Source organism: Erpetoichthys calabaricus, chromosome 2 (genome assembly GCF_900747795.2).
Source record: "Erpetoichthys calabaricus chromosome 2, fErpCal1.3, whole genome shotgun sequence".
NCBI classification, from domain to species: Eukaryota; Metazoa; Chordata; class Cladistia; order Polypteriformes; family Polypteridae; genus Erpetoichthys; species Erpetoichthys calabaricus.
In genome coordinates this window covers 34597401-34669489 of record NC_041395.2, presented here as the reverse complement: position 1 = coordinate 34669489, position 72089 = coordinate 34597401, and the positions used below count along the sequence as shown (strand labels likewise).

The 72089-nt window shown below is 38.4% G+C and overlaps 2 protein-coding genes across 2 annotated transcripts; both read left to right on the top strand.

Annotated features, from left to right (window-relative positions):
- The first annotated feature begins 18793 nt into the window (after positions 1-18793).
- On the top strand, positions 18794-50337 carry LOC114644898 (scavenger receptor cysteine-rich type 1 protein M130-like). Its single transcript, XM_051922474.1, has 8 exons — positions 18794-18880; positions 25029-25334; positions 27078-27383; positions 30696-31001; positions 40708-41016; positions 41599-41913; positions 44476-44789; positions 50287-50337. Exons 1-8 carry the CDS (start codon positions 18817-18819, stop codon positions 50335-50337), a joined length of 1971 nt encoding a protein of 656 aa, XP_051778434.1. The 5' UTR covers positions 18794-18816.
- Positions 50338-51304: 967 nt separating this feature from the next.
- Positions 51305-67253, top strand: LOC127526599 (deleted in malignant brain tumors 1 protein-like). The gene is made up of 8 exons (XM_051922473.1): positions 51305-51325; positions 52278-52617; positions 53060-53374; positions 55672-55815; positions 57858-57956; positions 60060-60113; positions 60409-60462; positions 67210-67253. The coding sequence occupies exons 1-8, from the start codon at positions 51305-51307 to the stop codon at positions 67251-67253; spliced, it is 1071 nt and encodes a 356-aa protein (XP_051778433.1).
- Positions 67254-72089: the final 4836 nt, after the last annotated feature.

The window sequence follows — 72089 nt, the reverse complement described above, 5'->3', positions numbered from 1 at the left end:
CCTATGGGAGGGGCCAAGGAGGTCGGGTGCAGTGTGAGTTGGGTGGTGGCCGAAGGCGGGGACCTTGGCGGTCCGATCCTCGGCTACAGAAGCTGGCTCTTGGGATGTGGAATGTCACCTCTCTGAAGGGGAAGGAGCCTGAGCTAGTGCGCGAAGTTGAGAGGTTCCGGCTAGATATAGTCGGATTCACCTCGACGCACAGCTTGGACTCTGGAACCAATCTCCTTGAGCACGGCTGGACTCTCTATCACTCTGAAGTTGCCCCCGGTGAGAGGCGCAGAGCGGGTGTGGAAATACTTATTGCCCCCCGACTTGGAGCCTGTACATTGGGGTTTACCCCGGTGGACGAGAGGGTAGCCTCCCTTCGCCTTCGGGTGGGGGGACGGGTCCTAACTGTTGTTAGCAGTTCAGAGTACCCACCCTTTATGGAGTCCCTGGAGGGGGTGCTAGAGGGCATACCTTCTGGGGACTCCCTCGTTCTGCTGGGAGACTTCAATGCTCACGTGGGCAATGACAGTGAGACCTGGAAGGGCGTGATTGGGAGGAATGGCCCCCCCGATCTGAACCCAAGCGGTGTTTTGTTATTGGACTTCTGTGCTCGTCACGGATTGTCCATAACGAACACCATGTTCAAGCATAGGGGTGTTCATATGTGCACTTGGCACCAGGAAACCCTAGGCCTCAGTTCGATGATCGACTTTGTGGTCGTGTCATCAGACTTGTGGCCACATGTCTTGGACACTCGGGTGAAGAGAGGGGCGGAGCTGTCAACTGATCACCACCTGGTGGTGAGTTGGCTTCGATGGTGGGAGAGGATGCCAGTCAGGCGTGGTAGGCCCAAACATGTTGTGAGGGTCTGCTGGGAACGTCTGGCAGAGCCCCCTGTCAGAAGTAGCTTCAACTCCCACCTCCGGCAGAACTTCGACCACATCCCGAGGGAGGTGGGGGACATTGAGTCCGAATGGGCCATGTTCCGTGCCTCTATTGTTGAGGCAGCTGACCAGAGCTGTGGCCGTAAGGTGGTCGGTGCCTGTCATGGCGGCAATCCCCGAACCCGTTGGTGGACACCGGCGGTGAAGGATGCCGTCAAGCTGAAGAAGGAGTCCTACAGGACCCTTTCGTCCTGTGGGACTCTGGAGGCAGCTGATAGGTACCGGCAGGCCAAGCGGAATGCGGCTTTGGTGGTTGCTGAGGCAAAAACTCGGGCGTGGGAGGAGTTTGGGGAGGCCATGGAGAACGACTTTTGGACGGCTTTGAGGAGATTCTGGTCCACCATCCGGCGTCTCAGGAAGGGGAAGCAGTGCAGTGTCAACACTGTATATGGTGGGGATGGTGCGCTGCTGACCTCGACTCAGGACGTTGTGGGTCGGTGGGGGGAGTACTTCGAAGACCTCCTCAATCCCATTAACATGCCTTCCAATGAGGAAGCAGAGCCTGGGGACTCAGAGGTGGGCTCCCCCATCTCTGGGACTGAGGTCACCGAGGTGGTCAAAAAAACTCCTTGGTGGCAGGGCCCCGGGGGTGGATGAGATACACCCGGAGTTCCTCAAGGCTCTGGATGTTGTAGGACTGTCTTGGTTGACACGCCTCTGCAACATCGCATGGACATCAGGGACAGTGCCTCTGGATTGGCAGACCGGGGTGGTAGTCCCCCTCTTTAAGAAGGGGGATCGGAGGGTGTGTTCCAACTGCAGAGGGATCACACTCCTCAGCCTCCCTGGAAAAGTCTATTCAGGGGTCCTGGAGAGGAGGGTCCGTCGGATAGTCGAGCCTTGGATTCAGGAGGAACAGTGTGGTTTTCGTCCTGGTTGCGGAACAGTGGACCAGCTCTATACCCTTAGCAGGGTCCTGGAGGGTGCATGGGAGTTTGCCCAACCAGTCTACATGTGTTTTGTGGACTTGGAAAAGGCATTCGATCGTGTCCCTCAGGGAATCCTGTGGGGGGTACTCCGAGAGTATGGGGTACCGACCCCCCTGATAAGGGCTGTTCGGTCCCTGTACGATTGGTGCCAGAGCCTGGTCCGCATTGCCGGCAGTAAGTTGAACCCGTTTCCAGGGAGAGTTGGACTCCACCAGGGCTGCCCTTTGTCACCGATTCTGTTCATAACTTTTATGGACAGAATTTCCAGGCACAGCCAGGGCGTTGAGGGGGTCCGGTTTGGTGGGCTCAGGATTGGGTCACTGCTTTTTGCAGATGATGTTGTCCTGTTTGCTTCATCAGGCCGTGATGTTCAGCTCTCTCTGGATCAGTTCGCAGCCGAGTGTGAAGCAGCTGGGATGAGAATCAGCACCTCCAAATCCGAGACCATGGTCCTCAGCCGGAAAAGGGTGGAGTGCCCTCTCAGGGTTGGTAGCGAGATCCTGCCCCAAGTGGAGGAGTTCAAGTATCTCGGGGTCTTGTTCACGAGTGAGGGAAGAATGGAGCGTGAGATCGACAGGCGGATTGGTGCGGCATCCGCAGTGATGCGGGCGCTGCATCGGTCTGTCGTGGTGAAAAAGGAGCTGAGCCGCAAGTCGAAGCTCTCAATTTACCAGTCGATCTATGTTCCTACCCTCACCTATGGTAATGAGCTATGGGTAGTGACCGAAAGAACGAGATCGCAAATACAAGCGGCTGAAATGAGTTTCCTCCGCAGGGTGTCTGGGTTTTCCCTTAAAGATAGGGTGAGAAGCTCAGTCATCTGGGAGGGGCTCAGAGTAAAGCCGCTGCTCCTCCACATCGAGAGGAGTCAGATTAGGTGGCTCGGGCATCTGATCAGGATGCCTCCTGGATGCCTCCCTGGTGAGGTGTTCCGGGCATGTCTAACCAGGAGGAGGCCCCGGGGAAGACCCAGGACACGTTGGAGGGACTATGTCTCTCGACTGGCCTGGGAACGCCTTGGGATTCTCCCGGAGGGAGCTAGAAGAAGTGGCCGGGGAGAGGGAAGTCTGGGCATCTCTGCTCAAGCTACTGCCCCCGCGACCCGACCTCGGATAAGCGGGAGACAATGGATGGATGGATGTACTGTCAAACTTTGTAAACTTAAAGCCATCATTTTTTTCTGTCTACTAGTGACAATGCTGATTCTTTTCACTCTTTTAGAATTTTCAGATTATGTACCCCTCCTCTGACCACAGGAATACTAAGCACATAGCAAGGAGAAGGTGGAAAGCATTTGTATTCTGAAAGCTGCCTACAGTGTTGACTGCATCCATACCACATGCACTTCAGAACAGACAATTCACCCATCCAGTATTTCAATGGCAGACCATTGTGGAAAAGGCTGGGTTGATGCTAGAGGGTGCTTACCCTGTGACCTGCGTGTTGATCCCAATGCTCCAATACAGTGATGGGGATACTGTGCTGTAAAAATAGCGCCATCATTCAGATAAGATGTAAATGTCCTAACTCTCTGTGGTCATAAAAGATCTCTGGGCATCCATCAAAAACAGTAGGGCATATCCCAATGACTTGGCTAAATTGCTCATCACGACTTTGCTCATTCTGGCCACCTAATCATCCCCTGTTTTTAACTGGTTACTGTGTCTATTATACCTTTACCACCTAATGTGTGGCGAATGTGTTGGTGCAAAAATGGTTGCCGTTGAATCATCAAGGTGTGTGCTACACATTAGTGTTGGTGACATTGGCTCCTTACTTTCTATATAAAGTATTTAACACTAGAATCACTGAAGCCTATGAAAAAACACTTAATCCCGGGCTACCTTCAATTCCTTCACACCTTTCCGTTTGGGTCTTTTCTTTTGCAATTGTGTCGATCAGCACAAACAGCAAGCAGACTGCTATCTTATCCCCCCACCTACTTATGACTTTACTCTGCAGGAAGATAAGTAAATAAATATAGGTAAACAACATTCAATCTGGCTTTTAAATAAGTAACATATAAAAGTTTTTCATATAAAGACCATCACAAAACATAATCACAAACAGAACTTTGCATGATACCTTGGCGAGCTCTGTAAGCCCTGCTGTTTCGTTGAAGGACACGTGTGGGGCAGACTGACTGGCATGATGACACCCGACCTCTTGCTGCATCCAAATGGTGCCATCTTTTGCCTTTACACCTGGTGCAGCTGCGTTGTTCTTATGTGTGAGTGGATGTTTCTTGTGGGGAGGGGATGGCTTCTGTTCTCTTTCTCCGATGTAGAACCCTCATCCTCATCTGAGTTCACCTCAGTTATAGCACAACTTTATTTGAAAACAGCAGTGTCAGATCAGAGGGAGTGTGAACGCGACTGAGAGAATAAAACTGAATGAAAAATAGTACCATAAATTTACACCGGCTGTTACAGAATCAAATCAAATATATGTTGTTATTGTACAACAGTAACAATAAGAACAGCTCACTACTCAAAATGGTTATTCTGGGAAGCACCCAGAACTGAACCCATGACCTCTTGATAATGAGTCAGCCATTCTTACTGCTGCACCACACACGCGGTTGTGTTCAGTTATATCCTTGAATAAAAGTGCACATGTTTTGTTATATGTGTGCCTTTTGTGAAAGTGTTTATTTGATATTTGGACTTCAGTCTTCACACATTATACACTTCATGTCAAAATGTCATTGTTAGTACTATAACTATATGTATATACTATAACTATATGACTCAGGCGCTACCGAGAGTGGCAGCCTTTTCAGCAGCTCCGTGTACGACTTTATTTTTCTACCTTTTTTTTTTTATTGATCACTACTATCACTTTCTTTCTTTTATGTGGATTTGTGAATTTCCCCTTGGGATTAATAAAGTATCTATCTATCTATCTATCTATCTATCTATCTATCTATCTATCTATCTATCTATCTATCTATCTATCTATCTATCTATCTATCTATCTATCTATCTATCTATCTATCTATCTATCTATCTATCTATCTATCTATCTATCTATAACATGCAAAAACTTTCTGTTTTAACTATGTGTTCAACATTTCTAGCATCCCCGGCCGGGACGCCCCTGCTGCATATGTTCCGGGGGAGCAACCATGGGCAGCTCGATACCTCCCCCGGAACGCTTGGTGGCAGCCTCCCTGATGGCTCCATGGGAGATGGAGTCCTCAACAGCCTGGTTGGGGACTGGGGTGGCCGCTAGGGGGTGCTGCCTGAATCAACGGCCCGGCTGGATGAGTCTTCAGCCCCACCCGGAGATTCAATTGGGACCAGGTGGTCAAACACCTGGAACACTTCCGGGTGGGCTATAAAAGGGGCCACCCACCACCACTCGATGGCCAGAATTGGGAGGAAGAAGACGAGGTTGCCTGGGAGGAGTGGTGGTGCCAGAAGAAAGGTTGTTTTGATTACTGTGAGTGTTTTTGGGAATGTGTATTGTCTGTGGGGTTCACGGGGAAGACGTGCCCCACAGGTGAAGAAAAATAAAAAGTATGTGTGTTTTGACACGTGCCTCTGCATCAGTCTGTGCCGAGTCAGGCGCTATATTGCGCCTTATTACACTACATTTACATAGATCATTGTAGACATGGAACACACATGAAATGCATGTGTTCCAAATAACAATATATTATTTACTCTATACAATTCCAGGCACCTCACACCCAGATAAACAAGACTTGAGCTGGGAGAACTTTTTGCCCGAGTTGAGCTGTGGCGGTGGGGGGATGGAACATCAGGCTGCTTGCTGCTTGTGCTGATCGACACATTTGTAAAACAAAAGATGCTAATGGAGAGGTGTGAAGGAATTTAAGGTGGCCCAGGATTATAAGTTTTTTCATAGGCTTCAGGGATTCTGGTTTTAAAGTGGTGAGAAAACTGCTATATAAATGTCATTAATTAATTATTGCTATTGTGTCATGTTTGCCGTGAATTCTCAGAAGAAATTGTGTGAAAAACATCTCATGGTTGTTATTGCAGCTTGCCAGGTTTAGCACATGCAGTAAGCCTTATTATTTTAATTTTGACAACATAATAGCAACATTGTGTGTAACTCTATATTTGTCATTACTTCTAGAATTTCAACAGTGCACTACAGAGTCAGTAGAAGAAAACACAACTTAAGTAAACTAAAAATCGTTCAGTTGAAATCCTGGTAACACAGCAAAGTAAATTAATTTTTCATGAAGTATTTCAGATATTAAAATTACTGATATTACACACATGCGTCTTTGGGATAGCTTAAAGGCTGTGGTGGTGGTAATTCCTTGTTGAGCCGCTGGGTGGTTCTGTATACTAATGCCTCTTCTCTTTCTCCCTCTGCAGACAGGATGATTGACAGCCTTACCAACTGTGATGTCACTTCCAGCACCTAACCACCTGGACCTGTCTCTTCCTACCTGGCCTGTAATTACAAATACAGTAGTCACATGTAAACCAATAGATTACGCACACAAATATATGATTTATGGCCTGATTTGCCCCTCATGCTTTACAGTGTCCCACATGTACAGCCTTACTGGAGCATTAACTGTTGCCTCAAGGAAAGAGATTTACTAGCTCAGCACAAGCAGACTAAATGGTTGTCTTTGGACCAGAGCTAAACAATCACTAAAGCAAGTGTCCATTCATCCTGCTGCTTTCTTTTGAAGACATCTCTTCTGCGCTACTAACTGTACTCCGCAATACCAAATTCCAGGGTGCGTTTTACTGGAGCTCTCTCTCTTCTTTTTTTGTGACAACTTTATTTTTTTTTTAATTATTTACCAATTTATTTTATTATTAATGATAATGTTTAAATGTGGTTTCTGGATGGTTATTGTTAATCTTAAAAGAATTTTTGAATTGAAGCTATGCTGCTGTCATCGAAGACACAGACCTGAGCAGTCAGCTCATATCAACTACTTTTTGGAGAAGGTGGGAACTTGAAAGTGATCACAGCGTGAATGAAGAAGTTCAGAAGAATCTGATGGCTACCTATGTCTATAACATTGGAGAATGTAGGAGACTCTGAGCACGTGCAGAGGCAAATATTAAATGTCACCATCTCGGCTGGTAACTCTGCAATCACTGCTGACTGTTGCAATTTATTGCAGAAGCAGCTTATCCAATGATAAAAAGAATACAGAGCAAAGATAAAATAAAGAACTGGGCTGTCTCCATAAATGTGGAATGTTCGAGCACTTTTAAATAAACTGGATGAACTTTTAAATGTTATTGTGAGTCACGGACTGTTCCAGGTACTGAGGCATTTATTTATTGTGGAGAGCCTGCTTAAACATATTTCTGATGCTATTTAATGCAGGATGGTTTTCATCTCATATGATCAGACATAGTACTTAAAGCAGGAGAGCGTCTGGAGACTTATGAAGGGGATACAAACACTTTACAATTAAAGCCGATAATTGTGATTCAGACTTTGAAAAACTGACTGAATTTGTCAACGGTACTGCTTAGGAGCGGTTCCATCATCCTATTGATGTTTAATTTTAAACTTGTCAGCAGAACGATGAGTAATATGCATGTTCATTTTTTGGGCACAACAAGCTGGACCTGCTTTATTCAAATGTTGATGTCTGTGGAAAAATGGCAATCACCCACACCAGTTGCTTTTAAAAATATATCTTGCCTCAATCAAACAATATAAAATCAATATTGTTATAAAGCAACTTTATTAAATCAGAGTAAAACCGATGTCAGCAAAAGTATGAAATGTATTAGAAAATAGGCTTTAAAGGTTAAGAAATGTATTTGAAAAAGAGTCTTATTATAAATACTTAATACAAAAAACACACGTGATGGAAGATATGTCTTTTAAAGTCTGGGTGCAAAGTTGCTTAAGGTTGTTGTTCTGTCTGCACAAGTCCATATCAGTTTCTTTGAGCTCTTCTTTTTCTTTGCTCTTCTTGCTTTTCTCTCTCCAGCTCTGCTCTGCCTTCCTGACCCACCCAGCATGCACCCCAGCATACTTCACATCAAATTAAAAATGGTGAGAAGAATAATCAATACGAGTTTGTCTTTCTCGGTCTGTTTGTCAATTCGGATCTCAATTACCCCATTCCTAATAAATTGAATAAACTGTTTAGGATTCTAAAAGAATTATCTAAAAGATACAAGGGTCAACCAGTAAAGATACAGAATTTATAATCAATCTGTAGCAGGACTTTAAGCTGTACAGAGGAGAACAACTACTGTAAGTGCTTCCCAGGACTTAAGGACATGTCCTTCTCTGACAGACACAGAGAATCAAACCTGTTTAGTCGTGAGCAGAGGAGACTGTGTGGAAACAAAATCCAAGTATTTAAAATCCTCAGAGCTATTGATAAAGTAGATCCAGCAACATTCTTTCACGAGAATCACATATTCCAGGACACCTGCAGAAATTTAGGGGAAGTGCATTTAAGACTGAAGCACCTCTTTACTCAAACCATTGTGGGAAGAAACTACCAAGACATGGAGTTGAAGCAGGAACTTTGACCACCTTTAAAAAGTATCTGGATGAGATATTGGGACAGCTTAGCTATTAGCTAAACAAAAGAGCTTGATGGACTGAACCATCTCCTCTCATTTGTCATATTTCTTATGTCAATCAAATCAAAAGGTTCAGGTTTTCTAATTGCTGTCTGTTTAGTCAGGTGTATTTATTTCTGGCATGTTAATCAGTGTTGGTTTGCACAGTTCACACTGTGACTTGTATTTGCAATCCATTTTCTTATTTTATATATATTATTTAAAGGACAGTTTAGTATTGTGGGTTTTTTTAACATAAAAATCTTCATATGGCTTATTTTTATACTAATACAGTTGGTATATGTCTCTATTCAGTGTTCTTATTCTTCTCCATCGGCTTTAAATTCTAAGCTTTTCCAAAATAGACTTTGTTGCCAGTTGGTCATAGTTTATTAATTAATGTAGAGATATTGGTGGGCTGAACTTATGTTAATCTGTTTCACACTATTGTGCTTTCCTGTGTAAAAAGACTTGTTCACAAGCATAAAGGTTTGAGGAATTGTCACCCTATAGGCTTGAAAATAATGCAAAATAATCAATATAGAACTGAGGTAGAACAAGATGGAGGCGGATGGTGGCGTTTTTATATAATGAGAACAAGAAGAGGTGGGATCTTGAATGAACTGGTGGGATTTTGGGAGGCAGAAATGATATCTTTATGAGGCAGATTCTGATGAGGGTCGGTAGAGGGAGAAAAGCAGAGAGTGTTGCTGCACAGCGCCAACCCGTGGTTTGGCTGAAAAACACTTGCTTTTGAACCCGTAAACCATCTCCCATGTGCACATTGTGAAAGATAGAGGCACTGTCGATCCCTTAAACCCTCAGACCAGATGTCAAACACCAGATAAAAGTCCATCCATCCATCCATCCATCCATTCAAATATTTAATTTATTATTATAAATAAGTGCACAAAGCACCCTCCACTCCACTATCCTCATATAATACACAATAAACAATAACCAATCCTCCACTCCCAGACGCTTAGCCACCCTGCCTCCCAACTCAGCTCGACGTCTGAGATTACCCATGGTCCTTCTATATTCCCTGACCCAGAAGTGTGTTCAATCCCTCAGTCCATGTGATTCCTTATCACTTCCGGGTCAGATAAAAATCCTCTTCTTCATCCTGGAAGTATGTTGTTCCTTTTGTCCATGTGACCTGGATGCACTTCCGGGTTATAGGGCACGTAGTATTCCCTGAGCCTCCCTACAGCGTCCCTTGGTGGTCCCCATGGAATCCAGCAGGGCTGATTATAAAAACTACAAGGTCCATGAGGCCCTGCTGGAATTCGGAGAGTTCCATCTGGTGGCCTGGGGGTATTTGCCAGGATGACTGGCCGGCCATATACCACAACATGTATGACACTGCCCCCCTGCCTCCTCGCCCCAGACCAGACCCAACCCGTCGGCCTGAACCAACAGGTCATGAATCCGAGAAAGAACATTGGCGTTAGCTTGGAAAGAGTCTCCGCAATTAACAACATTAATCTTATAAAGTTACAAGTCCAAAAACCTCCATGTGAGTGGGTTCGGTTCCTTGTGCACCGCTATCCACTGTAAAGTGACATGATCAGTGACAAGGGTGAACTCATGGCCTAGGAGGTAATACCTCAGCTGTGTAACTGCCCAATTAATTGCCAAAGCCTCTCGTTCCACCGCCACATACCAGGTTTCTCTGTCGAGCAGTTTCGGCTCAGGAACATGACGGGTGTTCGAGACCATCAACACTTTGGCTCAGCACAGCACCCTGTCCTGTGTCTGAAGCATCAGTCTAGAGGATAAAAGGCAAGGAGAATTTAGTATCCATCAAAACCAATGCTAACGTTAGGGCCTGCTTTAGGTCATGAAATGCAGTGTCGGCTTTCTCTCTTAGAAAACCTTGGCACAAACTGACGGTAGTACTCCGCTAAACCGAGAGAGGCTTGGATCTGCGTCTTAGACTTTGGACAAGGCCATTTAAGTATGGCATCTACTTTGGAATACTGTGACCGTACTGAACCTCTGCCCACCATATTTGGCCTCATCCAACCTGCAGAAACATTTATTCAGGTTAATTTCGTGTCTGATTTTACCCTAGTGTATGAAAGCACAGCTCGGACCTGCTCTAGCTGTTTCTCCCATGTGTTGGAAAGATGACAACGTCATCTAGGTAGATGGCACTATAGGAATTGTGCAGATGTAGCACTTTGTCCTCCAGATGCTGGATGGTTACTGGTACCCCATGCAATCCGTTAAAAGTACTTTCCAATACCTTCTTGTCATGTAAAGCGTGGTCAGGTAATTCCCAGTCTCTCGAAGATGTTGTCTATTTGCGGCATAGGGTAGGCGTCAAATTAGGAGACTTGATTAAGCTGTTGAAAATAATGGCAGAACCCCCAAATCCCGTCAGGCAGGACCAGGAACAATGATTTTCCCCAATTACACGTAGGTCTAACATTTGTTTGATTTCAAGCTACACTTAAGCTGTTTTTGTCATCGGGAGATGATATGGGTGTTCTCAAACAATCACCCCAGGTCCAGTTATGATGTCATGCTTAACCAGGTAGGTTTTGCCAGGTTTCTCGCTTACCACTTCCAGGACAGACAGGATTACTGGTTCCAGCTGCTACACCTATTTGGCTGTCAAATTGGGGATGAAGTTAAGTTAATTTTTGTGAATGAAATGAGAGTGGGGCTAGTTGGAGTAAGGGTCTTGGTTCCTTTCCTTCCACAGCTTGAGCAAGCTCATGATAAACCCACTTGCTCAGTCGAGAATTCAGTTTTTACCAGATAGTTGAGCCTTCATTCCTTAACCTCATTTGGGCATTGGCAATGGGCCAATAATTTGGAATGGGAGGTGGGAATAAGGAAGGCCATGCCACAATCATAGCACGAGGCCTGTGCTGCTTGTGCTTTCTCCATATTTTCCTTTAGTATAGGCCAAATTTTCTCAAATCTATCATGTAACTGTGCAATATACCTGTATTATAAAATATTGGTAGAGGGGAGGGCCTCCTCCTCCCATCCCTCTTTTAGGATGTCCAATATGTTCCAGGGTTGACATCCATACAGCAATTTAAAAGAGGAAAAGCCTGTAGAGGGCTGGGCCACCTCCTGATAGGCAAAAAGTACAAGGTGGGACATCTGGTCCCAGTTCATTCCACACTCACTGACCACCTTGTGTAGCATTTGCGTAAGGGTTTGATTAAACCACTTGACTAGACCATCAGTTTGAGAATAATATATTGCAGTCTTTAAATACTTAATCTTGAGTAACTTGGTAAGTAGTTTGCGGGGTGGAGTGGTGGCTCTGAGGCTAAGGATCTGTGCTGGAATCCAGAAGGTTGCCGGTTCAAATCCCCGTCACTGCCAAAAGGGATCCTACTCTGCTGGATCCTTGAGTAAGACCCTTAACCTGTAATTGCTTCAGGGGTGCTGTACAATGGCTGACCCTACACTCTGACCCCAAGGGGTATGGAAAAACTAACAAATTCCTAATACAGTGGTACCTTGGTTTACGCACACTTTGGAATAAGTCTAACTTGGTATACGCCATGTTTGGATGTGAAAAATTTTGCTTGGTATATGACCTTTATTTGGAATACAACTCGCATGCTAGAAAAACCGCGCGCTACCCTTGTTTACCTCTCTCGTGACAAAGCCACGACTGCCCATGAGCGTCACTACAGCAGTTGCTACCATTCAGTGAACAACCCGCGCTATAACTTTATGTGAATTTTCATGTGATTTTGTGTTTTTCGTGTAAATTTGAAATGATTGTTGAAAAGTATGAAGTTGGCATGCGTATCTGGGACATGGCTGCTGTATACCGTATGCCGAGAATGACAGTATCTACGATTGTGAAAAACAAAGATGTTATTAAAAAGTAAATGTGAGGTTAAATTTTCATTTATTTCATCTAGTTGCTTTTGTATTTATGTACAGTATTTTAGTATTAAGCAGTGTTTAAATTATTTTATACAACCCCATCAATGTATATTTCATGGGAACAGATTAATCATTTTCCCTTTATTTCTTATGGGAAAAATTTGTTTGGTTTACGTCCTGTTTGGTATAAGTCAAAATATCTGGAACGGATTAAGGATGTATACCGAGGTATCACTGTACAAGAAATTGTATAAGGCGAAATAAAGAACAAAAAGAAAAAAGATCCATGAACATTTCTGAGGTAAAGGGCATTACTTGGTCTGTTAAGACTTCTTTAGGGATGCCAGCACGAGCAAAGACCCCTACTAGTTCCCGTGCGATAATCTAATAAGTGACTGTTCGTAATGGAATAGCCTCAGGTTAACAGGTAGCATAACTGACATGGACCAAGATGTATTTATGTCCTCTTGTTGAGGGTTTAAAGGGTCTGATGATGTCTACCCCTATGAGCTTGAAGGGAATGTCAACTAGGGGAATGGGAATCAATGGAGCTCGGTCCTTCCTAGGAATCTGTCTCAACTGACACTCTGGACAGAACATGCATTAGTGACAGACCTGGAAAAATGGAGCTTTATACACTAATGTTTTGCCAGCTCCGAGTTGGGTGCCTAGAAGGTGTGTGTGTGTGTGTGTGCCAGTTCACAGACTTGCTGCCGGAAACTTCATGGGACCAATAACAGTGACCTCACCTCCCTGTCATGTTCAGCTACTCTATATAATAAATTATTATTGATAACAAGGTCGGGTCCCACTGCACTGGATGATGAGCGCATTGGCCATTTACCAAGACTACTGCAATTTTTTCAAACTTAAGGGAGTTATCACTCCATTGTTTCTTTTTAAAGGAGGCTAGAGTTTGCCTAAATTGATATTGAAGTGTATATTTGAGTGGTTGACCTCAATGGGCGGAGTTTCTCATGCAGCATTGATGGATGACCCAGTTGTCTGTGTTGGCGCTTCATCCACTCCATCACACTGGGTCACCAGTGACTTCTCACAGCCAGTTGTGTGCGTGGCATGGAGAGAGGTTGGGGAGGATTATCTCCGTCTATAACATGGCCCAAAGATTTTACCTGAGTGGATTGTGTTATACCGCTTTTATTTTCAGACCAGTCTCTCCCAAGTATCACTTAATAAGGTGGATTTTGGACCACCGCTACCTGCAACACCTGTATGGAACCATCATAGTTAATTACACAAGTGGCGGATTGATATCATTGGGTTTCTCCATGAATACAGGTCAGAACTGTCCTTCCCATGAGCCACTGTTATGGTAACACATATCGGCAAGCGACAATGGAAATATTGCCTGTGTAAGAGAAAGACAAGGGGTTGGCAAGAGTACAGTGCCCCTTTCCTTTTGCCCAGCTGCAATCCATTGGTTTTCTGAGTTAAGAGCAGTTGGGAATGGTATGCCTGACTTCCCCACACTAGAAACAGGGAGGCATGCACTTGTCCTTCTGTCTCAACACAGGTTCCGTATCGTGCTGGGAAGGCTCATGGTGGGCAATGTGTCCTGTCTGAGTTTGGTGAGTGGGCCTTTTTGCAAGCTTGACTTGAGCCGCCACCCTGTGCTGCTCAACCGTATCAATCAACGCATCTATATTCTTATACACTTGCCTGCGGAACAGCTGGAAGAGAAAATAGTGGAGACCAATAGTGAACAGGTCACAAGCAACCTGCTCTACTACTTACTTAGAGTCATTAATATCTGGCCTCAGCCATTGGCCTGCTTTTCCCCCAGACATTGTATTCTTGTGGGTGGGATGGCCACTCCAGGTCAAACTGCCACTCTTTGCACAGTCTTGCCTGTTGGTCCACACAGACCCCATAGCATTTCAGCACTTCAAGAATGGTGCCAGAATATTAGCTCATTCCACAGACTCCCAGTGATGTCAGGTAGAGGTGTGCTTACATCGTCATTGTCCTAGAGCGATATCAGGACCAAGGACAGAGCCTAAAAGTGATCTTTTTGGACCGTGACACGTGCTTGTGACTGCACCTCAGACTCAACAAATTGTGTTTGGTACTTGCCTACCTGAACTTTAAGTTTTTGTACTGTAGTTCTGCAGCCATGTTGGTGAGGGTGTTGCTGAAGTTCTGTTCTTGAGACATCTTCAAACAATGATCCTGCCGACTATGCCACTATAAAAAGACCAAATCATGACAAAAAAGGTTTGGGGAAATGTCATCCCATGCACTTAAAAATAATGGAAAATAAGAAAATTGATTTTACAGATACCAGTTCAATACAGAACTGAGGTAGAACAAGATGGTGGTGGATTTATATAATGGGTCTGGAAGAGGTGGGATCTTGTATGAACCAGAACCTGAAAGGATGTCATCAAAGGTGGCTTCTGATGAGGGTCTGGAGAGGAAGGGAGGTACATGTGTGTGGCACCTGTTTATTTAAACAAATTTCTGTATTTATATGTACTTTTTATGCAATTAGTAATTTGCAAAGTTTGTATTTGCTTTTTATCACATGTGGTTATTAGAATCTGTTGAATATATTTTCTACTTGATGAGCCAGAATCGGGAAGAGGAAGACGAAGCTTGACCGGAGGGGTGGAGGAGAAGAGAAAGAGAGGAAGAGAGTATTGTGTTTGTGTATTGTGCTTGTAAGACTGTGCTGTACTTTTGGGATACAGGGAAAGGTGTTTCCCATAAGGTTGTCGGGCCACAAGCTTGGTGGGCCACAAGTGGCGTAGTCGGCAGGATTTCCTGGCCGTCTGCAAGGCAGGGACCTGCATTTTAAGTCTTGTGGCAACCTGACACAGCAGCGCTAGGCGTGCGTACATGAGGCAGCACAGCAGCACGCTTACACACGCGGCTTCAGATGCATGTGCTGAAGCCGCGCTTTAAAAAGAAAAAAAAAGGAGGCTCACTGAGACACTGTTCCAGCTCAATGGGGAAGAAAAGATCCACAAGGGTTCTTAAAGTATTGGGCACCAACATGCATGCCGTCGCAAACGAAGCTTGGATCAACATGCTGCAGGGAGAGGCCACCTGGAAGACAGAAGCTCCGGGAGACAGGGTCTGCAAAGAGGTAGGCACCGGCCCAAGGGATAATCTGCCCTGGCAGTGTTTTACATCCATTCCAGGTGCCTACCTCCTAGATGGCAAAGTACTGGACCCACGTTACTGGCAAGGGACGATGGCAGGGTGAGCTCGAATGATTTTGATCTGGGTCCGCTGCTCGCCAAGAAACAACAACTGGAGGAGGAGCGCCTGGAGTCTTACCCCGATGGCTTCATTCCAAACGAGGAGGGGGCGGTGGAGAGCCGGGAAGACTTCCACGGAGCAGGTAAAAGTGTGGAGGGTGTGTGCTGGAAACTCGCCATTAAAGGGGTAGAGGCAGGGATTGCAAACCTCCTCCCTAATTTCTGAGGACACCCAAAGGAGTCTGCACTGGAAGCGCACAGCACCAATGGCTCTCAGCCGGCGGACGTAAACAAGGTAAGCCCGAGTCTGCCACTGGGCGAATTTAGTAACCTGCTATTAGCTGTACCTGAGCTGGAGGACATGCTCCAGCTCGTACAATTTTGCTTACAGGAGCTGGGTCTAATGAGGCAGGGCATTGAGCAGCTGGAGAGGATGGTGGAGGTGCCCCTGAAGGAAATGCAAGAATGGCTGAGGTGGCACAATGCTAGACTCTCCAGCCGACGTGATGCGGCAATACAGGCGTTTCCTGTACTGTAAATAAAAGAAGAGATCTGACAGAATTGCATCCTGATGTAACACCTGAGGGAATGCGAGTAGCTAGAGCTCTGACAACCCCAGAGCAAGAGAAGGACCAGGTCTCCAAACAGCACAGAGCGAAAGCCTGTCTGCTCAGGTGCAGCAGAGGGCTTCGCTGCATGGTTGATGGAGAGAAACACCCACAGTAGCTAGGTGCGAGGCGAATCGGGGCTTCCTGTCCTGTTTTAGGGCATGGGAGCGAGACAGGGGGCAACCCTGTTATGAATGTTGCAATCTGAGCCCCGTACTTGTTATATCAATAACACCTACATTTAAAATTATGTATATCAATGGCACTTACATTTACAACTACATATATTTCAATGACACATACAAATGTAACTTGGAAAAAAACTAATTAAATTAAAGTCCTTGAGGCAGATTAAATGTGACTCAAAAGTTCTTTACATGAAAAAAATGTCCTTGTTTGAAGACACAATTAAAAGATTAGGTAAACAAATCTCACTCTTGTCACTAATGCCAGCAAAAAAAAATCTTAAATGAAAGTGGTACGGCAAGTAAATTGGACCACAGGAAGGTCCATTCCATCATCTGCGGAGGAGACAATATGACCCATATGGCCAACCATGTGTTAACGATATTCTCAGTTCCAGTTGACAGTCAGCTGCAGGTAAGTCTGACGCACCTTCAAATTCCAAATTTTACTGAAGTTCCAGTTTGTCCAGCACTTAAAAGACAGTGCCTGCACAGTTTTCCGGGTTGCCTCATTAAGAATTCTAACATGGACACGTCAAACCCCTCCTGTAAGTTGTGAGTTAGGGCCTCCATGGATCGGACTTGGTTTACCAGCACATCCCACAGATGCTCGAGCGGGTTGAAATTTGGGGAATTTGGAGGCCAGGTCAACACCCTGAACTCTTTGTGATGTTCCTCAAACCATTCCTGAACAATTTTTGCAGTATGGCAGGATGCATTATCCTACTAAAAGAGGCCACAGCCACCAGGGAATACTGAGTCCATGAAGGAGCATATGTGGTCTTCAACATTCTTTAGGTAGGTGGTACATGTCAAAGTAACATCCACAAGAATGCCATGACAAAAGTTTCTAAGCAGAACATTGCCTAGAGAATCACACTGCTTCTGCCAGCTTGCCTTCTTCACATAGTACATCCTGCAGCCATGTATCTGCACCTGGATATCAACATGACCTTAAAGAAAATGTAATTCATCAGACTAGGCCACCTTGTTCAATTGCTCTATGGTTCATTTTTGATGGTCATGTTTAAGTGCTTTTGGCAATGGACAGAGGTCAGCATTGGCACTATGACTAGTCTGTGGCTACACAGCTCATCATGCAGCAAGCGGCGGTGCACTGTGTGTTCTGACACCTTTCTCTCATGACCAGCATTATGTTTTTCAGCAATTTCTGCTACACCCACTCTTCTTTGAGAATGGACATCCCACAAGACCTGCTTTTGTGGATATGCTCTGACCCAGTCGTCTAGCCATCACAAATTTGGCAACAGTAACTCAAATAACCACTTATTACCACCAAGGTATGCAGAAGAGTTTGGGCCCCTAGTGCCAATTAGCATCATTTAAATGCCACAGCCTACCTGAGTTTTTTTGCTGACAGTGTCCATCCCTTTATGACCGCAATGTACCCATCATCTGATGGCTACTTCCAGCAAGATAACACACCATGTCACAAAGCTCAGTTCATCTCAAACTGGTTTCTTGAAAATGACAATGAGTTCACTGTACTCAAATGGTCTCCACAGTCACCAGATCTCAATCCAATAGAGCTCCTTTGGGATGTGGTGGAATGGGAGATTCACATCATAGATGTGCAGCTGAGAAATCTGTAGCAACTGCATGATGTCATGTCAATATGGACGAAAATCCTTAGGAATGTTTTCAGCACCTTGTTGACTCTATGCCACAAAGAATTATGACAGTTCTGAAGGCAAAAAGGAGTCCAATCCGGGACTAGCAAGGTGTACCTAATAAAGTGGCCAGTCAATATATATACTACATTTAAGCTTGGAATATGACTTATATAATATAATTAAATTCATATTATACAGTATTTAATAATTAAATAATTTCTTCGTAAATGCAGAGAAAATTTTAAATTATGTTTTGAAATACAAATTAAATAATATAATCCTTCTTTCTTCTTAGAAGATTAAGGAGTAGTCCTTAAAGCAAGTTCTAATATGTGATGTGTGAGGGGGTGGCATGGTGGCGCAGTGGGTAGAGCTTCTGCCTCGCAGTTGGGAGAGCTGGGGACCTGGGTTCGCTTCTAGGGTACTCCCTGCGTGGAGTTTGCATGTTCTCCCCGTGTCTGCGTGGGTTTCCTCTGGGCGCTCTGGTTTCCTCCCAAAGACATGCAGGTTAGGTGGATTGGCGATTCTAAATTGGCCCTAGTGTGTGCTGGGTGTGTTTGTGTGTGTCCTGCAGTGGGTTGGCACCCTGCCTAGGATTGGTTCCTGCCTTGTGCCCTGTGTTGGCTGGGATTGGCTCCAGCAGACCCCCGTGACCCTGTGTTCAGATTCAGCATGTTGGAAAATGGATGGATGGATGACATATATGGTGAAGAAACAGTACAATTTTATTGGCTGAATTCAAATAAAGACAGATTTAACTCATAAACAGAACTTAGGAGATTTTGATTGGTGTGGTAAAAATCAGATGTGACTTACCAAGGTATATTAAAGCTTGGTTTCCTTATAATTTCACAGTCAGAATCAGTAAGGGTTTTTGTGTGGTGTACTTTATTACTCAATGGCAGATACTCTTGGTCTAATTTTGTTCTGTTTCATTGCCTTGACTCTAAATGAACATGTGGGTAAGATGGCACAATATTTTTTATTGTTTTCATTCCTTTTTTATATTGCTTATTTACTTTCTATTTTTCTGTTTTTTAGTATCAATTATAATTTAATATGCATTTAAAAGTAGAACTGGTTGCTTCATTTATCTTAATTTGGTTTATGTATTAATACCTTTATTTTCTTAAAGTATTATGCTGCTATTAAATATCTTTCTGAAGGATTTCTGTTATACTGTATAAAACACATTTTCAATTAATTTAATAGAATATACAAATGTCACCACAAGTTTAAACTATTGTTTTATTTTGGACTTATTTAAGTAAAACTTCAGAAAGCTTAGCATTGTGAATGTTAACTCACAAAGATTTGTGAAACAATAGCAAAATTAATTTTTTTCTGTAACTTTTCAGCTTTGCTCTATCCTACTCTGTATTTATTTAAAATGAACATATTCCATTACATATTCATGCTCCACATAATAAAACAATGTCTATTGTGTATCTTTGCAAATGCTGTTTCTAATGATAATCACAATGCACTAAAGAAACCAGAAGTCATTATATTTTAATATTTGTGATTTTTTTTCTTCCAGATTGAACTTCATATCTGTTTTGAAATCATATCAGATGTTAGAATAATTGTCTTATCTCTAACCAAGCATTAAGTCCAAGAAACTAATAACATTTTCCCAAATATGCACTGTGAAAGTCTGCACTATAAAATATGCATATATGTACATGCATAAATATAAATGCACTCATAAATATGTCACTTTTAAAAATGTGTTTGAGATTTATTATTATGTAAAGGAACTTTAAAAACTTAACCAGCAGTTTTATAGAATAACTATCTCATATGAAACTCACCTAATACAATTTGTGTCTATGTGGAGTCAAAACCTGTCCTGGCAGTATAGGTGCAAGGTAGAAACTGTCTCACACGAGAACCAGCCCTGGATGTAGGAGCAGTCCATTACATGGCACACTTACTTATACGGTGCCAGTGTAGTGTTGCCAATTAAGGTAATATGCATGTCTTTTAAAAGTAGGGAGAATCCTAAAAAAAAAGAAAAACTACCAAAAGAAGCACCCATTTGGGCACAACCAGAGACCGGGCTAGGAATTAAATTCTTGGAAGTACGAGGCAGTAGCGGTAACCTTCAGATATCTTGATGTCCAATAGAATTATTAGCTATTGTCAAAATTACTAATTTCAAGCCAGCTTGATTGTTTCCTGTAAGTTCTATGATTTAATTAAAGTGCAGAAGAGAAATTCATTAAATCTTTTTTTTTTTTGTAAAACAAAAGACTTGGAGCCCTGCATATAAATAAGCAAATACAAATGACTACATTTCTCTGCTCCTATTTCCAAACATACAGTGGTGTGAAAAACTATTTGCCCCCTTCCTGATTTCTTATTCTTTTGCATGTTTGTCACACAAAATGTTTCTGATCATCAAACACATTTAACCATTAGTCAAATATAACACAAGTAAACACAAAATGCAGTTTTTAAATGATGGTGTTTATTATTTAGGGAGAAAAAAAATCCAAACCTACATGGCCCTGTGTGAAAAAGTAATTGCCCCCTTGTTAAAAAATAACCTAACTGTGGTGTATCACACCTGAGTTCAATTTCCGTAGCCACCCCCAGGCCTGATTACTGCCACACCTGTTTCAATCAAGAAATCACTTAAATAGGAGCTGCCTGACACAGAGAAGTAGACCAAAAGCACCTCAAAAGCTAGACATCATGCCAAGATCCAAAGAAATTCAGGAACAAATGAGAACAGAAGTAATTGAGATCTATCAGTCTGGTAAAGGTTATAAAGCCATTTCTAAAGCTTTGGGACTCCAGCGAACCACAGTGAGAGCCATTATCCACAAATGGCAAAAACATGGAACAGTGGTGAACCTTCCCAGGAGTGGCCGGCCGACCAAAATTACCCCAAGAGCGCAGAGACGACTCATCCGAGAGGTCACAAAAGACCCCAGGACAACGTCTAAAGAACTGCAGGCCTCACTTGCCTCAATTAAGGTCAGTGTTCACGACTCCACCATAAGAAAGAGACTGGGCAAAAACGGCCTGCATGGCAGATTTCCAAGACGCAAACCACTGTTAAGCAAAAAGAACATTAGGGCTCGTCTCAATTTTGCTAAGAAACATCTCAATGATTGCCAAGACTTTTGGGAAAATACCTTGTGGACTGATGAGACAAAAGTTGAACTTTTTGGAAGGCAAATGTCCCGTTACATCTGGCGTAAAAGGAACACAGCATTTCAGAAAAAGAACATCATACCAACAGTAAAATATGGTGGTGGTAGTGTGATGGTCTGGGGTTGTTTTGCTGCTTCAGGACCTGGAAGGCTTGCTGTGATAGATGGAACCATGAATTCTACTGTCTACCAAAAAATCCTGAAGGAGAATGTCCGGCCATCTGTTCGTCAACTCAAGCTGAAGCGATCTTGGGTGCTGCAACAGGACAATGACCCAAAACACACCAGCAAATCCACCTCTGAATGGCTGAAGAAAAACAAAATGAAGACTTTGGAGTGGCCTAGTCAAAGTCCTGACCTGAATCCAATTGAGATGCTATGGCATGACCTTAAAAAGGCGGTTCATGCTAGAAAACCCTCAAATAAAGTTGAATTACAACAATTTTGCAAAGATGAGTGGGCCAAAATTCCTCCAGAGCGCTGTAAAAGACTCATTGCAAGTTATCGCAAACGCTTGATTGCAGTTATTGCTGCTAAGGGTGGCCCAACCAGTTATTAGGTTCAGGGGGCAATTACTTTTTCACACAGGGCCATGTAGGTTTGGATTTTTTTTTCTCCCTAAATAATAAAAACCACCATTTACAAACTGCATTTTGTGTTTACTTGTGTTATATTTGACTAATGGTTAAATGTGTTTGATGATCAGAAACATTTTGTGTGACAAACATGCAAAAGAATAAGAAATCAGGAAGGGGGCAAATAGTTTTTCACACCACTGTATATACTGCTGAAAAGGTTATCAACATTAAGAAATATTTTAAAACATTCCAACATAGTATTTTTTTTTTCCATTAAGTTCATCTAGTATCCCATGCCTCCATGCTCAATATACAAATTACTGTTATGAAATATAGCAAAGAAAGAATCAAGAGAAAAAATATGTAATTTTCACGTTTAAATCTGTCACACAGTAAAATCATATAGATATTGTACATGTTGATTTGGGTTACCTTGTTATTCACAAATAATTACTGATAAATTATAGTGATGAAGACTACCGCAATCTAATATTTAAAAGCCATTTTCATTCAACTAATTAAATAAATACAGTATTTTTGAAATAATGGATAAAGCAATAACACAGGCTCTTTATGTATGTACAGTATATATTTTACATACAGTATCAAATCAGAAAACAGTTCTGTTGCCCTTTATCCTCTAAAAAGTAAATAAATAAACATTAAATGTTAATTTTACACTGACAAGTAAAACAAATCCTATCTTCCCAACACATAAGAATGCTAAATTAAAATAAGCTTTCAATATTTCATTAACTATATATATATATATATATATATATATATTTGCACTGTATTGTATTCTATTTAAATATTTTATTATATTTCAACCTCAACAATTTCATAAAATGTTTTAGTGATGAATTTGGACTTATTACACACAGATGAGGAAACAATTATATGATATCTTAGCATTTTGCAGTGATACATTTTACAGTTATAGAAGACAGATTTGGAATTCTTATTTCTAGTTCTATACCCAATAAGTTCTGGAAATGTTCCATACTATACTATAAGGCAGCGTTTCTCAACCTTTAAGTATTTGCGACCCAAGTTTTTATAACAGCTTTAATCGTGCCCCCCTAACGTTTTTTTGAAGCCCTAATAAAATTTATTCCTATATTCTTTGCTGCCGATACACCGCTACAAGTTTAAAATTTTCCTACGAATAGCAAAATTACTCCATATATGGCAACATACGCACCCCCTTTTTTGTTACTTCTCACCCCCCTAGGGGGGAGCACCCCACAGTTTGAGAACCGCTGCTATAAGGATTGTTTCTGGCAAGTTATATTAAATTACTAATATCAAGTCCCTCCTTTTCTATTCAAGATAAAAATGTTACTTTATGTTCCATTTTACATAGCAGGTATCGTGCATCATTTTTTTCCATGGTTACAAAACATTTATTAAAAAAATCCAAAGAAACTTAAAAAGTTGTCAGACATAATCAAGTATATGTCAGTCTGTGGCCTGTTTTGAAGGAAGAATTACAGGACAAGGTTACAAAAAATTGATCATCGCAAGTAAAGAGCTCTGAACCAAACAGACAAAACACAAGGCTAGGTAATCTTAGCTACTAAAACCTCATATCAAAATCATTATCAATTAGAAATATATTCACAGAACAAGAGAAATTTCAGATACTTTCATTTCACCAGCTAGGAGTTACACATGACTAGACGTTATTCACTAGCAGACCTGTGTGGAGCATAGAAACTTATGGGTACCTGCATATATATAATTGCTGACCCATTGACTACTCAAGGATTTGAACTTAAAGCATGCTGCTGCAGAGAGCTTAAACGAGTTATCAATGAATGGCCTGAGTCATACTGGCTAATAATGAAAGAAATTCTTTAGTCCTGTCATAATTGCAAGATTCATGTACTATTATATATGGCACCTTTATGATAGTTGATGTTGAGGATAGGGCTTGGATGTCAGTGAAACACACAGATAATTTTTATACTGTTAGCATGAACTGTGAATATGTTTGTTGTATGACTACATGTTCCACATAAACACGTAATGTTATAGAATCTTCCTATTAACTGTTAAGATTTAAAAATTCAGATTTGAGTAGTAAACTGAATTTGAGAAACCAAATGCCACTAAAATAGTAATGGTAATAGTAGTAGTAGTAATAGTAGTAGTAGTGGGAGTAATAGAGTTTTCATATGTCTTTGAAATATATGTATAAATGTTTTGATACCTTCAATGAGATACTCCAACCTCTCAAATGCAGCCCATGCACCAGGTCTACACCTTATGCAATAAAAATAATAAAAGCAAAATAATTATCTAGCAGTCCATAGTGACCGCTGAATTTATTAGTAATACAGTAGATCCTTTGCAGTTACTGGTCTCTTTGTTTATGGCTGCAACAAAAGGCTGACAAAAGTGCAATTCAGGATCTCGTATTAAACAGCCACCAGTCACATGCAGTGTCTCAGGGCATATAATAAAAGCAACAATCGGCTTGACCTTGGACTGTGGGAGTAAAGCAGTTTGAACTTAAAACCTGTACCTGTGTGACAGCAATGGTAATGTGCTACTGAAAATTATAACTTTTTAGAAACAATATTTTGATATATTACATTTTTTACAGGGCGGCACAGTGGCGCAGTGGATAGCACTGCTGCCTCACAGTTATGAGACCCGGGTTTGCTTCCCCGGGTCCTCCCTGTGTGGAGTTTACATGTTCTTCCCGTGTCTGTGTGGGTTTCCTCCCACAGTCCAAAAACATGCAGGTTAGGTGCATTGGCGATTCTAAATTGGTGTTTGTATGCCCTGCCCAGGGTTTGTTTCCTGCCTTGCACCCTTTGTTGGCTGGGATTGGCTCCTGTGACCCTGTGGTTAGGATATAGATGGATGGACATTTTTTACATTACCTCTTATTATACTTCATTACCAGAGGATCCCACCATGCTTTATTAAGCATGGCTTTGACAGATTGGAGAATGCGGTTATTAAGTTATGCATGACTGTTATAACAATTCATTAATTAAAACAGTAAGTCATATGTTAAAATAACACTTGACACCAAAGGAAATTTGATATATAAAGTCAAAGATTAAAATATGCTTATTACAGTTCTTTCACAGGGCAATTACAAAATTAATTTGGAAAATGGAGAAATAGAAGCTTAAATTAAGTAGGAAAAGAACTTTAATACAGGAAAATGCCAGTTTAGTTTAGTCATAACATTTTGTTTTTTTGTTTTATTTTTTCTAAATTATATTGTTTTTCAGCCAATATTCCTCTCTGAAGTGACAATGAAAAAATAAATAAAGTTTTCATGTGCATTTTTTCCCTTTTTCAGAATACATGACAAACTGCCTTACTGTTTTTTTTTTTGTTGACAGATGATGAAAATGTGAGATTAGTTGATAATGACCATCGCTGTAATGGAAGAATAGAAGTTTTAAAAAATGGAAAATGGGGCACAGTGTGTGGTACATCATGGCCTTTTTACAATTCTGCTGTTATTTGTAATGAGTTGGGGTGTGGAAGTCACCTTGGAGCATACTATTTTCCTGCTCAGTCTGGAAATATCTTGCTCAGTGGGGTCAAGTGTACCGGTAAAGAATCATCCCTGCTCCAATGCAAATCTGACCCACAGGTTCAGAAATCCTGCACTCACAGCAAGGATATCAGACAGGAATGCTCTGGTAAGAATATTACAAACATACATATTATTTTATGAATGATATTTATGTTTTTTGAAGCACATCAAGGGCATTTTTATTTGTGCTAAACAACAGTGAAAACATGTTCAGAATTTCATACCATACCTTAAATGTTCAGTTTTGTTAACATTTTAATCTGGCAACTTTGTTGTCAAACACCTGTTGGATCTGCAGACAAAAACTCACTTTATATTGACTTTGTTCAACAAATTTCTATTCAATTATTTAAAAAAAATTGGCAAAAGAGCAAAATATTGACAAATTACAAGTGTCAACAATACCAGAACACCCACTATGAATATTATTTGAAATTTGAAATAATATTAAATAATATTAAATTGCTGCAAAGATCAATGTGTCTGAAGAAAGTCTTGAGGTTCAGAGAGTTTGTTTTTTTTTAATTATGTGCTGTATCAGCACGCTATATATCCCAATATTAATTAAAAACTGTGATGGGAGGTTTTTTTTGATATGTATACTTTGAATTACACATCCAGTTTTAATAGGTGAAAATGACAGGATGGCTCAATTGCTTTGATATTTTATCACTCCCTTTTCACATATTCAAGTAAAGTACAACTGAATAGGATTTTAGAATTACATTAGACATACATTTTAATCATCACGTAAACTGTCTAAAATTATAAAGATTTAGATTAATTATAAGATGTCACATTTGAACTACTACACAATCATTACTTTGGATATATTTTTAACCTCATAAAAAATATTTAAATGAATTGGTCTATATACATACACTGTAGATTTTTAGCGGACCCTTGCTGGGTTATGCTAAGCAGGAAATTGCCGCTAGCTCATTTTCCTGAATGGAAATCCTGGCAAATGCAGTGATCAGTATACATCTAACCAATTTAGAGTACTATGGCAATTTTATCCATCATTTCATCCATTTTCTTAATCTGGTTATCCTGGACCGGGTCACGGGGCAGCTGAGCCCTATCTCAAACATGTTTGGGCACACGGCAGGAACCACACCCAGACAGGGCACCAGTTGATCCCATGATGGGCACATACACACACACTACCTTTACTAACACTAATTCACCTAACCAGTATGTGTTTGGACTGTGTGAAGAAACACTCAGCAGGAAACCCCAATGGACATAGGGTAAACATGGAAACTACACACTGTGTGTACTGTACCTGAAATTTTAATCCCGTCTTCTTATTGCAAGATAGCAGCGCTACTATTGTACTACCTTATAGTAATCCTTCCTTAATATATATCCATTTACTGAGCATGCATATCCTGTTGAACTCTAGGATGAGCTGCTGCCTATAATAGAATTATCAAGTAAAACACTGAAACCAGCCCCGACATTCAGACAGACAGACATTCACACTTACTTATACTATGCCAGTCTACAGATTCCAATTAACCTAATCTGCAAGTCTCAGACAAAAACAGACATCTATAAATGACAAAAAAAGGTAGACTCTATACAGGCAATGATTAGGCTGGGTTTCATATCCAGTCTTCTTGTACTGTGAGGCAGCAGAGGTGGGCATTCCATCATCATGCCACTGTAACGAATTTTTAACAGTTGATAAATTGTTCGGATGGCAGTACAAAAGTGATAATGGCTTAAGAAAGAAGTCATCGAACTTGAAGGTAACCAAAGCAAACACATCATGCAGACTCAATATTATATTTTCAATTTGTTGTCATTTTATTAAGTGTTTTTTATTTTTTTATTTTGATAGGAGATACTGCCAGTTTTGCTGGAGGCCTGTGCTATGGACAGCTGGAATTGAATCTTTATAAAACCAAAGGTGCTGTTTGTTCTAACAATTTTGACTCTAAGGCAGCGACTGCTGTCTGTCAAGAGCTTCACTGTGGAGTTTTACAAGGCATACAGGCTGTAAACTACAAAGGAGAGGAGGCAGGACAAAAGTGGACAGAAGAGTTCCTCTGTAAAGGTGGCGAGAAAAAATTGGCCTACTGTCCAAGACGGAAGAAAAAAGATTCAAATTATGTGTGTGACAAAGTGGTGAGCATCACGTGCTATGGTAAGTAAATTCAGTCATTTTCATTAGATATCTGTAGTTTCAAGATTTTTGTTCTTGACTCTGAAATTTATAGCTTTTTGTCATTCTTTTTATTTGTATTTTGAGCTTTACTAAATTATTCAAAATAGTAAATACCTTACACTGTTTTAATAAGTCATTTTGAGATGAAATAATAATTTTACAGGGAGTTACTGTGCTTGATTTTACTGTAGATTATTCTTATGGAAAGAGACTCTGGTGATATAAAGTTGCAAAAGGAAATTAGAGGCATTGTTGAACTGAAAAAAAATCTAAATATGCAACAAGTCAAATGTGGAGTAATCTTCAGGTGTGCAGGAAAGGGAAATGGGGTGAGTTAGATAGACAAATTGAAGAATTTTAGTGCAAGAAGCAAAAGATATTGAAATAAGACAAAAAAAACACAAAAAACTACTGGATAGATAAGAAAAACGGCAAGTGCTGTGGTAACATGTGTGCATGGCGGTGAGAATGAGCTTTGCCGAATATTTGCTACAGTTCATAAATAAGAAAAGACAGGGTGTTATCAGACTTATCTTTAGAGACTTAAAACAAATCTATATATAAGGACATTACTTTTTCTATTAACTGTATGCTATTGGTATATAAGAAGATACTGCTTTATTGTAGCTTTTATTTTTGTTATGTAATTCTTATTTTTATCTATTTCTAATTTGTTTTTCTCTTCTTATTTTTTCCTTTGTCATCTTGTAAACCACTTCATGCTATCTGTATGTTGTTGTTATTTAAACTGCCTATAATTAATTATATTTTATAATATACAAGAAAAATATTATGAAAGACTAGAACCTCTGTAAAATTCCAAAATAAATTTTAAAATTAACTCATCATTTAGTGTTACCATTAGCAATATTTTCAATTCAGCCCAAGATTGCAAGGGCCAAATTCTATCCCAACAAAATCAAAAATAAATCTGTAAATCAACCGTGGAAATGTTGCCAGAATGAATATTAATTTTGCTGTTTAGTACATCGATTTCAGGCTACTGTATGGAGTTTTCTTATGGAATCCCTTTAAGGATATTCATAACTCTTTGAGTATATTCTTTATGAGTGTCAGTTTTTTGTGGTGAAAAGAATATGTGGCACTTACAGAGTTTATTTTTGTACTATGTTAGCTTGAGGTTATACATATTTTTTATTATATCAGCTCTCACATCGGCTCCCAAGATCAGGATTGTAATTTTCTTATTGCTTGTATGACAATTACTGACTTGAAATTGACCCTGTGTGAAAATACTTTTCTTATCTTATACCTACTGCTTTTCTTGCTGGTACCGACACCAAACCCAGAGCAGGGTTTCTTAAATATTTTTTTGTTATGACACAATCTTGTCCTTCTTAATGTCTTTGTCTTGCCCTTCTTAGAGAATTGCCGTGGATCAACAGAGCAGGGTTCTCCTTGGTGATTTGCCATTGACTGCCAAAGTGAGAGGGCTGCATAGAGGAGGATCGACAGAGCTAAATCAACCCACAGTGACCCAGTTTGCAAACCATACGTGACCCCTTCATATTCAATACAACACTGACTTGTTACCCACCGGTGGCAACCCGCAGACCCATATTTTATGAAACTCTGCCCTAGGGTATACAGATTCTGAAAATTAACAGCCAGGAAATAGTTCTGTCAAATTTCCAATTAATTAATGAGCAAATATTCATATTAAAAATAAGTGAATATTCAAATATGTTTGAACACAAATTAAATGTTTAAGGTGCTACATGTGCATGTGTACCTTATGTGCTTTTTAATAATTCATTATTATTACTCATTTTTTTTCTTTTTTGCAAGAAGTGCATCCGTAAAGCAGAAAGCATTTATGAATTATGTAGTTTTGTTTAAAAGACACAAATGAAAAGTTCAGCATTCAAATGAAAGTGACACTTGGAAACACAGCCCTTTACTGTAATTGGATTCTCTATGCACACAAAATTATGTGATCAAAGAGAAAAGTGAAACTGGTCAACTGTGCACTCCCTGTAATGTATATATAAAACCCTGGCAGAAATCTCTCATGATTTCTTAAACATGTTAAAAGCAGTCATTACTTAAAAACTTCAACCCAATCCAACCTAACCATTTATGAGCTTTTTTGGTTTTTGAGCGCAAAAGACATAGTCACTGTTCATCTCTCTTTCCTGTAAATTGAGGCAAAGTGAGCCTGTTTCACAAATGAAGTAACTGAATGAAATAAAATTTTCATTGTAATTATTCATAAGTATTTCTTTGTCATTACAACTACTGTATTTATGTAGCTGAAGGTTTTATTTACAGCAACAGTTCTATAAACATACGTTTGGGTGGTCATCAGGATACTTCTACATTAACAAACAACATAATAAAAATTGGCCACAGAAATGTCAGCAAAATAATAATAAATATTTTACAATTGATTAAATCAATAAAAAAACTAAATAAAAGTGTTGAAATTAAAAAAACAAATTGCAGCAGGTCAATCAGCCCGATGTGTGGATAACAAATCAAGGGAAGTCATACTTAACATATATAATGCACTAGTAAAGCTTCGCCTGGAAATTCTTTTTTGTTATCAATTTTCATTTTATTTAACAAAGTCAGAAAGAAAACATATATATATATATATATATATATATATATATATATATATATATATATATATATATATATATATATATATATATATATATATATATATATATACATATATATATATACATATATAATGAGAAACAATCATCATGTGCAATAAATAAATATGGATTCCATCTTGGTCTTAAGAAACTGTGAGACAGCATTGGTAGTTGGGTGATATATGTTCTAAAAAGGCAGCTGTGTGGCAGTTATATGCTGAACCAGGTTTATTATTTTCAGTAGTTCTGATCTAAGCCATACCATACCAAGATGTTATACTATACCACTTGTGAAAATGTAGTACAAGTCCACTATTTACCTACAGAAACTGATAAGCGTAGATGAAGGCATTTAGTCTTTTGAAGAATGTCTGAGGGAGTGAAAGCGTAGTTAAGTAATTTAAAGTAAAGTGAAGATGACTTTCTACTTGGAAGCAGAGCAAATGAATACAGGCTGTGACAGTAAATCATAAGTTTAGATTCTTGGAGATTACGAGGGGATGATTTAAGAAATTGAATAAACTAGAGTCACAAAAGACAACAATTAATTTTAACTTATTTGCACAGATGTGATTTTTCTTTGGTTTTCATTTCTGCTTGATGTTTAACATTTAAGGGGAAGGGTTATTGTACATTGGAAAATTACCAACACATTTTTTCACAGGATACACAGACTATAGGCTGAGCGATGGATGTTCTGGTAGAGTGGAGCTGGAACATGATGGAGTGTGGAGTACAGTGTGTGAAGACGACTGGGATATAAAGGACGCCTCTGTACTTTGTCACCAGCTAAAATGTGGATATGCTGTGGCAATTTCAGGCCATCAAAGACGTGATGACAAAACTGGACAAATTGTCACAGACATATTTAACTGTAAAGGAAATGAAAGAGAATTATCAAAATGTCAGATATCAACTCAAAAACATTGCAAGTGCTATCTTAAAAAAGATGCTAGCATTACGTGTTCTGGTAAGTAAAATGTTTCCAAATCTATCTATATATATTGCAAAGTTGACTGACTTGAGAAAAACACTATTTACTGTTTGGTTAAAAATTAAAAAATTGGCAGAATGGTACAACTAGGGCAATAGGCTTCTGCTAAGAAAGGACTTTTCGATAGATCAATATTTACATGTAAACCATCCAAAACTCTACAGTGTTAAAACTAAATACCCCAAAATCTCAAAATGCTTTGACTGATTTGATTGAAATTTGAGGATATAATAGAACAAACAAAATTAACCGACTCATGTTTTGTTATTTGTCGATAATAAAGTTGTAATAAAGCATCATATTTTTTGGCTCCGTGCCAAGAAGGAATCTTACAGAGAAATGAGGCTACCACTTTATGTAAATGAAAGCCACCAGCTGATCCGAAGTGGCAGGAAAAAAGTTCAGTTACACACTATAAACCTCGAGTGTAGATGTCAGGTGTTGTTTTGTTAGAGGCAAAAAGGTAACGAGAGAGTACAGGAGTAAGTGGTGTCCTTGGGTACACACAGTATACTTTATTCTATCTGCCTCTGTTTACTCCTCAAGTTGCAATATAAAATATATAGAACATTTGTCCACCCTGGATTGTAGCTTTTATATATATACTGTGTAGAATGTGGTGGCTGGAACAGTCCTCCTTTGTGGTAAAATACATACAATATTATTTAGGACTGGGGTGTTCCCTTAGAAGTAACACTGTGATGTGCCATTACGCTCCTGTTCACGAAACAAAACTTCAGACCCTACTTGCAATAAAAGCCAGGAGGGACAATATGTTATGGTGAGTTTAAACACTTGTGCATTTCAGCAAAGAGGTCTCCCATGTACAGAACATAGAGGAAGAAGATATTGTTCATAGTTCACTATATTACTTCTTTTCACCTGTTCTTTTCTGTACAATGCTTAAAATGTTCAGAACACTGCATGCACCACTTAAATGTGCAGCTTGTAAACATCAGTGCTGTGTGTAATAAGTTAAATAAAATGTGATTCAGTGTATGTAGATACAACTGATGTCCAGGTCACACTTATAGATAATCGAGTCTAAACACAGTTAAAATATCTGACTATGCCACCCAGTTTAATTAAGAGTATGGGAACTTCTGAAATTATTTTAAAAGGCTAAAAAGTTCAACAATAAAATTATTAAACTAGATCTTCACATTAAGAACCTTTATAATATAAAGATAATAGTGCACAGGTTTTTTTTAATGTGGTGGTGAGTAAACACACAATGAAAGAGATGGCAGCAATTTCAAGAAAAATAACAGTAACTTGTATTACACCAGACAATATAAAACACACCAAGAAGATAACAATAGATAAGAATCTAAAAATATCAGGAGCAAAAACATTTTAAAAAGAGAGCACACAGTCCACACTCTAAAGTCTGTTAAAACATAACAATAGAGGATACAAACTTTGGTGGTGCAAAGTCCAAGATGCACACTGTGGTACCACTACAATTAATATTCCAATTGTCCCACTAAAATACTCTGTTCACCGAACACTTGTTTCCCAACTGAAGTCTTGCTAACTTGCCAAATCACTGTCTTTGTCTCTCCTTCATGAAGTGAGCATTCTCTTTCACGTCCGGGTACCTCATGTTGTCACGATGACTTGGGCATGCCTCACTTCTCATCCCCCGGCTTCACTCAGTCTTCCCTGTTTTGCTGGACCCACAACAAACGATATCTCTCTGGTGAAATTACCTTTTCCACCCTTGGGGTAGGTGACACTGTCTGTGTGCCCCACATCTTGTCAGCCATGTACACCTGTCTGCCTGCAAATCCCTGTGCTCTGTGTGAGTGATCTTGACAGTGTTCTTGGTGGAATATCTCTCTCTACTCCACCTGTCACAATACCCTCTGGCCTTGCACCATACCTTCTGCTCGCATTCTCTCTCTTTGCACCATTCAAACACCACCCACTGCCCAGAAGTATATAGCTGCTTCAGTCTCTGTCAAGATCAACATGACGATGGATTAAACAATGGTACATACCAAATTCCTTTGCTTAACATTAGTGTAAACACATTTTCATTGGTTAAACAATAGTACAGGTGCCAGCTGTCAAGAAGTACATATACCACTGTATGCTGATTAGAAACCTGTGTCCCTAGAACACGTTAATTTTTCAAATCAAGTAAATACAATCATTTTCTAAGAAAGCAGGCAGTTCTGTTATCACAGTACTGTATGTTGACAAGATACCAATCAAAGCAGTCTGATCGTCAGAGCAAGTGACTCCTTTGCAAGACTGGTAAATGTCTATGCCTTGTAGAGAGAAATCAACATTAACCTTTAACAGAATTATTCAGGAAATTTGTCTTTTCCCTTATCATCCCCAGTCTCAAACAAAGGGTGCCTATTTCCCATTCATCAATTGGCTTTTACATTTATTATTTACATGTTCTTTTTTTGCCTAAAAAAAAAAACACCCAGTGTACAAAAATGTTCTTCTCTGACACTGATTTTGACCTAAACTCTCCAAAACTTGGTGACAGTGCAAGATTACAAATGAAAGCATTATATTCAAATCTGAATGAAGCCATCATTTATATAGGATGTGCTACAGGAGAAATTAGATTTATACCTGAAATTCCCATTATTCATGCTAATCACCTCTTTGAAATAAAAAGAATACTGTTTTCTGTTAAATTGTGTTTTCCAATGACTATCAAAAAAAGCCAAGGCCAGTCACTAGGAAAAGCAAAAAATAATATATGGCAGGAATGTTTTACTCATCGGCAAGTGTATCTAGCACATTCCAGTGTAAGGAGCTCCAGTGAACAAATAAAATTAGCCTCTGGTTAAAACTACAAATATCGTATACAGAAAAGTATTTACATAGTTACATAGAACTTCCGATACTTCTGATTAACCGACAACACTCTGACCAAGGCCTGTTGCCTTAGGAAATTTCCCCAATGTAGTTGGGTAACACAGCTAGTATTATATTATTCCAAATAACATTTGTTTTCAAATATTTGTAAAAGAATAAAGTCATGTCTTACTACTAATTTAGTATCTGATCATGTTTAAATCTTTTCAGGTCTAAGCTAACCATAACTGTATTCTGTTATTAATTTGCAATTTAGATAACTTACTAAACACTGCTCAATTAAAACTGATTGTCATGTAAAACACAGCTGTGGATTGTCTTTATATTTAATGTAAGTTTAGCTAACGTTTTCTCATGTAAAAACATTGTTTTTCAAGTAGTGTATAGTCTGTTCAGAAATTAACATTACAATTAAAACATTCAGAATAATTAAATTTCTTATTTAAAAGTATTTGTAATTTTCAGAAAAGTACATGACTAAAATGTAAGGCATTCTGATTGTTATAGAAATCCTAAAAAAACAAAAAAAAACAAAATAATAACAATAATAATCCATCCATCCATTTTCCAACTCGCTGAATCCGAACACAGGGTCACGGGGGTCTGCCGGAGCCAATCCCAGCCAACACAGGGCACAAGGCAGGGAACCAATCCTGGGCAGGGCGCCAACCCACCGCAGGACACACCCACACACCAAGCACACACTAGGGCCAATTTAGAATCACCAATCCACCTAACCTGCATGTCTTTGGACTGTGGGAGGAAACCAGAGCACCTGGAGAAAACCCACGCAGACACGGGGAGAACATGCAAACTCCACGCAGGGAGGACCCGGGAAGCGAACCTGGGTCTCCTTACTGCGAGGCAGCAGTGCTACCACTGCGCCACCGTGCCGCCCAATAATAATAATAATAATAATAATAATAATAATAATAATAGTAATAATAATAATAATAATAATAATAAAACTGAAGAAATATGCTGGTTGTGGAGAATGGACAAGATGATCATTATGCCCATTACTATATGTAACACTTGTGTCATCCCACCTTAATTACACCAGTGGTTCCCAAACTTGGTCCTGGGGACCCCTTGTGTCTGCGGGTTTTTGTTCCAACCATCTTCTTTTAATTGGACTCCTGGCCTAATTAAGTGAGCTGTTATTTTCCATTTTCTGTGATTTGGAGACAATGTAGAAATTACAAAAATAACTTTGGTAATTTTTTAAATAAAATTTACTGAGCAGTTATATTTAACAATACTGTATTCTTATGTTGATTTGTATTCTACTTTTTGAGGTGTCCAAGTTATTTAATCCATTATTTACTAATTAGCAGGTCTGATGCTAAAGCAGTTGCAGCCTTATATCGTTCAGTGTTGTTTGCCTGGATGTCTGCTCTGCATGTTTTTAATTGTGATTAAGGTACAATGATAGGAGCAAACTACACAGAAAAAGGGCAAAATAATATGAAACCAACAAAAGAGAGTTAAACATTTAAAGCTACAACAAAAAAAGATTTCTAAATGTCTTTTAAACGTAAAACTCATACTTTCACGCTTGTCTGAATGCAGAAAACGTAGAGGAGAAAAAAACAGCTAATTAAATTACATCAATTAATTATCAATTGTTATAACTGATGAATCTGGTTGGAAAAAAAAACCTGCAGCCAGGACCGGGCGTGGGAACCACTGCATTACACAAAAGCCTACACACATTACATATAAACAAACATATATACAATACATGAAACTACAAAAAGAAGTCATTTTAATAAATACATGCCATATAGTGAGGAAATTCCTTAACACAGACTCAATTCTGTAAAACATACACACATAGTCACACACAACATAAACTGCCCTCTCTCTTGACCTAAGTTTAATATAGGTAGTAGCAAATAGTTTGAATTTAATAATAATTGTAATGCACTGGATGGACCTCACCTAGAGTACTGTGTACAGTTTTGGTCTCCAGGCTACAAAAAGGACATACATAGCAGTGCTGGAAAAAGGCCAGAGAAGAGCGACTAGGCTTATTACAGGGCTGCATGGGGATGAATTATGAGGAATGTTTAAAAGAGCTGCGCCTTTTCAAAATCTCATCTTCTGACCTGCTTTTTCAGTCCAAATCCGTGGAGAAAAAAATCTTTAATAATTAATTTGAACCACATGCAGAGTTTGGTGGGAAGACAGGATGCACTGCATTTCTCAGTAGCCTGATCCAAAAGGACTTTTTCATTAGTTATACTGTATGTGTGAATCAAACAAAAATGTGTAATGTGTTTAACTTTTTTAATGTTAGTGAGTGGAATGGTATAATTATGGCTAAATAAATAACTGATTTTTTCTCTCCTTAAATACTGACTGATTTGGTTATATCTTAATTTTTGTATGGGTACCTTTTCATCCTAAATGGTCATAGAATGAAACAATATATGTCTTTACATGCAATGTTAATAGCCTTTGTGTTTTTGCATATATCTGCATTTCTACATTTTCATACTCTCGCTGTACTTTTGTCTTCATATGCATTAAGAAAGTCAATATTTGTTGCCCCTTAGTACAAAGTACTTATGCTTTGAACTATAATTAGTTAAATAAGTTAAGATGTAAAGTTTAACCCTTTTTATTTAACTCTAAGTTGAACTTTTGATAATATAGTTAAGATAATTAAATACTTAACAATTGTAAGTGGAGTAAACAAAATTGCAAACTAATGTTTTAATTTTTATATTTTATTTTTATAAATATCAAATTGGCATTAATATAAATTCATTTTTCTTGATTTACTCATTCATTTTTGCAGCCTACCTAGATAATCATGTAATGCACTGCAAAAAATAAAATCTAAGAAAATCGAGGCGAGTGAAAAGTTTTTATAAATTAAATCACATTTTCCTAACTGTAAGGTTTATTAATGTAACAAGAAATTTGTATTTAAGATTATTTAGCTTATTTCAAGAAATCTTGCTTACCTGATTAACAAATTTGTTTGTCAAATAAAAGTAAAACAGCAAAAAAAAAATCTGCAAATTGGATACACAAAATTTTCTTGATATTTAATGGGAAACGTTTAAATAATATTAAATATGAATTTCTTGATGACGGAATACAATAACTCTGTAGTCGCAGGAGTGTAAGGCGAGTTCAAGTACGGATAAAACGCGTGGCGAAAGAAATCTCTCAGTCTAAAAGTTTGTTTTAAAAATATTTAGTGAAAATTCAAAGCAAACAATCCACCTAAGAATAAGGAAAAAAGCTGTTACACACATAGAATAAAAGGCAAAATATTAGAAAAAATGTATCTTCTCTAAACTTGGCTTTTTTTATAAAACTTTAGTTGTTTCTGTACTTAAAGATTCTTTACTTCTTCTGTACACTTTAAACCTACAGCGCAGCATATACAATTCAGTACTTTGTCTTTCATGTTACTTGGCACACAAAACATGCAAGGCGCAGTTTAAAACCATGTGCCCTCTACGCCTTACACATGGCAAGGCTGATCACTAACTGAGAATAATGTTTAGTCAGAGAAGCTAGAAATAGTTAGAATATACCAATTCAATTCAACTTATGGGGTTTATAGAAACCTCCCATAAATTATGCACTAATATTTAGGAAAACATTTATATAACTTAAATAACTAGCAAATGGCTCTTGCAAACTCAATATAATCTTTGTTGGTGCAAAGAGAATTGTCTGCAACATCAGCAAAACCAAGGAACTTGTTATTGACTTTTGCCGCACCAAAGAGTGTTTATGTTCAGTCACTATTCAATGAGATGATGTAGAGGTGGGTCCACTCCTACAAGTACTTGGGGGTCCTCATTAATGACAAGATGGACTAGGCTCAGAACACAGAGAAACTATATAAGAAGGGGCAGAGCAGGCTCTTTTACCTTAGTAGACTACATTCCTGTAATGTGGGAAGTGACATCTTCCACATCTTCTATAACTCTGTGATGGCCGGTGTGATTTTCTATGCTGTGGTGTGCTGAGCTGGTAACATCACTTCAAGAGTGGGCCACCAAATTAATAGACTAATTAAAAGGGCAAACGCAGTTATAGGATTCACTTTCAACCCTATGGAGGTTATAATAAAGGACAGAATTAAAACAAACCTGAGTGCCATTATGATTCTGCACACCCTCTGACACACTGACACTGAGTACTTTTAGTCAATGAATCATTCAGTAGAAGTGTGTCAAAAAATGCTACTGGGGCTATTTTATACCAACAGCAATACATCTGCATAATGCCTCACTGGGACTGTGACAGACAAGTCAGAACGTTTTTGTATCTACGTCTCACAATGAAGAAAATAAGATTTAATGGCTTGGTTTAAAAACTTTTCACTTGCTTAGATTTGCTTAGATTTCATTTTGTGCAGGTTGCTCAACTTGAACAACTAAGCACCCATCTTTCCACTTAAAGTTTAATTGTGCTCTTCAGTCTCCAGAGATTGCACACACTTTTGAAAATATGAAACACGCCTATAACCTGTTCACAGGCCAGGATAACCGCTCAATTTTTCCTGGATACCACCAGTAAGAAATCTATCCAGGGATGCTTATAAAAGACACACCTAAGGTTAGCAGCATTGATTTCGTTGTTATTGAAGGCAGGGCATCTCCGCAGCACATATAGCGATGGTATACAGGGTTGCAGTCATTCATCTATGTTGTACAGTTTGATGGTTTGGCTAAGCCATTGGACTTTAAATCACAAACTTGCCATCCCAAGTCCTGCCTGGGACTTGCTGTACAACCGAGAGAAACTCACTTAACCTGTCTGTGCTCCAGTTATTAATATTACCTACAAGTAATTGCAGTGTGTCCTAATTTGTACATTGCCTTGGATAAAAAGACATCAACCAAAGTTTACAATTGCCACACATCTGTATCTGCATTCTTCACTCTAAGGAAAAAAAAATACAATGGAGGTGAAGAGGGCTCAATAACAAATTGAATTTAAAAAGCTAAATTCTTCTTTTAAAACTGCCTCTTTAAAATTCTCTGCTTTATCTGCTTTTGTAAAAACTAATTTTTACAATTGCATTTTAGAACATTAGAAAAATCTAGATGAGAATAGGCCATTCAGCACATCAAAGCTCACTAGTCCTATCCATTTAATTCTTCTAAAAAAACATCAAGTCAGGTTTTAAAAGTCCCTAAAGTCCCACATTTACCACACTACTTGGTAGCTTATTCCAAGTGTCTATGGTTCTCTGTTTAAAGAAAAAAATCCCAATGATTGTGCAAAATTTACCCTTAACAAGTTTCCAACAGTGGTCCCGTGTTCTTGATGAACTCATTTTAAAATAACAGTCTCGATCCACTGGACTAATTCCCTTCATAATTTTAAACACTTCAATCATGTCACCTCTTAATCTTCTTTTGCTTAAACTGAAAAGGTTCAGTTCTTTTAATCTTTCCTCATAATGTATCCCCTATACCCCTGGAATCAGCCTAGTTGCTCTTCTCTGGACCTTTTCTAGTGCTGCTATGTCCTTTTTGTAGCCTGGTGACCAGAACTTCACACAGTACTCCAGACAAGGCCTCACCAGTGCATTATAAAGCTTGACCATAACCTCCTTGGACTTGAACTCCACACATCATGCTATATAACCTAACATTCTGTTAGCTTTCATAATGGCCTCTGAACACTGTCTAGAAGTTGATTGTGTAGAGTTCACTATGACTCCTAAGTCCTTCTCATAAGGGGTACTTTCAAATTTTCGGACCTCCCATTGTTTATTCAAGCAAAACATTTTTACTTCCTAATATCATATGCTCCACTTTGATCATACCCTTTTGTTGCTTCCTCATAGATTCCACCATGTTTGTAAAACCTGACCTCCCTTTTCTGAACCTATGCTGACTGTTCCTTCAATTCCAGTTTAACACTTCCAGTTCTTAGGCATCAGGCAATCTCCCTAGCCAGAAATGGTGAGAACAAAGATGCTACAATCTGAATACTGTATGACCACAAATTCTGCATAGCCTATATACTTCATACTCAAAAATGAAAAGCGATTAAAAGCAAAGGTGTGCTAACTTAAAAAGTAAAAACTTCAGAAAGTCTTCAAAATGTGTTTCCTGCAGTGGACTTGCACTCGATATAGTGTTAGTTCCATCTAATCAGAGCACCGTGATGTCCTTACATTGATGGATTAAAGGCCAGAAGTCCACATGACCGTCATCATTAAGTTCTTCCATGAGAACCCTGAATACAATGAGGACTGATTGAGGACATTTATGTTAGGTAGAATGTCTAGAGGGGGTTGTGTGGTCTCGTGGCCTAGGGACCCCTGCAGATTTTATTTTTTTCTCCAGCCGTCTGGAGTTTTTTTTTTGTTTGTTTGTTTTTTCTGCCCTCCCGGGCCATCGGACCTTACTTTTATTCTATGTTAATTAGTGTTCCTTAATTTTAATTATTTATTTTGTCTTTTTTCTCTTTCTTCATCATGTAAAGCACTTTGAGCTACATTGTTTGTATGAAAATGTGCTATAGAAATAAATGTTGTCGTTGTGACCTTTAATACAGGACTAATCAGACTTAGGTATTAAAATGGTGAATGTGTATAATAATGTCATCTTTATCCCTTCCTTGATGAAACTAAAGAAAATGAGGTCAAATTAAATTGGAATACTACAAAATCATATATAATGTGCACCAATAGGAAATATTTCATTTAATAAATAGTTTTACTGTGGGCTTACCCACCAATGCAATTGCATTTGAACAATAGGTATGAATCTGATCTGGAAAAAAAAATGGGTAAAGAAAAACATAATCTTTTTATTTCATTTAATTGTAACACTTGTTTCATTTTAAGCTGCTTCAGGACATATCAGACTTGTTGGTGGAGAGACACGATGTGATGGAAGAGTGGAAATATTTTACAATAAGGTTTGGGGGCGACTACTTAGTAGCTCATGGAATCAGAAAGAAGCTTCTGCAATTTGTGAAAAGCTTGACTGCGGCTATGCAGTACACATTTATAGCTCTTCTCGCTATGGAGTAGGGGACAGTGACACATGTTTTGGTGGCATTCAATGTACCAGCAAAAAGGGAGCTGTCGTCAGCTGCACTGTGAAATCTGCTGACTGCAAATCTGGAGAAGATGTAGGTCTTCTGTGTTCCAGTAAGTTTTATATTTTATTCTTATGGGGTATCCTTTTTATTATGTATGTAAACATGCACAATTAGCTATTAAAATTGTATATATAAACTGTGGGAGTTCATTAACTGTAAAATTTTAATAATGTTCTGCTCAATAGCATATGAGTAGTGTTTAAAATACAATTTTCATTTCACTTTAAGCCACTTTCATAATCTTTTGTCTGCTTAATACATATATAACATAACATTTTCAAAACATACTTATTTCAGGATAACAACCCTGGACAGTCCATCACAGTTTTCTTTTTCTCATATTGCCACATTTAACCAAGGAAAAATAAAAACATTTAAATCAATAGTGTAAATTGGGAGCATTCTAACTGGGTTTATTACATGTGGCTGGTATATACACCTCAGACTGAATCTAACTGATGTTACTTTTCAGGTCCGCATAAATATGACTTATTCTAATTTAAAAACACAATACAGTATAATATACAGGAATACTATGCTAACCATAACATTATTACTTATAAAACTAGCAGGAAGAATATAGATTTCTTGACATTAAAATGCAAGGTCTCAACCTGTTTTTTTCCTCTAGAACACACGGCCCTTAGACTTGTGGGTGGAGGAGGTGACTGTGCAGGAAGATTGGAAGTTTATTATAATGGAACGTGGGGCACAGTATGTGATGACTCCTGGGATCTAACTGATGCCAATGTGGCTTGTAAGCAGCTGCAATGTGGACATGCTATTAGAACAACTGATTCTTTCATGTATGGCCAAGGAACAGGTCCAGTCTGGTTGGATGATGTCAACTGTGATGGCAATGAATCAGCTCTTTGGCAGTGTAACATGAAAAAGTGGGGGGATCATAACTGCAAACATAAGGAGGATGTGGGCATCATGTGCTCAGGTATTTACTTATTTATTAGTTTTTATTTTTTTCCTCCACCAGTTTATTATATTTAGAGTAAATAGCACATTATCTCTATATATAATCTTCATTTGGATCTTGATCTTTGTTTGTCCACGAATGAATTAAAAGAAGAAGCACTAGATGGCAGTAGAGAGACAGCTAAAACATAGGCATTGCATTAAGAATCTCCTCCAGGCTTATACTACTGAAGACTGTAGTACTCCAGTCACACCTCAAAACACAGACATTCAAACTAAACAAATTGTTGTGCTTTAAATTAACTAATCTTTATATATAATCTTCATTTGGATCTTGATCTTTGTTTGTCTGCGAATTCATGTTCCCCTGACACTGCCTTGGTTGTAACTTTTCTTTACAAACACTGCTGATACCACTCTTTGTGTTTAGATCTGGCATTGAAACCGTGCTTTGTGTTTAGATCTGGCATTGACACCGTGGTTTGTGTTTAGATCTGGCGTCGACACCTGCTTCATTGTCGAGACTGTGGTTTTTTGTGTTTCTATCAACTGTCGTTGGCAGCGCTTCGTCCAAATCGAATGTTCACCCGCTTCTTGGAGTCGGCAGTCAGAGTATATAAGTCGGACACACTTCTGTGATTTTCCATCAGTTGGCGTTTGGAGTTCAAGAAAGAAGCATTGGTTCTTTCTTACTCTTTGGATTGCCACAAAGCAACCTGTGAGATTGGAGAAAGGTTGAGAAGAGATCGTGAGAGGAAACGACAGCGTCGTGAAAACGAGACGGACTGTGAACGGAGAGAAGCAGCAATGCTCCTCCACCCACATAATTACTATTTGGACAGTGATTCCGAGTAGGCCGTTCCTATCGAATCAATGTCCAAGGGTTTTGTTTTGTAATTTTGTTTCCCTTATAAAAAATCATAATGCTGTGCGACAAAGGGCCCAGTTCATGACTGGCAGCCGCGTTTAAACAGGGAGCCCTTTATAGACAACTTTAACACGCGCAACGTAGTTGTGCGCACATGGCTAGTTTAATCATATAAGACATTCTGAACAAATTCAAATCATATTAAATAATATCAATTACAGGGATATTATACAGGTGGCTGCCCCAAGCCTTTCATGTTTTCTGTGTCTTATTGTGACATATTTATGAACACAAAGTTATTAACAAAACAAAATAGTGATCAAATTATACCACAATTAAAGGACAAAATCACTAATACTAGTGGAACATGCAGACCTCAGGCCCTCAACAAGGAAAGAAATGATTTATTTCCAACCCGCTGAATCCAAACACAGGGTCACAGGGGTCTGCTGGAGCCAATCCCAGCCAACACAGGGCACAAGGCAGGAAACAATCCTGGGCAGGGTGCCAACCCACCGCAGTCAATTACATGTACTTGTAATATTTCTGTTGCACTATTATGTTGTATTGAGGTTACTTGTGTTCTGTTCTGTGTATTGTATTGTATTTATCCCCATCTTTTGACGACCACTGCATGCCCAACCTATCTGGAAAGGGATCTCTCTTTCAATTGCCTTTCGCAAGGTTTCTTCAATTTTTTTTTTCCTACAAGGGTTTTTTTCGGGAGTTTTTCCTTGTCTTCTTAGAGAAACAAAGCTGAGGGGCTGTCAATAGGTAATTCATGTTAAAGCCCATTGTTGTGAGATTTTGGACTATACAAAAATAAATTGTATTGTATTGTATTGTATTGTATTGTATTGTATTGTATTGTGTATTTCCAACAAAGAAAATGTAGCTCTCATAGAGGATTTTACCTTTTCAAACCTCAACTGAAGCTTCTCATGGAAATAAAAAACAGGAAACTGAAATAATGCTTGTGACAAATGACTTTAAAAATTCTAACATAGGTTTATTATTGTGGGGTGAGTAGGGCTCACTAGATTTGTAACACACGTACACATCCTATGTTTAACACACACACAGAAAACATGCATATAAGCATCTAAGCACTAGTTATGAATGATGCCTGCACAGTCTATTACTCTTCATTACTATAGATAAGGACTAATTAAATATTTGGCTTGAGCAGATCAGATGGGTGTCCCCTTAGACAATGGAGGCCCTGAAGCAATTTACTCCTGCTCACTGTTAGCCCTGCTAAACCTGTGGGTGAGAAATGGCAAAGTATAGAAGTTTAATGCAAAGAAGCATTTATTTTAAAAATAATAACAGCAGCAATACATATGTAAATAATAAATTCTTGACATAAAGCCCTTGTAAACATACAAGCTGATTTAAAAGTCAAAAAAGCTTCATGCCTTTATGATTCCTACCATTTGAAAATCCCACATAGAAACTGTGTCCTGCTCAGGGCTGACTCCTATGTAAACTGATGCTGCCTGAACCATATTGAGAATAAATTGAAAATGACTGCGTAAAGCATGTTCTGTATTGCAGTTAGATCTCATATTGACTTGATATGTGTCACCTTTTATGCTTCATTTGAACTATATATATTCTTTTCTGCAAAGCACCTTTGAGCTAATTACATACTAGGCAGTATATAAATAAAATATGTATTGCTTTTATTCATTATTATTTTCTTGTCATCAGAATTCAAGGAACTCAGATTGGTCAGTAATGAGTTTGACTGTGCTGGCCGACCAGAGGTTTTCTACAATGGCACTTGGGGACTGATTTGTAGCAATGGAATGGAGGGAATCACTGCTTCTGTGATATGCCGTCAACTCAACTGTGGAGACAGTGGCATTGTCTCAGTCACTGCAACAAAGAGTCCTGCAATCAAATGGCTCGATGAGGTTAAATGTAAACGTCATCACGTGTCACTATGGCAGTGCCCTGCTTTACCTTGGGGAGTAAATAACTGTACAAATGAGGATGTCAGTGAAATCGTATGTTCAGGTAAGGTAATTTTTTATTATTTTTGACAGTAGCTGTTAATTTGGGAAGGAGGTTTTTTTTATTAGTTATATTCTCTAAAAAATATTTTGTACTATTATTTGTGGTGTGCAAATGTTTATTGGAGTTTAAATAGCAATAATGAGCAATAGAAAATAATATCTTTTAAAATATAAAAATCAAAAAAACAGAATAATGACAATAATAACTAAACATGCCATTAACTCCCCACCCACCAACAAAATTTGCCCTGCTAAAAAAGGCAATAGAAACCATTATAGCTCTGATGTCAGACCCCACTGAGATAAAATGTAGGTAGAAAGAAGAAGAGAATATGCATCAGACCAGAGGGTTCTATGATGAATGAAGCAGATGACCAATTGATCACTGCTGCTGAGATTTCTAGAAGTTAGGGAAACCTTGACAGCTATTGTGTTCTGACAAAAGAACTCCTCCTGAATAGAAAACAGGGCAGAGATAAGTGGTCCAAAAAAAAAATAAATTAAAAAAATTCTGGTGAAAAGCAAGGAATGTAATTGTGAAAAAAAAATTCAAGAGAAATTAAGTGATAGACATCCAGAAAACCAAGATTGTGCCCATTCCTAAAACATATGCAAAAAAGTACCTGTGAAGCTCCTCTGGCAGAAGAGGCAACAAGAACCAGGCATAGATGGCAAAAAAGCTTTCGAGGAGATAAAATAATCATGGTGTGCAATTATAATATATATTTTGAAGATTAGGGATCTTAGACAAATATGAAATGCTAGTACAAATTAGATTTCCAAGAAAGTGGGTTTGTTGAGGCAAGATTTGCGCTACCAAAAATAGAGATTTGGTAAAGGACAATACAAAACCCTGCACAGGTGAGCATTTAAAAATGCCACTGAGCTTCAGGTAGAGGATAGAGTTACAGAAATTGTAAAGTAAATGGGAAGGAAGATTTTAAGCTTGGGAAACATTGCATGTTTTGAAGACAGACCTTAGTTGTAAGTAAAAGAGAAAAGACAAGGAATGGAATTCATAGCTCAGACCTCAGTGACTGGAATCTTTGGCGTCCAGCTAAAACTTTTGCCAAGGATTGAAATGCATAGAAAGGCCCAAGAACAAAAAAAGAAATGGGACAACCACCAATATATAAAGCAGAGCTATTGAAGATGGGAATGTAGAAGAAGGGTCATTTTGCACAACCATCTAGACATTTTTCAACCCTCTGCCATAAAATCAAGACTAAATATTCTCGTAACTGGTAACATAGTATTTTAGTTTTAATGTTTTAAATGGGTGGAGATATACAGGATTTGATGGCAAATGAGAAAGGGGGTTTAACAAAACAGATCAACCAGCTCCAGACTAAAGCTCACTGGTACAATTAAAAATCTGATAAAAAGGGTGGAATACCCAACAGAGGGTTTCTTTATGTTCCAACAAACTTTAGATTTTAGACATCTAACCACCAACCAGAATTTATTTATTTGGACGGTGTAGGGGTTGCATAGCATTTATGAAATTAAAGTGAGGGAGTGCATTCATTTTACAAATGACCAACTCCTCCACTTAGGGCAGGATCTCGCTCCCAACCCTGAGAGGGCACTCCACCCTTTTCCAGCTGAGGACCATGGTCTCGGATTTGGAGGTGCTGATTCCCATCCCAGCCGCTTCACACTCAGCTGCGAACCGATCCAGAGAGAGCTGAAGATCACAGCCTGATGAAACAAACAGGACAACATCATCTGCAAAAAGCAGTGACCCAATCCTGAGCCCACCAAACCGGACCCCCTCAACACCCTGGCTGCGCCTAGAAATTCTGTCCATAAAAGTTATGAACAGAATCGGTGACAAAGGGCAGCCCTGGTGGAGTCCAACTCTCACTGGAAAAGGCTTCGACTTACTGCCAGCAATGCGGACCAAGCCGTGACACCAGTTGTACAGGGACTGAACAGCCCTTATCAGAGGGTCCAGTACCCCATACTCCCCAAGCACCCCCCACAGGATTCCCCAAGGGACACGGTTGAACGCCTTTTCCAAGTTCACAAAACACGTAGACTGGTTGGGCAAACTCCCATGCACCCTCCAGGACTCTGCAAAGGGTGTAGAGCTGGTCCACTGTTCCACGACTAGGATGAAAACCACACTATTCCTCCTAAATTCGAGATTCGACTTTCTGACGGACCCTCCTCTCAAGGACCCCCAAATAGACTTTTCCAGGGAGGCTGAGGAGTGTGATGCCTCTGTAGTTGTAAAGAGGGGGACCACCACCCCGGTCTGCCAATCCAGAGACACTGTCCCCGATGTCCATGCGATGTTGCAGAGGCGTGTCAACCATGACAGTCCTACAACATCCAGAGCCTTGAGGAACTCCGGGCGTATCTCATCCACCCCCAGGGCCCTGCCATCAAAGAGTATTATGACCACTTCGGTGACCTTAGTCCCAGAGATGGGAGAACCCACCTTCGAGTCCCCAGGCTCTGCTTCCTCATTGGAAGACATGTTAGTGGGATTGAGGGGGTCTTCGAAGTACTCCCCCCACTGACCCACAATGTCCCAAGTCGAGGTCAGCAGCGCACCATCTCCACCATATACAGTGTTGACACTGCATTGCTTCCCCCTCCTGAGACGCCGGATGGTGGACCAGAATCTCCTCAAAGCCATCTGGAAGTCATTATCCATGGCCTCCCCAAACTCCTCCCAAGCCCGAGTTTTTGCCTCAGCAACCAGTGAAGCCGCATTCCGCTTGGTCTGCCGGTACCTATTAGCTGTCTCTGGAGTTCTACAGGACAAAAGGGTCCTGTAGGACTCCTTCTTCAGCTTGATGGCATCCCTCACCGCCGGTGTCCACCAACGGGTTCGGTGTTTGCCGCCACGACAGGCACCAACCACCTTGCGGTCACAGCTCTGGTCAGCCGCCTCAACAATAGAGGCACGGAACATGGCCCATTCGGACTCAATGTCCCCAACCTCCCTCGGGACGTTGTCGAAGTTATGCTGGAGGTGGGAGTTGAAGCCACTTCTGACAGGGGACTCTGCCGGACGTTCCCAGCAGACCCTCACGATACGTTTGGGCCTACCAGGCCTGACCGGCATCCTCCCCCACCAACGAAGCCAACACACCACCAGGTTGTGATCAGTTGACATTGAACCTCCATTGACTTCACGATCAAGAAGATCAGTGAGCTGTGTGCCAGCTGATTATGGGTGGGGTTGTTCCAGAAAGAAAAAAAAAACCTTTCACATAAAAATCTCTTCTGTTAATGACTCTTCATGCAACTGTTCATGTGTTTCTATCTAAAGAAAAGATGTTTATGATACTAAAAATGACTTTTTTTGGCACTACACTTAAGCAGTATAAAAATGTTCATGTTTGGATACTAAGCTGATGTCTATGTGTCTTCATTTGCCACTGGTTAATCTTGTTCATAACTATTCAATGCTCCAAAAGTGAAGGGTGCTGGCAGAGGGAATCATAATATTCATGCTCTGACTATCTCTTCTGGTTTATTGCCCCCAGCCTGCTGCTTGACCAAGATTTTGCCTACTTCAGTTATTTCTGCATCTCATTCGCTAACCGTTTCCTCCTTGGAAAGAGGCTTCCTTACCCCCAACCTCCTGGACAAACTAAATTCACTTAGTAACTGCCATGTCTCGAGGCCTTCCCAGGGCATGGGGGAATTTTGTTGTTTTACTGTTTTATGAGTTTTATCTCTCATTTCACAGAAGGTGGCCTGGTGGTAGTTATATCCTTAACTAAAGCTGTAACCATAAGCAAGACATTTAAAGTGCTAGTGCTCCAACTCTTGAAATATGCTCAATATACATACATACATGAAACATCAATTAAATAAACAAATGTAAACTTTTTGGGTTTTTTTAGGTCAATGTATATGTATGTAAAACCTTTCATTTCTGAACAGGTAAAAGAAAAAAAGAAAATGTAGTGATACCATGCTCAAATGATCCATCTCAGCAACGCTGCCTTGGTAAGTCTACAGCAATTGCTCTCGATTGGATTTTAAATTTTTAACTATTTAAATTTATCTATGCCTTCTTGAATTGGTTTAATCCAAATATTCATCGCAATGGGACATACTGTAGCTTACCCTTATCAAATTTGTATCTGTGTTTCCTTGTTGTTGTTGAAGAACTCAATTTACATTAATAATTGGGATCCATTCTACTAATTCCTTTCATTCTTTTAAATATTTGAATACTGACAGTATTCCAGAAGAGACCTCACAAATGCATTATATAGCATAGCCTTTTTGGTGCCTTAAGCAGTCTTCTGGATTAGTGTGTAAGTAGAAACAAGTGTATTTTAGAGGTCCATATATACTTTATGTAAAAAATTAAACAATAAAATGATATATATATATAAAGAAACTAACATAGTATTAGAGTACTTTTCAGTTTAAAAACTTTAAATCTTTTTAGGCATAAGGCCCAGTGCTTAAGTAAATATAACAAACAGCTGCTAAGGATAAATGACTAGTTTATCTGATGATGTGTAAGGCAGGAACAAGCACGAGTCAAAAGCAAAGCAAAAGAAATCTATCAATCCAAAAGTTTGTTTTAAAAAATTTAGTGAAAATTCAAAGCAAATAGACCACACAAGAATAAGGAAAAAAGGTAGTTACACGTGTAGATTAAAAGGGAAAAAAATTGGAAAAAATGTATCTTCTCTAAACTTAGCTTTCCTTGTTAAACTTTAGTTGTTGCAGTGGTAGTGCTGCTGCTGCTTTGCAGTAAGGAGATAGTGGGTTCGCTTCCCGGGTCCTCCCTGTGTGGAGAGCGCTTTGAGTAGTGAGAAAAGCGCTATATAAATGTAAAGAATTATTATTATTATTACTTCGACTTTAGTACGCCCCTAAACGCACTACAAGTTCAATAAAGCATGTTGTCTTTCATGCTACTGGGCACGTAAGGCATGTGCCCTCCATACCTTACACTCGGCAAGGCAGGCCACTAACTGAGGCTAATTTATAGTCAGAGACGCTAGAAATTGTTAGAATATACTAATTCAATTCAACTTCTGGTGATTGTAAGAACTGCCCATAGACTATGCACTAATAACTAGCAAATGGCTCTTACAGCTAATGTGATCAGTGAAATTCAACAAAGCATTTTTTGCAGTAATTATGCTGTGTTTGCTGGAGTCCTTGTTCAAAGAATTGCTCAGATTGCTTAGACAAACTTTTTTCCAGTTCCCCATGATGCTTTGCAAGGCCAATGTGACATCACAGAGGTGTAACAGCCATTAGCAAAACTTTCGCACATGCGTACTGCAAGATTGTTGTTGATCTGATTCAGGTATATGTGATGTCACAACCCAATCAATACTCCAGCCTTCCACCCTGCATGCATTAAAAAAAAACCCAACAAACTTGCCATATTTCCATTTGAAGGGAATATTAGCTGTGTCATGATCAAGGCTGAATTTTAGAGTCCTATTGCTTTTTCTATGTTAGACTCCATTTTGTATAACCTTTGTTAGTGTCATATTACGTTTTCTAGGGGCGTGGTCTCCAGGGTCGTGACCTTGAGTTCATTGGCACAATGAGATAAAAGGTTAGCGTTTGCATCAGGCTTTTTCCGATATGTGAATAAATGCTTTAAATACTAAAAAAGCATATTTTTTTGCTAATTGATCTTTGTGTCTTGTCTGGTTTTGACTTCTTGCATGATTTTTGAGTTAGATTTTTGCCTCTCATCTGGGTTTTGGTTGCTTCATTTTTATATTTTATTTGTTTTGTTTTTCCTTTTACATGCATCTCCCAGTTCATTTTAAAAAATTAGTTATCTGTTTCCTGCTGAACCAGGACTTGTTCACCATAATTAGCATATTATGAGTACTGCCGGGCGGCACGGTGGCGCAGTGGGTAGCGCTGCTGCCTCGCAGTTGGGAGATCTGGGGACCTGGGTTCGCTTCCCGGGTCCTCCCTGCGTGGAGTTTGCATGTTCTCCCCGTGTCTGCGTGGGTTTCCTCCGGGCGCTCCTGTTTCCTCCCACAGTCCAAAGACATGCAGGTTAGGTGGATTGGTGATTCTAAATTGGCCCTAGTGTGTGCTTGGTGTGTGGGTGTGTTTGTGTGTGTCCTGCGGTGGGTTGGCACCCTGCCCGGGATTGGTTCCTGCCTTGTGCCCTGTGTTGGCTGGGATTGGCTCCAGCAGACCCCCATGACCCTGTGTTCGGATTCAGCGGGTTGGAAAATGGATGGATGGATTACAGACCTTTGTCTCCATATACAGTATATATAGTGGCCTGAAGGGGGTGCTCCAGCTCCCCAAGCCCAGCACAGGCAGACACAGGCACAACTCCAGCACAGAACACAGCGTTTAAACACAGTACAGGAAGCACAAATACACAGCACAGTATTCTTTTGTCTTCTTTCTTAGTGTCATCTTCTCTGTCTCTCTCTGCCTTACTCCTTCCTCCAGCAGAGCTTCATCCTCTTCCTCCCAACTCTTGTTCCTGGAATGAAGTAAGGCTGCTTTTATGCCGCACCCGGGGGTACTTCTGGTGACCCCTTAGCATGATCCAGAAGCACTTCCAGGTGAGGTGGGAGGCCAAAGTAGGGCTCATGAGTCCCTGCAGCTCCCCCTGAAGGCATCCACGGGACACAAAAGGTATGAGTAACAAAACCTCATCTCCAATGAAGCCCAGTGAGATTCAATGCCACTGCAGTAACCCAGGGGTGCTGCCATCTAGTGTTCCGGGGAGGATAATGCCCTATACATGCTCTCTCTCCCCCAGTCCTTCCAGCATAAAGGCATCCTGCCACAGTATATAATATTGTATGTTTTGGTTCTCTGCTCTATGCTACATTTTTGATTGTGGATGTTTTTAATATTTCACTTTAACATTTAAAAGTTGAATTGCTTGTTTACTTTCACTTTTTATAATGTTTTGACTGCAAAATATAGTTGGTAGGATGAGAGGGTGCCTGGTGAAGAGCACAAAAGACAAATGAAAAAGCTGACCAGGCAGAGTAAAGTTGATATACAGATTATCTTATCAGTCCATGATAAGTGTTGTTTAATTTTCAACTTTTCTAATACCCCTGTAGTTGCTGCAATCTGCAATCTACAACTACAGGGGGATAACACTGCTCTCTGTGCCGGGTAAGGTCCGGCTCATAAGATCCTCATTGTTGGGGACCTAAGTGGCTGGACCAGACCAAGGGGTTACCCACATAACACCTGGCTGCAGCAGATAGAAAGTAATTTCCGGAGGGTAGGACTGGACCGCGTATCTGCCTGGGGGGTTGCCAACCGGGATCCCGAGCTGTTTTGATGTGTAGTGGGTGTGGCAACACACTGTACCAGTTCATGCTCCCCAACTTCACTTGACTTAACACCACAAAGCACCGAAAAGAAGCAGACATTCCTCCTTTTTGCCATAAAATTTTACTTTGTTGTGAATCATTTCCATTTGACAAACATCTTACATTATATTTTATATAGTAAAGATTTTCACTGAAGGATTATTCCTGAAGTGAATATTAGTATATTCTGCTGCATTTAATTTCAGAACCAGAATCACTGCGCCTCATTGGTGGTCCACACTCCTGTGCTGGCAGAGTGGAAATGTTGCACCTGGATGTCTGGGGTACAGTCTGTGATGACTCCTGGGATTTGGCAGATGCTCAGGTGGTGTGCAGGCATGTTGGATGTGGAGAGGCAGTGAGCCCACACAGTGAGGCTTCCTTTGGAAGTGGGAACGGCTCGATCTGGCTAGATGAAGTGAACTGCAAGGGCGGTGAACTGAGACTCTGGGACTGTCAGCATGCATCTCTGGGAAACCACAACTGTCATCACAAAGAGGATGCTGGAGTTTTCTGTGCAGGTGATGTAAAAGTCAACCATTTTATGTAGATTAAATTCATCCTTTTGATTTTAATTTGAATATCTGGTCATTCTTTTTGGTGAGGTAGGTATTCGTTGTTTGTACCAAAAAATATTATAGAAATAGAAAGTGTTGATATATTTATAAATAATATATTTTCTTCCACTTACAGGTCTTTAGAACATAAGCATTTGTGCAAAGCTATTTGAAATATTATATTTAATCAGTTTTGGTATTTTACTAAAGTTATTTCATATCATTTTATGAATTTCATTCCATTTTTTTATAATAATTATAACCTTATTACACTCTCAGATTTTAATAATAAATCTTCATGTGATCAACTGATCATTATTTTAAATAGCACTCTTCTTTTAAATACCACTTTATTAAATATATCGTAAACACGGATAATACAATATTCCAATCTTATTGATTTTAGTGCCGAAAGAAGTCCAGTTAGTGCAGGGGACTACAGCCTGTTCTGGTCGTGTGGAAATATTATATGGTGATACATGGGGAACTGTTTGTGATGATTCATGGGATCTGAAGGATGCTCAGGTGGTATGCAAACAAGTGGGTTGTGGCACTGCACTGAGCAGAGAGACAAGACCCAGCTTTGGACAAGGTAATGGCACCATCTGGCTGAATAAAGTCACTTGCAGTGGCACAGAAGATCACCTTTGGGATTGCCAGCACTCTCTGCTTCGCCAGAATAACTGCACTCATGAGCAAGATGTCGGAGTAATCTGTGCAGGTGAGACAAATAAATGGGACTGAGTGTTAGTTAAAAATAAGAATGGAACTAAGGACATCTTTAGGTAATGTAGTACATTCTTAAACCTGCTTAATGAAATTGCCAAAAGTGCAAGAAATAAATTCTAAATCAAATAAAAGAAGATAAAACAGTAATCTAACTTTGCCAATACTGTAAGCTCACTCTGCCATGTTGATTGCATAGAATGCAGTAAATGTCTTAAAAATCTACAGTTTAGCAGTTTGTTATTGAAAGATAGTGGAAGGCTTATGATAGAGTGCCACGTCCAGGGGTCTGGAGGTACATGAGAGAGAAAGAAGGACCAGAGAAGTATATGAGGATTGTCCAGGATATGTATGAGGGAGTTAGGACTTAGGTCAGAAGCAGAGATGATGTAACAGACAAGATCCCAGTTAGAATAGGTCTGCAGCAGGGATCTTCTTTAACTCCTTACCTCTTTAAATTTGCTATTGATGTATTGAGTCATGTGATTAAAGATCAATCCCTTGGTGCAGGCTTTTTGCTGATGACATTGTATTATGTAGCACCAGAAAAGAAGAAATGGGGAGGAAGCTGGAAGAATGGAGAAGGGCTTTGGAAGAGAGAATAGGAAGAAGACAGAACACAGAGAAGATAGAAGTTTAATGATGATCAGGATTCAGATGCTGGCCTGCATAGAGAGCTATTGAAAAGAGTGGATAAATTTAAACATCTAGGATCAGTGGTAGCCTAAGATAGAAAATTACATGCAGAGGTAACACATAAAGTGCAGTGTGAATGGAACAATTGGAAGAAGGTATCAGGAGTATTGTGTGATTGGAGATTTAAGGAAAAGGTTAAAGATAAAGTTTTTAAGACAGGGCAGTGCAGTAATGGGAGCACTAGAGAAGAAGTCAGATGTGTCAGAAATAAGAATGTTGAGATGGATGTGTGGAGTTACAAAAAAGGACAGAAAAGGAAATGAGACAATCAGAGGTACAACAAAGTGGGAGATGTATCAAAAAAGTAAAGGAAAGTAGGTTGAAGTGGTATCTACATGTGATGAGGAAAGATAATTAATATATGGGCAAAAGAGTGATGGGAATGAAAGTACAGGGGAAGAGAAGGAGAGGGAGGCCAAAGCTTAGGTGGACGGATAAAGTAAAGGAAGAAGTGAAGGAAAAAGGCTTGACTGATGAGGTGGTGCAGAACCAAACTGTTTGGAGAAGGTTGATCAAGTGCACTGACCCTACTCAGAAGTGGAAAAAGATGAAGAGGAAGAAAGGAGAGGAAGAGAGTGTACATCAGAATCAGAATCAGCTTTATTGGCCAAGTATATGTACACATACAAGGAATTGGACTCCAGTTTTACCTACAGTAGGAGAGGTTTTCTTTTTCTAACATATGATTTAAGTATGACATGGGACTCTTGAATAAGTTCTATACCGGTAGCTCTAATAATTTGAATATGACATTTACAGCATTTTGCAATTAAACCTCATTCGTTTCCAGAATAAAATTAAGTATTAATAAACTTAATTATTCATTTTGCAATTGTTTGTATAATTCATTGCTTAAAAAGGAAATGGTTTTAAATATACATTTTCTCATATGTATAATGCATAAAAATCCTTTTCATTAAATGGATATTTTCTTTTAAAATTTGAACACTACACATTTTCCAAATTCCCTTATTCAAAGCAGGGTCACAGGGAAGCTAGAGCTTATCCCAGAAATCATCAGGCAGGAGGCAGGAACAACATCTGAAGAGGATGCCAGTTCTTCACATGGTGAACACACATGCACCCACACATGCCAGGAGCCAATTTAACACTACCAGTCCACCTAACATTCAGTGCTCGGAGGAAACCCACACAGACATGGGGAGAACATGCAAACTCCACGCATGGAGCACATGGAGCCTGAACCTTGGTTGCCTTCTTGCAATGCAGCAACAAACAAAATATATAACTGATTTTATTTTAAGTCACACATCCCTCATTTTTCACTTGCTTTTATCCTTGTTCCTTTTGGAGTATTTATTCATCAAAGTGATTAAAACAAGTGCTTCACAAACTCAGCATCCTATATTGAATCCAATGCCTGATCATTGGTTGTGTGAAGTTTGCACATTTTATTTTTCTTCCACCTCCCCAAAGACATGCATGTTTAGTTATTTAGCAATCCTAAACTGATCTTTGTGATTGAGTGGCTCTTTCTGAAGCCTGGTTCCTGAATTGTACCCAGTGCTGATGCCTGGTGAACATGAGTGAGTAAGTGAGTTTAACAATGCTATGTTACTGTTCCCTTTTGTTTAGATATTTCCAAGTCCACACCATCAAATGCAGCCCAGAAAGACCAGAGCATTCTGATGATCATGTGCTTCATATTGGGAGCTTTGCTTTTTGTAACATTCATTCTCATCTTTGGGCAGTACCTACAAAAGCAAGATCTAAGAAGGCGTGAGTTGACTGATAACTCCATTGTTTTCCTTTATTTTGTAAAATATTATTATTATTATTATTATTATTATTATTATTATAAGAAGAAGAACCATCTTGAGTATCATTCTGCAGGTTATGTGACAATGAACTGCATTAAGCATGTTTAACAGTTAATGAACAGAACAAAGCTCATGGAAAATGAAAGTTAAATAATAATAATAATAATAATAATAATAATAATAATAATAATAAATGTTTCTTTTTGGGATGGGTTGTATGAATTCTGTTTTTGTCCTGGGTCTACATTGTCTGTTTTTGGCTTTTCTTTCCTACATTTACACATTGTCCTACATTTACACATTGTGGCCACTTTGGCCACATAAACCTGTATAACCACAGACTCTCATGTATAGTACAAGGCAAGGAAAAGGCCTTAGGCAACAGGGTACTGATTGGGGTAGTATGTCCTGCAGACACAATGGATTCCCCAGAAGGACTAGAAGATGAGGCACCAAGGAAACCTGGAAGGTAAAGACGGTGCACTCTCTGGGCATCATAGGGCAGGTAGTCCAGCCTGTGCAGAAGATCTTTCACCCTCATTATAAGGGTAGAGTCAGGCCACAGAGGACTGGGTGATGGTTAAAAGACTTTTGGACCAGTAGAGGGTAGAGTATTGTCTCAGGAGGACAGAGCAGGTACCAGATGTCACTTTTAGTAGGAGGTGTAGAAGAAAGGTTAGTGTTATGGAAAGTTCCTTTAAATAACAGCTGATATCACCATTACGATGGTTCTTGTGGACATCTTTTATTAGAATAGATCTCATGGAGCCTGCATATGAATATCTGAGTTAACTATGACAAGACTAAAGAAGTATGGGAGAGCATTATCTTATGAATGCTAGGATAACGGCATGTAAAACTCACACCTTACATCAGTCAGAATAAAGTGAATAGTATAATCTGTGTAACACTCTATGTTTTGGAGAGATAGAAATGTACCAAAATATCTAGTTAGATTAATTCTTTGGGAAAACATCTTATTATTGAATCAGAACTTGTTATATATAAATACTATAGTTAAAAAAAGAGACTTATCAGTAGAAAATCAGAAGAGACAAAAATAAATCTTTGTGTTTTTCAAAGTTCTTGCAAACTAAGATATAAAGTACAAAGCAAAAAAAAAAAAATTGTTTTTATCTTCCAATATTCCACATATGGTTGCCCATGAGATGTGATCCTCTGAAGGTAACTGATGACACAGGGGTTCAAGGATACTACGGCTATTAAAAATAACTCTAATCTGATGTCCCATTTAAAAATCCAGGGCTGCTCCTGAATGCAAAAGTAATTTCAGGGTTTGACCAAAAATGACTGTGTTATAGTGTGATAGTGAAAAATGAGAGCAAAAAGAACTCGGACGGCAGGATGGAAAAAAAAAAGCCAGGATAGAAAGAGAAAGGGTTGAGAGGTAGGCTAAGAAGTAATTTGTGCTTCATTGGTGGGTAAATTGATGAAATCCGGAAAGTCCTGGAGCTATGAGATGACTGTGTGGGATATGTTTGGAATTTCTCTCTTATTTTGAAGGTCCTCTGTTAGTGATGCCACCCTCATTGTTTACACTATGTGTGCCATCTTTCTTAATCTTTGACTTGCTCTTCAAAATCACCATTAAAACATATCATTAAAAGATATTCACATTGATATAAGACTATTAATGTAGTAGCATATAGTCTTTCAAGTTACAATGCAAAAGAGAAAAAAAAAAGATTTTATCACAAACTCCATCAACCTATTGCAGAGTGTTTATTAACAGCCACACACTCCAACCTCTATTGTTTTTTAGAAATATTGATGCCTTTGAGAACCATGTAAAGCATTAAATTTAACACTGATTTATAATTATTATTTATCAATCCTTTTTTTAACCCCCGGTGTAGCAAGGAGATTAATAATAGTGGAAACCAGACATAGTGCTGAGTGTGTCACATACAGGTACAGAGAATTTGCCTCATTATTAAGAAATTGTAGCCTTCATTAAAATGCTCACGTTTTCCATTCCAGAGATCGAAGAATGGGAAGTCACTTACTACCCTCAACAAGACATGTATTATGAAGAAATTGAGTATAAATTAGGAAGAACATACAGTTTACCCAGAAAAGGTAAGGTAAAACTAATCAATTGGATAATAGGAGAGGTTTTTTTCTCATTCTAAGAATAAGACATCCTTGTGGGACTGACACTTGTTTTATATCTTTTCACATTACCAAATATAAATAAAAATATAAGAAATTTATTACTAATATATTTGTTTGACTTGCCTTACTCTGACGTTGACTAGTACAGTAGGTAGTCAATGGGTTGTGTGATCAGTTTAAGTGTTTAAATATGCTTAAAATATGTCAGTTTAGTGTTTAAATATGGGTGAGATCTGACTGGAGTGCTGGATTCAATTATGAGCATTTTTCCTTGTTTTGCTTTTCCTCTTTATCTCCTGGTGAAGATAGATGATTGTTAGGTTAACAGTTAGTATTAGCAGAAACATATTGTGGGTGGGGGGTCTGAGAATTAAGAATGTGCTTGAGATAGATAGATAGATAGATAGATAGATAGATAGATAGATAGATAGATAGATAGATAGATAGATAGATAGATAGATAGATAGATAGATAGATAGATAGATAGATAGATAGATAGATATTTTATTAATCCCAAGGGGAAATTCACATACTCCAGCAGCAGCATATTGATACAAAAAACAATATTAAATTAAAGAGTAATAAAAATGCAGGTATAACAGACAATAACTTTGTATAATGGTAACATTTACCCCCCCCGGGTGGAATTGAAGAGTCGCATAGTGTGGGGGAGGAACGATCTCCTCAGTCTGTCAGTGGAGCAGGACAGTGACATCAGTCTGTCGCTGAAGCTGCTCTTCTGTCTGGAGATGACACTGTTTAGTGGATGCAGTGGATTCTCCATAATTGATAGGAGCCTGCTGAATGCCCGTCGCTCTGCCACAAATGTTAAACTATCCAGCTCCATGCCAACAATAGAGCCTGCCTTCCTCACCAGTTTGTCCAGGCGTGAGGCGTCCTTCTGCTTTATGCTGCCTCCCCTTCTTTATGACTTGTTTCTCAGCATTGACTGGTCATAACATGTGATCTGATCTTCATGTAAGTCACAAGTATAGACAATATACTTAATATATATACTAGACAATATACTAGACAATATACTAGATAATATAATAACTTTAGATATGCACAGAAAGTGGAAGCGTGCATTCTGTTTGGCACAAAACAGTCTAATTCCTACAAAATAAGTTTCCTGTGACTAGTCAGGTGTCAGCTTTTTGGTGTGTTATTTTTAAACTGTTATTCTTAAGTGCTCTCTTTTTAATGTACACAACAATTGATCACAATACCATATGTAGGGATTAATAAAATGTGTAATTACTTTTTTAAATGGTGTAATTTTTAAAAATGTCTAAATTTATTGTTTAACCTTCACAATTTTCATATCATAGTAATTCTGCCTTCTAGAAATAAGCACTGACATATTTGATCATGAAGACTGTGGTTTGATATACTTGGAGTATTAGAGTAGGTGTATGACAATAATGGTCAAGAGCTTCATTTTAGATGGCATTATTCAACTTCAGTGACTAATAATTTTTAGGTTAACAGTTAGTATTAGCAGAAACATATTGTGGGTGGGGGGTCTGAGAATTAAGAATGTGCTTGAGATAGATAGATAGATAGATAGATAGATAGATAGATAGATAGATAGATAGATAGATAGATAGATAGATAGATAGATAGATAGATAGATAGATAGATAGATAGATCTTTATTTGACCACAAGGGGAAATTTGGCTTTTTACAGAAGCTCTTTAAATTAACAAATACATAAATAGATCTACAATAAATACATACACCAACACTATGGTGCAACCACATGCACAAGAATGACTAAAAAGCAAGAAATGAAAACAGATACATTCCAGTTTTGTTAAAAGTGGATGTTGCAAAAATCATTTTTAATCTCCGAGTGCCCGAGTTGGGATGCCATTTTCCTTCTAGAGCAGCATAAATTAATTACAGGAGAGGCTGTTTGAGTGATTGAACAGTCCAATATGTGGAAAGGGCACTAAATAAGTGACAATAAAGTTAAGCATTAACTGCGAGATAATAAAACCTATTACAGAAACATTTCAGAACATGATTTCTTCTCTAATTTTATTGTATTTTTCTCCTTTCCAGGCAGCATGCTTTATGATAACATATCATATGATGATGTTATGAATGACTATGCAGGTACAGACATTAATACTGATTTCAGATTGATATAATTTTTTCTGTGCGTACAAAATACAACAACATTCAATTTCTGTATAAAATAAACCATAAAAAAATTAATGTACAAATAAATAAATAAATAAATAATGTGTACATTATTTAATTTGGAAGTTAGGTTCTTCCATTTTAATACAGTCAAATACAGTTATTTCTGTACAAATAAACATAAAAAATCCAGAAACTCTGCTGACTATTATATATCTTACTTTGTAACTCTCTCATTAACATGCCAAGTCATCTTTATATTTTACAGATAATTTTGCCTCTGGTGATATACCATATGATGATGTTGTGGATGAAAATGCAGGTACAGTAAGCTTCTAAATGGTGTACAACAATTGGAATACAAATAAAAGCAGGGCTTGCAGCCAATCTGCTGTAATGAACACTTTTTGAATTTAAATTTTATTCTATGCCCTGCTAATTACTAAAATATTAAAGTACTGAAATTCAAGAAATGACATGCAAACACAGAAGCTTGATTTTTGTTGTTTTATTAAAAATTGCATTTTTTAAAAGTGCTTTTAGAATTTGGTGTAGCACTATAAATTAACAATATTTCATTAGATTACATTTTAAGATAATATTTATGTAATAATTATGCTTGTTTGTAATGCAAATAAAGAAGGCATTTTGGGAAAGTACCTAAATACAAAACATTTAATAATAGAGATTAATAACAACATTTATCTGTATTGTACATTTTCATACTAAGGTGATTTATAAAAAGTAAAAGAGAACTACATTACAAAAGAAAAAAGAAATAATAAAAAATGAAAAGAAAGTACAAAGAAAGAAACAAAAATATGAGTTAGGATGGGTCCTAACAGAATTAAGAATAGCATAAAATGCTATTAACTATAATACTTTTTAATAGTTATATGATGAAGTTCAGGAGTCCAGTGCTGTGGGCAGATAGATAGATAGATAGATAGATAGATAGATAGATAGATAGATAGATAGATAGATAGATAGATAGATAGATAGATAGATAGATAGATAGATAGATAGATAGATAGATAGATAGATAGATAGATACTTTATTAATCCCAAGGGGAAATTCACATACTCCAGCAGCAGCATACTGATAAAGACAATATTAAATTAAAGGGTGATAAAAATGCAGGTATACAGACAGACAATAACTTTGAATAATATTAACGTTTACCACCCCAAGGGGGTGGAATTGAAAAGTCGCATAGTGTGGGGGAGGAAAGATCGCCTCAGTCTGTCAGTGGAGCAGGACAGAGACAACGTATAAGCATATGGCCGGGGAGGAAATAATATTACATAACTCTGAGAACTGAATTTGAAGTAATTGATATAAGAAAATGAGTGAATGGATAATATAATAATAACAGTGACAAGGCCATGATCAGTTGTTTGTTAAATTATAGCTCTACTTTGTTATTACACTCATGAAAATCATAGAATTCTTCGTCCAATGAGTCAGTGCCTTAATGTGGTGAAGTGGTTTGCGTGATCAATGATCTCTTGAGTGATGCTAATGGGAGTCATGTACTCCTGATAGTGCCACCTATGGCACCAAGTGAGAGGAAAGGTCCTGAGTAAGACTGACTCAACCACCCCTTTGTCCCACCAAGGGTTTCAAAGTAGCGCAGCTTCCTCCTGTCCCTTGTTGACCTGCACAACAGGAAGTGAAGCAGTGTGATTGAGGCTTGTACACCCTCACTACCAACTGAGACAGCGCAGGCTGTCAGAGATGGACAAATGACATGACAACATCAAATCCTGTCTTTAAATATGTAAATGTTGACTTATGACAATGATAATGTTGTTCCAGTATGCAAAATTAGAAAAAAAACATAAAATGTCTTCTTTGTTTTTCTTTGACAGAGAGTATTCATTCAGAAAACCTTCCCTTTAAATATGTGAAGAATAAGGAAACTGACTAGGTAATTGAATGTTTTGATGGTTGAAAAATAAAGCACCTTTTTCTTGCAAACAGACATAGAGTTCTTATTCTTTCTTACATCACTGTGCTTATGAAAGAAATATGCAATTTATTATAGAACACAAAAAAAAAACCCTTAAATATGGGGTGTAATACAATTGCACAATCTTGTCTCACATCTCTAGGCAGTCTATGTTCATTTCAGAGACAGATATCTATCTTTATGAATTCCAGATACTGCTACTCCAGGAATTGCTTTGATTTGGTTGACCATTGTTTTATGCTTTTTCAAACTGGGTTACATGATTAGTTTTTCCTTCTTCAACTTTGTATTTTGACCTTCTGCCTGTTGCCTGACTGCTTTTCCTGGTTGTTTTCTGTAAAAAAAGGCATATGGTCATTATTAGCAAAATCATGACAAGTATAAATCAAGGAGTATTATATTCCAACTGTATAATGTGTTAACAAGATCATGTCTCCTGTGTATACTTCCAGATGTGTCAACAAATGACTTAATATTTCCCAGTACTGTGCAAAGAAGAGACGGCTGTCTTAATGTATGGGCACAAGCAGCACTACCCCGGTGCCTCAGGAACACAGAGGCCCACAATGCTTATGCATGTTTCTGCTTTGCTGTCGAAGCAGGGTCCCCAGGGCAACTACTTTGCTCAGGAGCCTATGATGCCGTTAAGATGGCCCTGAGACACCCAGAGCATTCAGGGAATATTGGGTCTACCCTACCCAAAATGATAAAGGATTTAAACATATTTATTCATGAGTAGAGAAGGGGGACCTAATTCAGACATTTAATATCCATGAAGGGAATGGTAAAGATGATCCAGTAGAATTCATTTAGTTAAACCATACACTCAAGGATGTACATTTTGAAATAAAATAGGGATACAAGAAGAACATCCTAACACAAAGGGTCACAAAAATTAAAAGAATTAAAATAAAAAACAGCTGAGTCATGTTGCAAAACCTTGACAGCATTTTGAAAGTATCTGGAAGACAAATTAGAACCTTTGTGAACATTATAACCAAATGAGCTTGATCAACTGAACCGTTTTATCTAATTTAAGTAATGCAATGTCCATTATTTGTTATTATTATATCTATATAATATATATATATATATATATATATATATATATATATATATATATATATATATATATATATACATATATATATTTATTTATTTATTTATTTATATATATATATATATATATATATATATATATATATATATATATATATATATATATATATATATATATATATATATATCCTTTAAATTAATATTTTTGTATGTTCTTAAAAGTTTATTCAAGTTCTTATAAATGGTATACTGACATGTACTATACCTGCTTACCACCTTCCTGTATATGGTTATACAATTGCTACAAAAATTATTATAGTGTATCTAAGTGCTTCATTCAAAAATTTCAAATATACTGACTGTAAGTATCATTGAAACTTACATTTGCCAACATAGTAAGGTGCTTTTCAAAGAACACAACAATAAAATTCAAAGCAATAACATACAGCATCAAATACAATGATTTTACAAATCACTGTCTTGACACAAAAATCCATTAACACACAGAATAAGTAACTAAGTAGTTTGGTACAGAGTAGGCATTAGGGACCTACAGATGTCGAGGTGAACAAGACTGGCAAGCCTGTGAGGCTCAATGGCCTGTTTTTATTACAGTTGTTCTAATGTTCATCTCACTATCCAACCCTTTTTTTACAAAAAAAAATCCATTCATCCATCCACCCTTCCTCCCATCCATTCATTTTTAAAACCTGCCTAATCCAATTTAGGATCTCAACAGTATTAGGCGCAAGATATAAACCAACCCTGGATGGAATGCCATTGCTCAGATTTTAAATGTATACACTCATATCTTAGGGCAGCACAGTGGTGCAGTGGTAGTGCTGCTGCCTCACAGTAAGGAGACCTGGGTTCGCTTCCTGGATCTATCCTGCGTGGAGTTTGCATGTTCTCCCCGTGTCTGCGAGGGTTTCCTCCAGGCGCTCCGGTTTCCTCCCACAGTATCTTTGTACTGCATAATACTGACTCTGAACCAATGCTTCTGGATGACTGCTCCTTATCTGTGCCCTTCATCTCTTGTACATGTTAAGGACACAATGATGTGCCCAATGATTATTATGAGCCCAGTAAACCAGGATTAGAACACATCAATGACATAAAGAAGCAAAAGGGTTAAAAACTGTGAGGACAAATTAAATCTATAAACAAGTTTAAGGAGCAAGATGAAATCAAAGGTCAAAGACAGAATGAAGTTGTTACCAAAACACAAAATTCTATCTCATAAAAATGAAATTACTATCGCTAAGTGTTTTGAAGGTTGTTGTATCCAGTGATGGACAGAATAACGTGCCATCAGCATCATATTTATATTGTCACATTCAACTATATCATCATTATGAATACTTAAGCTATGTGACGGAATTCAAAATGGCATTGTGTAAATAAAGGAAATATGGTGGTAAAGAAAACCAGGTTCGTAGTTTCAAAAGCAACTGTAAAATTAAGATCAGAAATTAAATCCTCCTATAAAAAAGGAATAGACAAAATAATATCTATTCAACTTCAGTATTGTGTTTTCAAATAATCTTGCACACGATGTTTGCTTCTACTCATTTGCATTTATTGCACTTTATAGTCGTGAAATACTATCTGAATAATTAACAGAGACCTTCAATTGATGGAGCTGGTAGAAATCAAATGAAACCACATCTCTATTGATGAACTCAGAAAACCAATATTTTTGTTCCATTACAATCATCAGCATTACAGTCAACTATAAATACATGCTATGTAAAACTTAATTATTATGTCCTCATATGCTGACCCAATGCTGTGCCTTACAGGTCTTGCTTGACCTGATTCTGACACTGCTTTTTAGATATCCTGGAAATCAAACTTTTCACCCCAAACCTATTCTGTATTGGTTGACCATCTTAACCTCTAGTACCGATAATTCTAACTTTTAGAACAGATGACTTAATATTTTTCTATGGGTTGTTAAGACACAAAGCACCTTAAATGCAGGCAAATTCATTAAGGTCAAAGGTTGCTGAAAACTGACCAAAAGACATGGCAGTTGTGTCGAAGCTGTACAAAAATATATCATTTGAAAAATGCTTTGCGTTTTGTAAATTTGTAAAATAGGTAGTGGATGGGTAGTGGCAGTCACCATCATGAAATGAATAAGTGCATTAAAAAGTTAAACGGAATTGAGGTGTCGTCATCTAGGAGACTGAGCAATTGTCTGAAAAGCAGGATAGAAAGAAAAAAAAACAGACTTAAAGCAAAGATGGCTTAAGGCGTTTACATTTTTGCACTCTTTTTATTCAAAAGTCATTCAGTCATATCTTGTTGGTCTGCAATTTTTTTTCCTCTCTTGTCATAAATTTTACAGTGTTCTTTATATATCTGAGGATGCTGAATTGCTCTATTTCATCCAGCTTTTGAGAAATGAATGTCGAAAATGAAAAAAAGCACTATTTCAGACAAAAATTCTAATGATTTTTCAAAATTAATTACCTAAGCTTGAAAACATATGTATTATACAGTACATATATTATTTTATATACAATTATTACTTGTAAAAAGTAGTTACATAGTATTAGTTTCCCCTTTACTAAATTTCTGAAGGTGTTTCACAGTGTAAAGACCAACAGATGTCTCCAAACATAGACTCACTCCGCTTTCCAACATAATGTCTCTCCATCTGAGCAATGTCCTTACGGGACCACTCCCCATGTTCAACTGAGACCAGGAAAAAAGCCAAATCACAGTATAAGAAATTATTTTTTAAACACATATTGCACCTAAGTGATAGGTAGGAAGAAAATGAAGCTTCTCAACTAGCTCTTTGTAGTTTGTTTGCTGCCTTTGTATTCCCAAGAAAACTTTTTATTTTTCAATAATGGAAGGGTGTGTTTTTTTGTGTGCCTACCTGTATGGTCGACACAATGAATCGATCAACTCAACCTTGTATATTTCTGTAAAAACCATTTAAACAGCTGCTTTTTCTCTTCTAGACAAAACAAATCATCTTTCTGACCTTCTAAATATAATTCCTGGCTATTCTGAAGGAATTAAGAAGACAGAAAAAAATAAAGTTTGAGAACAAAAATTTGTAGCAATTACCTGATTTTGCGTTGTTTCCACCTGAACTAACATTAAGAACGAGGAAAATGTCCATTTTTCAGCTCAAAAGTATGCTTACATCAGTAATACTGTAAGCATAGAATTTACTTATACCATAAAACAAATGTAAACAATTTTTTTAACTGCATCTGATAAATCACAGAAACTGTTAATGGTAGAGGAATTCCAATTTCAGAAATTAATTCAGCACTCATAAATTTATAAACTACGCCATTTTTTTGCGCGGGAGGATTCTGGTAAAGACCAATTTATAATGTACAATGAATATTCTATATTAAGTCTCAGATGTATTTAGACTTAAAGAATTTTGGATGCATTTCTCACAAGGCGGATTAAAAAAGCTGGGTAACTTTTTTTCATTCACCATAGAATAATGTTCTATAAACAGTGGTTAAACATACAGTTTGCTGAATTCTCTTTGACTTTGCTTTGTAAATTCCATGTGATTGATTAAAGGAGTTTAAGCATTTGCTATGCCATGAGATCAAATCTCAGATTTCAGATTCCTAAGGTTCATCAGTGGTTGCAGTATAGGAATGAAAACCCAGAACAATGCAAGAGTTTCCTAATTTACAAAACAGAATTTACCCAGATCCAAACTTTACAGTATTTCATGTCAAACTTCCACTAATTGCAAGAAACCTCGCTAATGAGCTAGGCTTCTGTTTCCTTGAAACTTAAGGAATATATAATGTGAGAAAATCAGGACATTCATTCATTCTATAAGATTTATTTTGATAACAAGACACTGGGCTCAGAAAAGGAATTTAAGGTCTTTCTACTTAAATGAGTTATTGTATGCAGCTTCTTTCACTTTTGTTAAACAGTTTTAGGTAAAAATAAATATATTCACAATATGTTTATTTTGCAACATTTGGAACATGTTTTATTCCTTGTATCATAAGGTATATCATCATTTGTCATTGCAGGTATGAAAACCATCACCCAACAGAAGAATCCAACAGCAATTTGAGATATTTTATTGTTAAATGAAAGAAGGAATTGAAAAATAAAATTGAAGATTAAGGGAAGAGCAGACAATTTAGTCTCCACCACAAAGCTCCAGGTTGAGATGATCCCTTAACATTTTAAAATTGATTAAAAATATCTTGCTTCATATTTTGCCATATTTTGAGCCTACTTATATTTTTGCATATATGTTATTGTTATTTTTTAATTATTTTTAGCTATTAAAACATTATTTTAGGGTGTTAAATATTATGTTTCAATTTTATACATTCAGATTATCATGTGAGATTACCATCAAGGAAAATCTGAATAAGCACCAAGACAATTTTTCCATACCAGATTGATACCAATCCCATAAACCAACTGTGTCGCAGCAGACAGGTTGAGACACTCTAGACAACAGATAAAGAGATTGGAGATCTATTTATTTTTCATCAGAATTTATTGATAAATGAATAGTACAGATAAATAGGATTAGATTTTATTAATATACAATTGCTTTGGAAATATATATGAATTGATGGCATTTAGATATTTTGTTACTGATTTTAATACTCCTGTGACTCATCAGAGGCCAGGATTTTAATTGTGGCATTCTCATTTTCATATTTTTTACGCTTCCCATAAGGACCTTCATGATGAATTTTCTAGAATTGAATTAATGATGCTTGTGCACATAATATGGACTAAATATTAAGCTACAAAACATGCATATTATTTCTGAGTGGACATGTTTTAAGATGACAACCTTAACTTGAGTTCAATAAAGCTGTTCTGTCTCACATGTTTTTTAATGTATACTACTTCAGAAAATTTGTTAGTTAAGAATTGCATATCTTCTTTTTTAATATCCCTAATACTTTACTAAAAGAAGATCATTTTGTTTTCTTGGCAGTGAAAAAGAGTGCTGGTTAAACACTGTCAGAATAAATAGTGTATCTGAAATTTTTGGCATCTTGCTTTGAGATTATCCAACAATTTCCTAACACAACATCTTCTAGAATGTTAGAAAAACTGAGATGAGAACAAGCCATTCAGCCCAATAAGGTCATCCATTTTATTCATCTGTATTATCCAAAATAAAATCACATAGTGATCTGAAGGTCCCTAATGTCCTACTGTCTACTGAAATGTCTGGTAATTTATTTCATGTATCTATGGATCTTTGTGTGAAGAAAAACTTTCTGTCATTGTGTGAAATCTACCCTTAGCAAGTATCAAAATGTGTCCCTGTGTTCTTTTTGCAGAACTGATTTTAAAGTAACAACTGGGATCTACTGCATGCATTCATAATTTATAATTTTAAATATTCAGATCATATCACCTCTTAATTTTTATGTGCATAACACAACACAAATAATTTTCCTAGGTTAATGACATATAGCTTTTTTGAATGCTGTGGTATGAACGATACTTACTTTGTGTGTCGTGGTCCTGCAGAAGAAAGAAGTCTTGGGCTCTCAGATATGAGGAAGGAAGCAAAGATTGTGTGAATATATGTGGCAGATAGATAGATAGATAGATAGATAGATAGATAGATAGATAGATAGATAGATAGATAGATAGATAGATAGATAGATAGATAGATAGATAGATAGATAGATAGATAGATAGATAGATAGATAGATAGATAGATACAGTAATCCCTCACCTATCACGGGGGTTACGTTCCAGAGCCCCCCGCGATAGGTGAAAATCCGCAAAGTAGCGACCTATATTTATTTTATTATTTATACATATTTTAAGGCTTTATAAACCCTTCCCACACTCTTATAAACCTTTCTCACTCTCTTGTTAACCTTTCCCACACTCTTATAAACACTTCCTATGCTCTTAAACACTTTCTGCATTCTTAAACACCGCAGACCAACACTGCACGCAGCGATCAGACGTCAATGTGTCTGCACTCGCTTTATGAAGGGGGCAGCTGAACTCTCAGCAGAGCAGAAATGGACTTTGTGCTGCTTCTGTCAAAATGCCTGCTTGTCGCTCTGCGCGTTCGGAAGGAGGAGGAGTAGTGGGGGTGTGTGTGAGGGCTGAACGCAGGTTCGCTCAAACCCCCCTCCCTGGAGGCGCAATACGCTCCTGCCACTTTGCATTGTCAAGGGGGTGGGGAGCTGAATGAACGCTAAGGAGAAGTGGACTTTGTGCTGGCTTTGTGCTGCTTGTCGCTCTGCGTGTCAATAATTTAAAAGCCTGTACAATCAGGCTTTTAGGTGTACATCACCTATTTTCCTGTCTCACTGTCTTGTCTTGTGTGAAGTTAAAATGTTTTATAATAGTGAGATGTTACTCATATCCTTAGCCCGACATCCACATATCATATGTGTTAACAAAGTATGTTTTATAAGTTTACATGTGTTTAAAGCATGTGGGATGGGTATTTTAAGGCTTAAACTATAAAAATGTTTATTTATATGGTCTTTCTATATCGCGGATTTTCTCCTGTTGCTGATGGGTCTGGAACATAACTTCCGCGATAGGCGGGCAATCACTTGTATTTAAAAACCCGCGAAGTCGTGAATCCACGAAAAGTGAACCGCGAAGTAGCGAGGGAATACTGTAGATAGATAGATAGATAGATAGATAGATAGATAGATAGATAGATAGATAGATAGATAGATAGATAGATAGATAGATAGATAGATACTGTATATTAAAAAAAATTACAGAAGCTCAAACAAAAATTTATATACATACTTATATATTTTGCAGCTGGAAGTGTGAATGACAGTTCAGGACTGCCGAAAGAAATTTTGGGGCTCCAACAGGGTCATCTCCTTTTTTCATAAAATGAGAAAGCCAAATGAAAAAAATATAAGTAGCGCTTTTTGGTGCTTGTCCCTTAAACAGTAAATAAAAACTAAGGAAAGCATGATACTTTGTCAATCTCAGTGGCGTTCCATCTCATGGGTTGATCTGGCAAAAAGTGACGCCTCCTTCAGTGAACGGCTTCTTGGCACTGTGTGAGAAAGAAGGAGATAACGATGTTAGTGGCATACCTTAACTAAGCCTGAGAGAAGGTCGTCCAATGCACAATGACAATTTATATATAAGTAAATATTATAATAAAACAAACAACAAGCCCTGATGTACCTTGGAATTATTTGGTACAAGAGGCTCATCATGCTCATAAGTTTGATAATAATTAAAATGTTGTACTTTTTCCTGCAGAATTAATTGTATTACTTTATATTGCAGCCAATACATTTAATTATTAGACAATGGTTATGCCTAAGTGCACACAATACACAACACTCACACAATATTGTATAGCAGTCTCTACTTAAGAACTTACTATCTCCAACACTGACAAACATACGGGTGTCATTGTGACACAATTAAAAGGACAACTCTTGTTTATGCCACTTACCTAACCAAACAATATGTCATGCAATTACTGCAATTGTCTTTCTTTTGAGGAGTGACTTCTAGCCTTGATAAACTTATGAACGAGCAACGTAGCGAACTCCTCATACAAGTCAAGTCAAGTCAAGTTGGGGAGCATGCACTGGTACAGTGTTGCCGCATCCACTACACGCTGAAACAACTCGGGATCCCAGTTGGTGACCCCCCAGGCAGTCCCACCCTCTGGAAATGACCATCTATCTGCCGCAGCTAGGTGTTACGTGGGTGACCCCTGTGGACGAAAAAGGCACACTGGAAAGCAGACAGATAATATTTTCTCAATTCACTTTATTTATTCATTTGGAGTCGCAGTAAGTAGAGATTCAAAAGAGTATAACTTATTGCCGCAAAGCTCAATTGAACCCTGATCAAAAGCCAGGAGGGTTTTTTTTATACTTCAGCATCTCATGATTAATAAGACAGAAAGAACATCCTTATCAAAACAGTAAAGTTAAACAATATGTCTGTTGAGCTAAGCATTATCTGTGTTTTGGAAGCTAAGCACAGGAGAGACGCCTTTGCATAAACTACATGTACAGTTCTGCAGCCTTGTGACCTTGTCCCTGAAACATTCACTCTGAGAAGGGAAAAACAAGAAACAGCTTACATTTTATTCATCTGGACACTATTTCTCCTGAAACCTGGAATAACATATTTTTGTTAGTTCATAAGCCAAAGCGTCTCTCACTGGCAAGTTACAAAATAGTTATTATAAAAATTCTAATTTACTAAACACACAAAATACATGGTGCTGAGGAGAACATTCTTCTTCTACACCCCTTGGCCTCGTCCAGCCACTCGGGTCCCCAATAATGAGGATCTTGCAAGCTGGATCACCCTCGGTGAAATGCACCACATGGCCGTAGTGCCGTAACTGACGCTCCCTCACAATGCAGGTAATGTGCCTCATTCGGGACTCCATGAGCAACCGCTCATTTGACACAAAGTCAAACCAATGGTACCCAAGGATTTTCAGGAGAGACATAGTACCAAAGGAGTCCAGTCTTCGTCTCAGGTCACTGGATAGCATCCATATCTTGTAACCATATAGCAAGACAGGAAGCACCAGGACTCTGAAGACTTGGACCTTCATCCTTTTGCATAGATATTGGGAGCACCACACACGCCTTTCCTGTGACCTTATGACCCCTCATGATCTCCCAATCCATCTACTAACTTCATAGGAAGAGTCACCAGAGACATGAATGTCACTGCCAAGATAAGTAAACCTCAACACAAGGTCAACACTCTCTCCGCAAAAAGACACACTGCTGATGGCTGTGCCCAAGAGGTCATTAAAGGCCTGGATCTTGGTTTTATCCAGGACACTGGCAAGCCAAGACACTCAGACTCCTCGATCAGTCTCTTGAGCACCCTGATCAGAGCCTCCATTGAGTCCACGAAGATCACAGCATTGTCAGCAAAGTCAAGA

Bases quoted from the DNA above. Each gene is read 5' to 3' on its own strand.
- LOC127526599 (XM_051922473.1), top strand. From the start codon at position 51,305: ATGATCCAGAAGCACTTCCAG. The intron at 52,618-53,059 runs GTGATGTAAAAG...TATTGATTTTAG, and splicing joins TGCTGGAGTTTTCTGTGCAG to TGCCGAAAGAAGTCCAGTTA. The intron at 55,816-57,857 runs GTGAGTTGACTG...TTTCCATTCCAG, and splicing joins AAAGCAAGATCTAAGAAGGC to AGATCGAAGAATGGGAAGTC.
- LOC114644898 (XM_051922474.1), top strand. From the start codon at position 18,817: ATGGCAGATACTCTTGGTCTAATTTTGTTCTGTTTCATTGCCTTGACT. The intron at 18,881-25,028 runs GTAAGATGGCAC...TTTTGTTGACAG, and splicing joins GACTCTAAATGAACATGTGG to ATGATGAAAATGTGAGATTA. The intron at 25,335-27,077 runs GTAAGAATATTA...TTATTTTGATAG, and splicing joins TATCAGACAGGAATGCTCTG to GAGATACTGCCAGTTTTGCT.